The sequence below is a fragment of the Giraffa tippelskirchi genome, chromosome 9 (assembly GCF_054371585.1).
Source record: "Giraffa tippelskirchi isolate mGirTip1 chromosome 9, T2T-mGirTip1v1.2.pri, whole genome shotgun sequence".
In the NCBI taxonomy this organism is placed as follows: Eukaryota; Metazoa; Chordata; class Mammalia; order Artiodactyla; family Giraffidae; genus Giraffa; species Giraffa tippelskirchi.
In genome coordinates this window covers 164,546,498-164,616,830 of record NC_137283.1, presented here as the reverse complement: position 1 = coordinate 164,616,830, position 70,333 = coordinate 164,546,498, and the positions used below count along the sequence as shown (strand labels likewise).

Here is a 70,333-nt window from a genome sequence, read left to right as displayed (position 1 = left end):
AGACATGTCTTTAAATTCTCCACTCTTTTTATCGACAGCTTCTCTTATTATTGTTATTGGCTTTCAATGTCTTTGTGAATTACTTTCTCCTGTATCTCTTGCTTTGAAGAAAAAAATGCCAATGTCATTTTTGATACCGACTTTATTTGCAAGGGTGGGGCAATGCATCCAGTGTTGCATCTAGGCTAAGGCCCAACACACACCCAGGAAAATCCTTGAAATTATGTGACTATTTCATCTCCCACCAAAAGACAGACCCCTTTATTGTCAACCAAGGCAATGTTTTTCTTTTTTTTTCCATTGTGAGCATTTTTACTAGCACATCTAAAGAGTCACATGCAGATCAAAACTGCCAATAATGGAAAGCATGAATATTTATTGACGTCTCATTACGCGCTTGGCATCAGAGCCGAGCAGATAACAGGCTTCATCTGTCCCATTAATTCTGAGGCCGTGCGTTGGGGGAGGGCGGCCCCCGTGGTGGGTGCGCCGTGGGGAGGGTCTCTCTAGCCCACAGCGGGTACGTGGGCTCCTCCTGTTTGTGCAGGCTGCAACCCAAACCGCTGAGGTCTATCCGCACACAGCCCTGCCCGGCTCTGCCCTCTCTCCTCGTACCCGTCCCTCTTCCTGCCCACCGTCCTCTGAGGCCCAGAGCCTCCCGCTGATGGCGCTAAGAGCTTCAGACTCTGTCCTTCAGCAAAGAAGTGGGAGAAAGACCCGGGGCTGGGGACTCAGGGCACCGGGACGGCTCGTCTGGCAGGCGGTTCAGTGACAAACTGCCAGTCACAGCAGAAGGTGGGGAGCTCTCTGGATGCAGGCCTGGGGGCTGGAGGGCCGCGGAAGCATCCCGGAGCACTTTCCTGGGGGGCGCGGACACGGTCCATGCCATCAGGGGACACGGGCTCAGCGAGTGTGATGATAAGCAGATCCCACGGCCCTGAGTTCAAGCAGACACAGGAGTGAAGGAGAGAGACTGAGCCCCCTGGGGTGCCAGGCCTGTTTGTTCTTAGAAACACCTCAGACGTGAAGCCTAGACTTGCTGGGGTTGGGGTTGAATTGTGTCCTCCACGCCCCCTTCCCCAAAGCAGACCTGAGTTCTAAGGCTGTGCCTGTGAAGTGACCTCATTTGGAAATAAGGTCAGATTAAGGTAGACGTGATCGAATTACGTTGAGGTCATTAGGATGGGCTTGATCCGCTAGGGGGAGAGTCCTTATGAGGAGGGGCGATGCCATGTGTGGACTGATCCCAGGAAAGTGCCGGGGGTGCCAGTGGCAGAGGTGTGAGGTGGCCGCTTGAGGGCGACGCCGGGAGGGGACAGAGAGGCTGGGGACAGACCCTCCACCCCCCGACCCTCCCAGAGAGCAAGGCCCTGCCGACACCTGACCTCAGACCTCTGGCCTCCGGGCTGTGAGAGAATTGACTGCTGTGGCTTTCAGCTGCCCAGGTCGAGGCTCCTGGTACAGCGGGCCCAGGTCGATGCTCCTGGTACAGCGGGCCCAGCACAACGATCCGGCAAGCTGGCCTCCTGGGGGAGCCTGCAGAGACGGACCTAGAGCGGCGGGCGGCTGTGACAGGCGTCTGCGCTCCCTGATGTCCACCGTCAGCCATGACCGCAGTTACAGGGACAAGGGGAGTCCAGCACGGCCCCGCATGCGCCACACGGCACGGCCCCTCCACGTCCCCACCGTCCTGTCCGTGGAGGAATCACCATCTTTGGCGAGTCCTGAGTGTGTGAATCACAGGCTGTAGGGTGAGCACGCTTGTTCTCAGCAGAGTCCTCTTGACACTTTGGCCACGTGGGCACTGGGCCACTCCCCAGGGAATGTTCCAGGACGCTGTGGTCCTCGCGCCTTCCCGGAGGCTGCCCAGAGCCCCCCTGGGCCGAGGGAAGCCCGAGGACTTGGGGGCTGACTCTTCGCTCCGTGACTTTTCAGCAGAGCCACATGTGGTGGTCTCACTCCTTCCTGCTCGCTCAGGCCGCCTCGGCCGTGATGCAAACGTGGCCTCTCTAGGGTCCCCCTGCCAGCTTCCTTCAAGCCTGATGCCTTTTCAGGGAGAGGCAGGGGTCTCCGCGCTCTCACCACCCCAGCCCTGAGCTCCGGAGTCACAGTTCTGACAGCATGGCACCCCTGCCCCCCACACCCGCCGTCAACGCCAACCTGCAGGTTCCGATGCCAGCCGTCCTGTCCCCACCTGCAGGGCGGGGCCTGGACACCAGATCTGCCACATGCCATCCCCAGGCAGGTGTGTCCCCCGAGGGTCCGGGTTGACACTGATGTCAGCTGCAACGCGCTGGGGGCCGGGCTGTCCGGGATCAACGTGGGCTGCGTGCCCGCCCGCTGGGCACCGCAGATGGGAATCCGATCCTTTTGCTCCGTTGGGGATGTCAGCTGCTGACGGCCGGTGCAGAATGGTCCTTCTTCTGACACTGGGTTTCTCTTGGCCTTTACCCACCCCTGTTCTGTAACCAAACACCAAAGCACAGAAGGTCAGCCTTTCTGATTGTTTTTCACCTAAAACGCACTGGGAGCCACTCTGGATGCTGGAACTTGAAAAGAAGAAAACTATTTGATTTTAAGTAGCACTCCCACCCTGGGAAACTCCTCCAGATCTGACAGCTTTAGTTTCCTCTCTTCTAAAACAGGAAACATTTTTCTGAGCTTACCACCCCGCCGCCCTGGGCGGAGCGTTTATCTCGCATTTTCTGATTTACGTTCATACAGATTCAGAAAGGTGCGGGGCAATGCAGGGCTGGGGGCCTGACGGGGAGGGGGGGAGGGCTGCAGGGAGGAGGCTGGGAGCTCCGCGGGCCACGGGCCGGGGCTGAGGGGCAGCGTGGTCTCCCCACGTCTAGAGTCCCGTCCACACCCCGGCGTCCTGTCCGTGGAGGGGTTTCTCCCTTCCGGGCAGGGTTTGTGTGGTGGCGGGTGGCTAGGCCCCAGGGCCTCCGCAGCAACACTGGTGATGGCCTGTCCTGCTGTCCGTGGGTCAGGCCAGGGGGGCCTCCCCGATCCCCGCCGTGTGGGCGCCGAGCCTGCCTGAGGGGTGCACCTGCTCTGCCTGCTCCTTCCAGAAAGCTCTCACCCCCAGGGAGGCGGGAGCCCGCACCTGTGGTCACCGCTCCTGAAGTCCCAGCCTCTGCAGGCCTACTGGGCGGGGCCGGATTCGAGCCTGTGACTCGGGGACTTGGGGGAGGCGGTGAGGGGCGTGATGCTGAGGGTGGGAGGAAACTCCCCTAATGGTCCCTGGACATCCTCCCCAGGCGGTGACTTGCTCTCTCCACCCACGGTCCCATGTCTCTGGGGGTCCAGAGCCATCCCTACACACTGGGCACAGCACAGCCTGGCCGGGCCCCCTCACCTCCACTCTCTGCTCCCGGGATCTGGGGGGCCCCGGGCGTGAGTTCTTTGGGCCCCTCCCTTGTCTAGGGCCCCCTGCGCCATCTCCTCCCCCGGGACCAACAGTCTTGCTGACGCGGCTCCTCGTCAGGCTGCAGGAGAAAACAGCCCTTCTGAGCTCCCATGAGGGTCACAGCGTGACCGCCCTGCTCACACCCAGACGGGATGCTCTGGGCTCGAGCTTAGGACCCTCACCCCAAGTTCCCTGGAAAACTTTCAAACCGACCGCTCAGACTTGAGCCCGCAGAACACGGTGATGTCACCTCAGCCAGCACAGGCGAGCGGTCCTGGCTGTGGTCGGTCTCTCTAGCTGGCTGGGGGCCCGGCCGGTGGGCGGAGTGGGGGGCGCTTCCTCCCCCAGCTCACGGACCCCCCGCCCCCCAGGATCTGGGGTCTGTCAAGGAAGAAGGCCATGACTCGACTTCCTTTGTGGGACGCAAACCGTGCCTTCAGAATGGCCCTGGGGTTTCGTTTTGCCCAAAGCAGGAGCTCAGATGCCCAGGGGGCCACCTGCTTCCCGGGGGAGCTCGGGCCCCGTTGCTGGCAGGTCACGAGCTGCGCGCTTCTACTCAGCCCCCCGGTTCCGTCCACAGGAGTGGCTGCCCTGTCCCGCCCGCTCTCCACAGGCTCGACAAGGGCTCAGTCACCCTGTCTTCCTTCCTTCCTGCGCTCCATGGGGGTGTGGCGGGGTGTAAGTGTGTGTCTGACTGGATTTTTCAACATTAGAGGAAATAAGCGGGCCCCGTCTTCTCCCTGTTTCTCTGGGATGCCTTCGGAGGGCCCAGCGTGCATCCCGGCCGACTCGGGCTCAGCCTCCAGACACGCGAGCACACGTCTCTGCGGCTTGAAGCCCTGGCCCTTGGGAATTTGTTACAACAGCCCCAGGAAACTAAGACACTACGTAAAGTGGGAAGAAGAGTATATTTAGAAGCATCGCTCAGGTTGACGCTTACAGCCTGTTTTAGATAAAAATGCACCTGCTGCTCAAACTCGTATTTAGGACTGTCCCTCAGCCTCTCTGCTGGTCAGAGGGCCCCCGATCCCCAAGGTCCCGGAGGAAACTGTTAGGCAGTTAAGGAAGGTGTAACAGGGATCATAAAGAAGGCCGAGCGCCGAAGAACTGATGCTTTTGAATTCTGGTGCCGGAGAAGACTTGAGAGTCCCTTGGACTGCAAGGAGATCCAACCAGTCCATCCTAAAGGAGATCAGTCCTGGGTGTTCATTGGAAGGACTGATGCTGAAGCTCCAATACTTTGGCCACCTGATGCGAAGAGCTGACTCATTGGAAAAGACCCTGATGCTGGGAAAGATTGAGGGCAGGAGGGGATGACAGGGGATGAGATGGTTGGATGGCATCACCGACTCGATGGATAGGAGTTTGAGTAAGATCTGGGAGTTGCTGATGGACAGGGAGGCCTGGCGTGCTTCCGTCCGTGGGGTCGCAAAGAGTCAGACGTGACTTAGCAACTAAACAACAGCAAAGAAGGGAGCATGGCCAGCCACCTGACCTGGCGACCATGAAGGGCGGCAACAGTCTGTCTCCCGAGTTCACACGCGACCCTGGGGGAGCACCTCCACATCACCGCGGGTCCTCAGCCCTGACTGGTGGTTTCAGTTGTGGGTGCTCAAGTCCTAGAGAGCCTGCCTCTCTGCGTGGAGGCAGAGCTTGGCGGTCTCATAAGGAAAAGCTGCCCAGGCCATTCTCACTCCCCGAGCCCAGGGCACACTGAGGGTCTCAGGCCCCTCTGAGATGAGGGCTTCGTGGCGCCAGCTCACCTGGGCCCGCCGCCCAGAGGGGGAGCCCACCCACCTCTGACCACAGCTTGGATTTGCAGGACCTCAGGGAGTGGACAGCAAGGACACAGTGCAAACAGCACGCTAGAAGAAAGGCTCTGGCCTCCTCCTCCACTCTCTCTGTAGGAAGCATTTCAAGAGGCTCATCACCATCACTGACTTAAATAGCAAAGCAGTTGCTTTTTCTCTTCTTTTTTATGCTTTTGTCAGCTTTTGAATAATTATGATTTGTTGCAATTTCTTTTCTATTTTCTTCCAAATAACTCTTCTCCTCTCTGCTTCCTTCAGCACCCATATTTTGCATTTTTTTTTTTTTTTTAAGAAGAGCCCCTTGCTTGTGTCAGGTCCAGGCCCTCCAATCCTGCCCCCTCCCCGTGGAAACCACAGGACCAGGCGGGCCCAGGTGTGCGGGGGGTCTGGGGAAACCAAGTGGCCACCCGAACTCCGTAATAAGCCCGAGAGCAGAAAGGAAAGGTTTTTAGGAGCTACCGTGAGTGTGGAATTTTGGGGAGTGGCAGAGATGTCAAAGAAGAATTTTAAGGAATTCTACTGGGAATTTTGCTTGTACTTCTGCCTGGGTGTGTGTGTTTTGGTGGGAGGAGGAGATGGGTGGGAGGCAGAGAAAGAAACACAAAATTTAAGTTTTTCCAAAAAATAATTTTTTTTATTTTTGGCAGTGCTGGGTCTTTGTTGCTGAGCGGGCTTTCCTCTGGTTGTGGCGAGCGGAGACTGCTTCCTGGATGCATGCACTGACTTCTGCTTGCTGTGGCTTCTCTTGCTGTGGAGCTCAGGGTCCAGGGCCTGCAGGCTTCAGGGCCTGCACAGCTCAGTGACTGTGGCTCCCGGGCTCTGGAGCCCAGGCTCAGTAGTCGTGGTGCTTGGGCTTAGTCGCTCTGCCGCCTGCAGGATCCTCCCCACCCAGGGATCGAACACGCGATTCCTGCATGGGCACCAGCGAGGCCCAGAACTTAAGTATTTTCAAAACTTTCATTTTTCTGGCAGCCAAGCTGTGTTTCTTGGATGTTCAGTTCAGTTCAGTTGCTCAGTCGTGTCCGACTCTTTGTGACCCTATGGACTGCAGCACGCCAGGCCTCCCTGTCCATCACTGACTCCCGGAGTTTATTCAAACTCAGGTCCATCGAGTCAGTGATGCCATCCAACCATCTCATCCTCTGTCGTCCCCTTCTCCTCCTGCCTTCAGTCTTTCCCAGCATCAGGGTCTTTTCCAATGAGTCAGCTCTTTGCATCAGGTGGCCAAACTATTGGAGTTTCAGCTTCAGCATCAACCATTCAACCTTGGATGTGGCTTTGAATCAAAGTTGGGCCCCGTGGAACCTGGGTGTTTCAGCCCAGATGGACACTCGGGACTGTGCCCCATCTGTGGACACCATGGTGCCTGGCTGCCTGACCCGCGGTGGGCTCCTCTTCCCTGCCCCGCTCCCTCCCCCACCCCCGCGGTCCCCAGGCTTCTGTCCCGGCCTTGCGCATCCCTCCTGCCCCCTCGTGCCCTGGACACCGCTGCCCTTCTGCTCATCTCGCGCGGCCCCCGTCTCTGCCCGAGAGGCTTGAGCTCCTGGTGGTCGTGGGTCGGATGCGCTCTGACCACCCCTTCCCGCCCTGGAGAGGACAAGTCCTCCATGTGCTCTGGGCCCTTCATCTGAGCCCATGTGCACTGAGTGTCCTGGATCACAGCACTGCGCCCTGCAGACAGGAGACCCTTTTGCTGGGGGGTGCGGCCGTGTCGCGGGGTCCGCGGCAGCACCTGGTCAGTGTGAGGAGGCTCGAGGAGACCCCTCCCCACGGATGGGCCGAGCCGGGGGCCCCTCACCCTCCGACGCTTCCTTCCCTCTTCCCAGACACTGCTCTTCTGTACACGCCCCTCCACCAACTCACCCATGTGGTTTGTTTTCCCCGTAGGGTTATTAGCTGGTGGTTTTCTGGGCTGAAATGCATTTCTGCTGCAGCTGGATCATGTTTTCAACCTGTCTGGAGCCTTAATTCATTGTTCATGCTGTGTATGGATGAAGCTAAAATTGAATGAACCAATTTCAACTTTTTGCCTCAGTCAGACCCTCCACTTCTGTGAAGAGCAGAAGTGACGAGCCGGGGTCAGTCTGGCGTGACGCTCATGCCCAGCCCACTCACTGGCCACACTGACCTCTGATCGCCCTGCCTCATGCTGTCCCACCTCTGGGGAAATGACAGGATGACCCTGTCTACTCCTCCAACAGTGGTTTTGTTCATCGCAGTAAATTCCTTGATCTGACTCTTATATCAATACTTGGACCCAGCAAATGTAAGGCCAGTAGACCCAGTAAACTGCAAATAGATGATAAGAATCAGAGCTGATATCCTGGACGCTAGCCCTGGGCTCTACCAAGCATGCATCTCCCTGTGTAATCCTATATCAGGCTGAGGGAGGTGCTGTGAGCACATTGGATGGATGGGAAAACTGAGGCACAGGAGGACAGAAGAACTTTCCACCATCGGCACAGCCATCCTGGCGTCAGCACCTCGACTCTCCCAAAACCCCGATCTCACTGCTAGAAATCCCACGTCTGTGCTGGATCAGTTTGCGGTGGGTCCAGAAACTGCTGCAATTAAACAGCGGCCACAACAAACACGCCCAGTTAAAAATGGGCCATTGAAATAGACGTTTTTTCAAAGAAGACGTACACACGTGAAAAGATGCACAAAATCACTAATCATCAAGTAAATGCAAATCAAAATTGCAATGAGACATTTTCTCACACCCATAAGGATGACCACTGTCAAAAAAAAAAAACCCGAAACAAACAAAATAGTCACTGTTAGCAAAGATGTGGAAAAGCTGGAACCTTTGTATACTGTGGATGGAAACGTAAAATGGTACAGTCACTAGGGAAACAGTGTGGAGATGCCTCAAAAAATTAACAATAGGACTACTATCGACCCAGTAATATCACTCCTGGGTATACATCCCCCAAATTCAAAGCAGGACCTCAAAGAAATCTTTGCACACCGCGTCTATCAGAGCGATATTCACAAAAGGTAGAAGCAACCCAAGTGCTCTTAATCGATAATGGATGAAGAAGGTGTGATATACGTGTACCAGATATGGTGTATACTGAATGGAATACTGTCCAGCCATGGACATGAGGGAATTTTGTCACATGATGTAACGTGGAAGAACCTTGAGGGTAACACACTAAGTGAAACAAGCCAGTTACAAAATGACAAATACTGTACAGTTCCCTTCCTGTGAAACATCTAAAACTCTCAGAATCATAGAAACAGAAAGGAGAAAGACACTATAGAGGGCTGGGGGGGGGCTGGGGGGAGGGGGTCTGAGGAGGGAGGGGGAGGGCTGAGGGGGGAGGGGGCTGAGGGGGGCGGGGGAGGGGGCTGGGGGGAGGGGGGGCTGAGGTGGGAGGGGGAGGGCTGAGGGGAGCGGGGCTGAGGGGGGAGGGGAAGGCTGAGGGGGGAGGGCTGAGGGGGAAGGGGAGGGCTGAGGGGGAGGGGAGGGCTAGGGGGAGGGGGAGGGCTGGGGGGAGGGGGAAGGCTGAGGGGAGGGAGGAGAGGAGTTCGTGTTTGACTGATGCAGAGGGCTTCCCAGGTGGTGAAGAATCTGCCTGCAGTGCAGGAGACCCAGGTTCGATCTCTGGGTCGGAAAAATCCTCTGGAGAAGGAAACAGCAACCCACTCCAGTATTCTTGCCTGGAGAATCCTATGGACAGAGGAGTCTCGTGAACTACATTCCATGGGGTCGTAGAGTTGGACACAACCGAGTGATTAGCATTGAAGTGGAGTTTCGGTGTTGCAAGATTAAATGTTGTAGGGAGCCACGAGAACACACTTAGACACTATTGAACTGCACACTCAAAACGGGTAGGATCATAGATTTAATGTTATGTCTTTCTACCATAATAATAATAAAAATAAATGGATGAATTCTTTAAAAGATGTAGCTTTCCAAAGCTGACTCAAGGAAAGACAAAACACCTAAACAGCTCAATATCTACTAAAATAGACTCCACAATGCTAAGCCTTCTCACAGTGAACACTCCAGACCCAGGTGCCTTCCCTGTATTCTATTTATTTCTCCTTTTTTCATTTACTGTAAAAAATAAGACCAATTTCACGGTCACTTTAAGAAAGCTCAGGATGAGTGACATTTCCTAATTTGATCCGTAAGGTCAACATAACACTGATACCCAAACTAGAAAATGACAAGAACAGTATCCTTCAAGAACATATTATGAAAAATATGTACAAGTTGTTAGAAAATAAACTTTAGTAGTATATAAAAAGAGTAATATTACCATACACAGAGACTCATAAATTAATGGAAGGAAGAAGTTTTCCAGAAGCACACCCACATGTGAATGATTCGGATGGTTTCCATAAGTTATTCTAATGGGGATAAAATAGTTTCTTTTCAACAGTTCTTACTGGAACAAACCAATCTCCAGATGATTCCCGGCTCCTTACGTCACACCACACACACAAAATTAACTAGAAATGAATCACAGACCTAAATAGAAAAGCTAGAATTGTGCAATGTCCAAAAATCTTTGCAGCACTCGAGAAGGACACAAAACTCTCTAAACCTAAAAGAAAAGACCTGGTAAATTTGACTTCATCCAAATTCAAAACTTACTCTTCAAAGACACAGTTAAGATGAAAAGGCAGCTCACAGATTGGGAGGGAAAGTTGGCAATCCTTTTATCTGACCAAGGACAGCATATAATCTATTCCAACAACCCAATAACGTTAAGATGGATCACCCCATAATAAATGGACTAACAATTTGAACAGAAACTGCACAGAAGGAGGTACGTGAATGACCCAAAAGCACATGGAGTGATAGCTGCCAGCACCGGCTATCAGGGACCCCCAGAGGGTACTGGCTCACGCCCGCTAGAATGACCGCGACGTCAGCAAAGAAGTGAGATAATCACAGCTCACACCCTGTTACTGACGATGTACAATGACAAGTGTTTGGCAGTTTTTTACGAAGTTAAATGCACAGTGATTCCCTTCCTCCCTGCTTCCTCAAGAGAAATGAAAACACAGGTCCTTACAAAATTCATACACAAATATTAATGGAAACTTTATTTATAATAGTTCTGAACTAGAAACAACCCAAATGTCTAAAAGCAGAATATATCATATATCAACGTATATTCATACAACAAAAAATTATTGCACAGTAGAAAGAAATTTAACCACTGATAGGTACAAGATGAAATGATCGCAGAAACATTTTCCCACACAAAAGAAGTCAGATGAAAAAGAGCATTTACTGTGTGATTCCAATGACATGATGATATGGTTCTAGAACAGGTGGAACTAACTGATGGTGACAGAAGTCAGACCAGCGTCTGCCCAGGGCCAGGGAGGTTTGGGATGTGGACCAGACTCCAAAGAACAGGGGGACACTTTCGGGGTGGTCTTGGAGGTTGCGGACGTCACAAATGGAGGTAATATTTGCCACAGTCTGTCAAATTTTACACTTAAAATGGGTGTCTTTTATTGCATGGAATTATACCAGGCCCCTCTGTCCTTGGGCTTCTCCAGGCAGGAGTACTGTAGTGGGTTGCCATTTCCTCCTCCAGGGACTCTTCCCCACCCAGAGATGGAAGCTGCATCTTTTATGCCTCTTGCATTGGCAGACGGGTTCTCTACCGCTAGGCCACCTGGGAAGCCCGAATAAAGTTAACCCCCCTACCCCCGCAAGGGAATATCCAACAGTGATTTGGTCCTGTTGTGAAAACCGCTGTGGAAACTACAGGACCTATACTTGCCTCCTTTTTGTCGACTGTACAAATGTGCTCTTTCATACAGATGCTTGAGGTCGATTTAAAAACAGTAGCTGTGCTTTTCTGAATTTTTAAAATTATTAAATGAGATAAAACACAGAGGTCTTTCGAGAGAAAGAGGCCTGGCCTTTCAGGTCGGGCTCCCGGGAGTCCCCTACGCTTGACGCCCGCGAGAGCGGAGGGGAGACGGTGCGGCCGTCAGCCCTCACTCCTCGGTCCACACGGCGCAGAGGGAGACACAGGTCAGGTCCGACAGGCTGCTCCCCGACGACAAGGCCACTGGAAAGCGTGTCAGGAAATAAATGAGCCGCGACGTGTTCGTCTATCAGCTGGGGGAGGCAAGCTCCCAGACCCCCAGCATCGGGGCAGGTGGGTTCCCCAGGAGACCCTCGGTGTTATAAAGTTATGTGGGCAAACAGCGCAGTGTTTGGCGCTTGGACGATGTAGACCTGTGGTTCTCTTTATTTGTGGAACGTCCTGCTTTTCATGGCTCAGGATTTACCTACATTTCAAAGGGATGGAAAGCAAGCTGAAAAGCCCTCCTCACTCACTGTTGCTCCCGGGCTGGCTCAGGACCTTGGAAGGTCTTCCGCCACCAGTACTTGACAAGGGATTCAGAACAAAGTGGTGAAAAAACTGTGATCAGCTTGCGGTGGGACGTTCTCGCTGTGAACCAATGACTGCACTTCTCCAGAGGCGGTGCTTCCTGGTGTCCCAGGCAAGGAGGGGTGGGAGGCGACATCCCCCTGCCCTACCCCCCCCCCCGGGGTGGAGGGCACCGCTGGCCTGGCCACGGCACTTAGGGACGGAAGGAGGCGGGTTTGCAGGTATTCACAGGCCCCTGTTCACGACTCCCTGACTTCCCGGGAAATCTGACCCTGGGGGCTGGATCAAGCCCATCTACCATGAAATACAACATTTTTCTTAATTCTCTTCCACCTGTTCCCGTGGCCGAGGACGGCTCCCGCCTGCTTGCTTCCCACTAAACATCCTCTGTGCTAGGGTTCTCTTCAGCATTCAGGGTACCACACTGAAAAGAAAGCGGAGATTGCCCGCCACGCCCACAGCCCTCTGAGCCGCAGGCCCGGCCCCTTGGGGCTCTGCAGCCCTGCCCACAGTGGATGGGGAGAGCAGCTGTCAACCAGAGGCCCAGGGCAGGGACTCCGGGCCCTTCTATCCCCTCCTTAGGGAATCTGACTGGGCAACGTGTGCAGACACGCATGCAGAAGTATGCGTGCGTGCTCGCATGCATGGGCACCCAAGTGCACACATGCCCATGCAAGGCACACGTGCACATACACAGGTGTACAGAAGAGTGCATGCACACAGATGCACACACATGTACACACACACGCTGCAGTGAAGGACTGGGGAGTGGACAGCAGGCTATCTGACGGGCAGCTCCGGGCGTGTCCACCACGTGAGCAGAAACCACGAGGCAGGAGGGCAGCTGGGCCGGCCAGTGCTTGGCCCCATGTGGTGGTCACAGCCATCAGGAGAGGCACAGGAGAGCCCCGAGTCCCCGAGAGGGCAGTGGGTACAGGCTGGGAACGTTCACCCGGACTGACGGGCATCGGTGGCTGTCCCGGCCACGCTGTGCAGAGCGAGCCTCTGGCCTTGGCTGGACCATCCCGTCCTCACTGGCTCCAGCATCACTGCACCCCGCTGACTCCCTCACCCTTGGCCTGACGGGCCGCTCAGGGCAGTGTGCGGGCTCCTTCTCGAGAAGTCTGGGGACCCAGTGAAACGTGCCCATCCATTCTCCTTGAATCCGCAGCTCTGGGCTCTCGTTCCCTAGCACCCTTACCGTGCGTCTGTGGTGAGGTTGGATGAAAGCCCCTCGAGGTCCCAGCCGCCCCAGGGCAGCAGGGGTGTCACATGCGCCTCGCCAGTGGTCAGTCAGTTCAGCCGCTCAGTCGTGTCCAACCCTTTGGGACCGCATGGACCGCAGCACCCCAGGCCTCCCTGTCCGTCACCAACTCCTGGAGCCTACCCAAACTCATGTCCATCGAGTCGGTGATGCCATCCAACCATCTCACAGGTGGTACCTGGGGCCAAAGGCCTGCCCATCTGCAACCGCGCTGGAGGCCGAGGGAAGGGGAAGGGTTTCCTCGTGAGTACGGGCAGGGGCCGGGCCGGGTGAAGCCAGGGTCTGCTCCCGGAGTCTTGGTCACAGGAGCGCTCAGTCCGCTCCGCGTCCCTTCCTCCCTTCATGAGCTCTGTCCCTGGAGTCAGGGCGACGGCGGTCACACTAGGTGTTGGGCAGCGGTCCGGCCCCTCCGCTAACCTCTGGGGCTTTACCTCTCTCCTCTCCTTCTTTCCACGTTTAGGGCCAAGCTGACGGGGCTCTGTAGATGAAACCTTTTCGTCTGGCCCCACGGCCATCACCATGGCCAAAGCCCCGGTTCTCCGTTCACTCATTCAGACTCTGTGCACTGTAGCAGAGCCACGTGACAAAGGGTCTAAGAGCGTGGAGCTGGCGCCAGCTTGCCTGGGTTCAAATCCTGCCTCTGCCACTTAGCAGCCGTGTGACCCTGAACAAGGGCCTCCATCTCCCTGAGCCTCGGTCTCCTCACCTGTGAAACAGGGGTGCTTAAATCTTCTCCCAGGGCTGAATGGTGCATTTGGAAGAGGGTCTGGCGCTGAAGAGCCCCTCCTCTAAGTGTTCACTGCCTCTGGGAACCGGCGCCTCCAGGAACCAGGGCCTCTGATAAGCTCCAGCCTCGGGAGGCTCTGTGTACTGACCCTGGGGCCGTAGATGGTGGGGGTAGGGGGGCTTTACAGTGAAACCAAGGGCCACCTGGCAAGTGTGCAGGAGTGCAGGAACTGTTTGCTGAATAAATAGATCAGAGGATGCAGAGTAACTTTTTATTGACCAACGTTGTTCTGAGAAGATGGAAGCTTGGACACGTGTGGAGATGGGTGGTCATTTCTGGAACCTGGAAGCTCCCTGTGCACCATCTCTCCCATCTTCTGGAAGCTGGCACGGGTGAGGGCACCACACAGCCTGTGAAGAGGGAGCTGAGCGGCTCTGCAGGCTGGCTGGGGCGTGGCTGGGTGAACTCACCCTCCTGGCCTGTCAGCCCTCCTCTTGGCCTGTTGACCCCCGTCCTGGCCTCCTGGCCCCCCCTCCTGGCCTGTCAGCCCCCCTCCTGGCCTGTCGGCTCCCCTCTTGGCCTGTTGACCCCTCTCCTGGCTTCCTGGCCCCCAACCCCTGGCTGTCTGCCAAGCTGAGCGCTCGGGACAGAGACTCCAGGGTCGATGGGCCTTCTGGAGAGCAGGGCCCTTTGGAGGGATCGAGCCTGCTTCTCTGGACAAGGCCTGTGGGGCTTCGGGGACCCCAGTTCTGGGGGTCAGGGGCCCCTGGTGCGGGCCTGAGTCAGTGCTGCCCCCACCGCCAGGGGGCACGGGGACTCAGGGCCCACCCGCCCGAGGGACCGTTGAAGCAGGAAACAGCTGTGGGTGTGAGCTGCTCCTTAGCATGACTATGACACGGAATCCTGACGCATCAGTGAGCACTTCCTGAGTACTCGCTGTCACACAGTCAAAGGCTTAGAGCCTCTGCTGTAGGAAGCACTTTTTGGTCCTTGAGTAGAGGGGCAAGGAGCCCTCCCAAGGTCGGGTGCTGGGGCAGGGCCCAGCTGGTGGGGGCCCCGCAGGGAAGGACACAGGCCTTGGGGCCTGAGTTGTCTGGGGAGCTCCGAACGGCGGGTGGTGGAGAAGAGGTTGGAGCCGGGCTGGCAGCAGGTGAGGTGCGGAGCGGGAACGGAGCCCGGAGGTGTGACAAGCTCTGGGCACAGATGCGAGTCCTCGACCTCCACCCGGCGGGCTGCAGCTTCCGCCTGCAGAGCTGGTCTGCTCGTTGAAGAAAACTAGATCACCTAAGGTTTCTGTAGCTTCCCCTTTTTTCTCCCCCGGTTTTTATTTTAACAGAAAAAGAAAAGAAATACAATGATTATTATTCCGACCCCACCCAGGAATGTGAGGCCAGGCTAGCTAAACATTAGGCGTTGATCTGAGCAGAGGGAGCCGTTAAAATGGAGAATTCTTTTTTTTTTTAAAGGAACTGCTGTGTTTTAGAAGCAAAACATGTGCTTTTTCTACATCTAGTAGAATTGATGATGGTCTGTTGAGGGCCAAGTCCAGGGCATCAGCAGGAGGCTGTCAGCTACAGTGCAGTGGTGGGGGAAGAGGGGATTTGGAGCATCAGGGGCAGGGGTCCGTGGTGGGGCAAGGGTCCGTGGAGGGGCAGGGGTCCGTCATGGAGGGGCAGGGGTCCGTGGTGGGGCAGGGGTCCGTGGAGGGGCAGGGGTCCGTCATGGAGGGGCAGGGGTCCGTCATGGAGGGGCAAGGGTCCGTCATGGAGGGACAGGGGCCTGTGGAGGGGCAGGGGTCTGTGGAGGGGCAGGGGTCCGTCATGGAGGGGCAGGGGTCCGTGGTGGGGCAGGGGTCCGTGGTGGGGCAGGGGTCCGTCATGGAGGGGCAGGGGTCCGTCATGGAGGGGCAGGGGTCCGTCGTGGTGGGGCAGGGGTCCGTCATGGAGGGGCAGGGTTCCGTCATGGAGGGGCAGGGGTCCGTGGAGGGGCAGGGGTCTGTGGAGGGGCAGGGGTCCGTCATGGAGGGGCAGGGGTCCGTGGTGGGGCAGGGGTCCGTGGCGGGGCAAGGGTCTGCGCCCCGTGCTCTTTCTCCAGCCCCATCAGGCGCAGCTGTGCACGTCCATCCACCGCCCCCACTCAGCCCCAGTGAGGACCCACAGGTGGGGACAGATCGGCCTGACTTCAGTGTGTCTTCCCGAGAAAACCTGCCTCATGAGGCACAAGCACCCGAGGCCCCTCAAGCCAGACTGCTCTCTTCAGGCCAGTAAGCCTCAAAATGTGAATCTATATTTAAGACAAGAAGAGAGAGACAGAGGCATTTTTTGAGAGAATTTTAAAAAAAAACAGAAAAGTACTCAGGCAACAAGGAGGACACTGTCCATTACCCTCTGTCCTCGCCGGCAGTCTCCTGTGTCCTCACCGGCAGGCTTCCGGGTCCTCACCGGCCAGTGTGACCATGTTTGGTCACAAAAAACTGTATTCAGCAATGACGTGAAGGCCGTGGAAGCCTGTAGCTACGAAGAAGTTTGAGCCATAAACTCTGTCTGAGAAAGTAAAGGGTGCTTCGTAGTATGAGACATACCTGACCTCTTTGACTCACCAATCCTTCTTCTAGGAATCTATCCTATGGAAGGAGATCACTGGTCTAGAGCACCAGAGCACAGAAACCTGTCTTCAGAGCTCTGTGTCATGTAAAAAAGGTAATGCCCCTGCGTGCTAACTGATGGGGCAGAGCTGAATAATTAATTCAAGTCTACTATGGAATTTTATGCATTTACTAACAATATTGAATTAGTGATGTCTGAATGGATCTGAAGGAATATCCAGTGTTCAGTAAAACAAAACATATCAGAGAGGCACATGTGCATAATCACATTTCCTAAAAAACAGAAACAATAAGAGTCTGTGTCTGAGCAGAGAAGAAAGTCATCTGAACAGTGATCCCCACAGAGAAACAGGCAGAGGGCACACTGGGAGGGGCCGTTAGGAACCGCTTCCGACACACACATCTTTTTTTAGCCTACTGTAACAAATGTATATTACGCTTAATATGATTAAGGGAAAAAAAGTCAAATAATTTAGCAAAAGTCAGCAACAGGGACAAGTCAGGAAAACACTCCAGACACCCCTGGTGGGGTATTTCCATCTACAAAGGAGTATCTGCATGTCCCAGGCCAGGGCTCAGCAGATTTGCTCTGAAATGAGCCAGAGGACAATTATTTTCAGTGACAAGGGCCATGGGCTGCTTGCAGCATCTGTACAGCCCTGCTGTTTATAGCTCAAAAGCACCCGTATGTCAGTGTGGCCATGCTCCAATAAAGCTTTATTTCTGGACACTGAAATTTGGATTTTATATAATTGGTTTGTGTCATGAAATAGTCTTCTTTTGATTTTCTTTTTCAACCTTTTAGAAATATAAAAAGACTCCAGGCCACTCACAGGAGCAAATCAAATGGAATCAGCGTATCTGGTGTTAGAGAGACCCCGCTCTTTTGGACAGTGGATCCCAGAGGCCAGGTTTCAAGGAGAAGCCCAAGCATTGAGCCGGGTGGAGAAAGGCAGGGAGGGGAGAGACGTGGGTCACGGCACCAGGGCCTCTCTGCCTCCCTCCCTCCCTCCCTGTTGTGCAGAAATGGAAACTTAAGAGGCATCGTGGCCTCCGGCCCTAACTGTGCCCGAGTGAAGAGACTTGGACCGCATCGAGCCTGTGGGCTGCGGTGGCTGACCGGTGCCCCCGGCCCAACTCCTAGTTCCAGGGGACGGGCGCAAGCATGGCCGGCTTGTCCCCAAGACCCCAGAGGACAGGCTGTGGCCCTGGAGGAGCAGCCCAAGCGCTCTGGCCACGGTGCTCCAGCGGCTCAAGCCAACAGCTTCCCTCTCCCCTCTGGCTACCGCCCCCCTGCCCCTGGCCCACAGCCCAGAATTTCCTTCTGTGCTCTCAGCCCAGGTCAGTTTTCCTGAGTGAATGACGCTGTCTTCCTACAGGCGCTCACAGTTTCTGGATAACAGTCACCCCACATCCATCCACCGGGATGGCAGTGTGCTTTCAAAGTCGGGCATTGGGGGAACCGGGAGGACGGTCCTTGCCACAGCTGCACGTGTCGGCAGAGCGCAGACAGCAGGTGGGGTGATGGGGCCCCGAGCTGCCACGTGGACCGGGCACCCAGAATATGTGGGGGCTGGGACCCTACCTCCCTGTCGTGTCGTCCAGCACTCCGGCAACTGGAGACACAGGGAAGCCAAGCCTTGTCTCTAAATGGACCCTGACCTGACTTCATTCAGATTCCACACTATCTGAGCAAGAAGAGTCAAAAAGTCTGTTCTTTCCGGTTCAGAAAAGTTTTTTTTTTTCTGTTCAGACCAGGTGTTTTTCACAAGTATCAGTATGATGAAATTTTCTGTAGCCCTTGGTAGGTCTCTATCAAGCCTATTAAAATTAGAACATCATTAAAGGTGAGAAGAGCACTGGGTGTTCACACCACCACGCCATCAGGTCCTTGTAAAGAAGGAATCGTCCTCCGAAGCAGCTGCTTAGCTCTGAGGGGGTCTGTGTCATCTCCACTCTGGGTGCAGCAGCGATGCTGGCATCGCCGTGGCGACCTGCTTTCTCAGGATGCCGGCCACATCCTAAAACAAAACTATGACAGTCTGCCCCAAGATGTAAAGCTGCCTGCAGCCTTGAAGCATTTCTGTGTTGATTCGCATTTTCTCTGTGCTGGGAATCAATTTTTGATGAAATCTGTTCAGAATATAGCTGTCTCTGTTTTGAAAAATAGAACAAAACCTGCAAATCCGAAAGAAAACATCAGTGGGCTGGGAGGCAGGAGGGGGTGGGGCTGGAGGGGCTGGAGGCAGGCTTCCCAGGGAACCAGGGAGCAGCCGGCTCCAGGGCGGGGCTGGGTGGACTGGCCCTGGGGTGGGGAGCTGGGTGGACTGGCCTCGGCGGGAGGGGTGGAGCTGGGTGGACTTGCCCCAGTTGGAGGGGAGCTGAGTGGACAGGCCTGGGGGGGGAGCTGGGTGGACTGGTCCCAGTCAAGGGGGGAGCTGGGTGGACTGGCCTTGGCAGGGGGGGCGGAGCTGGTTGGACTGGCCCCGGCCGGGGGAGGGGCTGGGTGGACTGGCCCCAGGATGGGGGGAGCTGGGTGGACTGGCCCTGGCGGGGGAGGGGGGGTGTGGAGCTGGGTGGACTTGCCCCAGTTGGGGGGGAGCTGGGTGGACTAGCCCCTGTTGGGGGGGGCAGCTGAGTGGACTGGCCCCGGCAGGGGTGGGGTGGAGCTGGGTGGACTGTCCCTGGTGCGGGGGGAGCTGGGTGGACTGGCCCCGGCAGGGGTGGGGGAGCTGGGTGGACTGGCCCCCAGCTGCCCAGCCCCACTGCCCTGTGGCCGCGCTCGGTCCTAACTCAGGACTCACCAGGAAACCGGGGCTGTTTCCTGTCCAGCAGCCAACACAGAACTCAGAGGTGCAGGGGGCAGAGTTCAACAGTCCGGCTCCAGGTCTGCCTCTGCCGCTCCGGGCCCAGACGTGGGCAGCGGCCCGTCTGCCTGCCCGGTGTGAGGCTGATAGTGCAGGGCAGGAAGCCCTTATCTGGGGCCCGGCTCACAATAAAACCATAATGCCTGGCAGTTGTTAGTTTTATTTGATTTCACGTGAGTGCAGCTAAACTTGAACTTGGCTGAGAACGGTGGGGCGTGTTTCCTTCTAAAGGGCCGTCTCTTCTTCCTCAGTGGTCCGCAGGGCCCTCCCATCTCTCTGCCCCTGAGACCTGGACACTGGAGGAGGGCACAGTCAGGCCTCCTGAGGGTGCCCGGGGGCAGGACAGGGGACCCCTTGGCTGGGCCCCTCACAGACAGGAGACCACCGCAGTGGCTGCCTGACCAGCTGCAGGGAACCCCAGGACCACAGCAAATGTAGGAAAACCCCTGAGACACAAGCCTTGGATCTTCAGTGCTGTCCTGGGAGGGCTCCCGGAGGGACGAAGGGACAGACCGGACGCCAGACAGTTCTCCCTGAACAGTTCACTGTGTCCTACGTGCCCCCCAGTCCTCTGGGTCCACAGGGTGACTCGGGGTGCAGGGGAGGGTGAGTGGGGGGCTCAAGGAGGGGGTGGGCAGGCCTAGAGAGCTAGTCCCCAAACCACCGCCTGCCTCCGGCCCCAGAGCAGTGCTGGCTCCCGACACGGCAAGGGGGAGGATCGCTGCATCGGGCTTCTGTTTGCTTTTTGAGTTGGCCATGGTGTTTTTCTCTTTCTCAACCTTCTGAGCAAAAGCAGAAACTGGTGAGCGTTGTTGCTGGCGGCCTTGGCTCCCCTCCCGATGGCGAGGTGGCTCCCTGCCTGCTGCTCAGGGCTGGACGCTCCTGTCCCTCCATCAGGGCGGGGTGGGGGTCACCAAAGGCCCCAGTGGCCACAGGCACCCAGCCCTTTCTCTGGGCTCAGCTGGTTGAAGCCGGTTGTGTACCCGACCCGACGGGTGTTCCCCCACAAAAGCCACCACCAGCTCTGCACTCTCCCATTCTAAGACTGAATTCCAAGCCTTAACCTTAAACCTGGGCCTACACCAGACGGAGGATGAGATAATTGGAAGGCTTCACTGATCCAATGAACTTGAATTTGAGCAAATGTCAGGAGATGGTGAAGGACAGGGAAGACTGGCATGCTGCAGTCCATGGGGTCCCAAAGAGTCAGGCACGACTGAGCGACTGAAAAGCCTCAGCATGAAGCAACTGATGAACAGAGGGAGGATCTCTGCTCTTGGCTGTGGGTGGTTCTCGGAGGCCAGGCCTTCTCCTACCCTCTCCATCCCTGGAGTCAGCCCTGGGGCGTGGATGCCTCCCCCGAAGAGTGTGCAGGCAGGTGGCAGGTGAATCGCCCATGCTCTCCTGGGCTGTGTGTCCCAGCACATCAGCTCTGACTTCCTCCCAGTCTGATGACTTGTGGGCGGGGATTCCCACGCGGATGGAAGAGGTGGACCTCCGCTGGGCCTGACAGCCGCGGGGTGGGGTTGCTTGGCCGTCGGCTCATCTCAGGTGGGACGCCCAGTCTTGGTTGCCATCCCTAGGTCCGCCTGGCTCCCAGCCCGGCCACCACAAGAAGAGGAGCGGCAAGTCAGAAAGGACCGCAGGCAGCAGCAGGGCGATGACGGAAGAGCGGACAGGCTTAAAGAGATGGGCAGGAGGGGTGCCGCCTGCTCACGGGGGATGCAGCCACCCGGCCTTCAGGTGCCGCTCCTGAGTCACTGCTGGAGAACGTGGAGGAAAGGGGAATGGTTTTATGATTCTCCACTAGAGGAGGAAGTGTATTTTTTAAAAGTATGTTTGATGACCCAGAAAGTGAAGGTGTTATCTGCTCAGTCGTGTCTGACTCTTTGCGACCCCATGGACTGTAGCCCACCAGGTCCCTCTGTCCGTGGGATTCTCCAGGCAAGAATACTGGAGTGGGTTGTCATTCCCTCCTCCAGGGCATCTTCCCCACCCAGGGATCAGACCTATATCTCTTGCATGGCAGGCAGATCCTTTACCACTGAGCTACCCGGGAAGCCTGCTGACCTAGGAGCAGGATGTGTTTCCAATCGTTTCAGCCAGGCTAGAGTAGACCGTCCTGCAGTAACAAGCCCTCCCCATGCCCTAGTCGACTGTACTAGGAGCGCTCCCTGGCCCCGCTTTGTGTCCAGTGAAGGTCAGAGGGCCCGTGGAGGCTCCCTCTCTGCATCTGGCTCAGGGAAGCTTTTAAGTCCTGCTGGAGTTTAAGGTGAGCTCCGGACCGAGGTAATAACCTTTCTCCTGCCCCAACCCCTCTTTAAACAGCAAATGTCTGGTCCTGTACAGTCAGCGCTGCAGAAGGAAGGCACGCAGAGAGCTGCCCTGTGGCTGCTGCTGTTTCATCTGGAGATGCCGCCGTCGCTTTTGCTCACCTTCATTGACCCAAGCAGAGACTCGTCCGACCCCACCAAGGGCAGGGACTGCCCCTCATGGGACGGGAAGGACATGAGAAACCATGTCAGCAGAGAGCCCCGGAGGACGCCCCGCCAAACCTGCCTGGAGACAAACACCCTGGGAGAGGTTTGAGGAGCAAAAACTGAGTATAGCTTTGGTGACAATCTCACGTGATTGCAAGTGGTTTCCATAATCGTCTACATTATCCTCACCTTTGCATATTTTTGAAATGAACATTATTTTACAATTTAAATTGTTTTTTCAAAAGAACCCCAAAGTGTTCTAGACAGGAAATCTGAGCAGTTGTCAGTAGGTTTATGAGAAGTCATATCTAGCATCTGTGGTTATTACAAACAACATCTGGGTGAGCCCACCCCTCGGAAAACCATGATCCTCCAAGACCCCCGGGGCTGGCCAGGTGCTGGTGTGACTCAGAGGGCAGGCCTTTCCTCCCAGGACTGCCCAGAGCCCGCTTCACGCCTCCAGTCACTCTGTTTATTAAATAACAATGTAATAAGGAAGAAAGAATCTGAAAGTCATTTATTTTAAATCCTGGCTGTAGGGAGCAAAGGCTGAAGCAGTTTGACGTGAGTGTTAAGACTCACGAGTAGTTGAAACTAGGCCAGTCTGGAGTCCACGTTTTCTGCTGGGCAAATGAGGAAAAGGTGTGAATTTTGTTTGTTATTTTTTATCTTATTGGGGGCAGAGGAAATCATTTCATCATCCTGTTTTTTGTTTTTTCTCGGAGATTTATCCGTGCCTCTCTCGCTCCCCCTGAGGGGGAGGTAATTCATACACACTGATGGAGCGGACCGTGAGATGTATTATCAAAGGCTTCTGCTTGTGTTTCAGTGCAGCTTCACCGAAAATGCTGACAGAAAAACAGGCAGCCTCCACATTAAGGAGAGAGAATGTTAAGATGACGAGCAAGGGCTGCAGATACTGACCTTGGTCTTCCCCCAGAAACGTCAAACACGTCTCTCTCTCCCCAGGCACCCCACCCCGCACCCCTATCCCTGAGACTACCTCTCACAAAGGCAGACTTTCTTTCTGAAGCCGTCTAAGGGTCCGCTTTGGTGAATCTAAACTTGTCTATTTTTCCAGTAGACATTCTCGAGCATCAGATGAGTTTAGTTTGGTTGCACAGCTCTGTGTCTTTTTCCCTCAGGAGGGTCACAGCTGAAGATTCGATCTTGGAAGTTCTCAGGAGGCCTGAAAGTGAAAGTTGCTCAGTTGCATCCAACTGTTTGTGACCCCATGGGCTATACAGTCCAGGGAATTCTCCAGGCCAGGATACTGGAGTGGGTAGCCTATCCCTTCTCCAGGGGATCTTCCTGACCCAAGAATGGAACCAGGGTCTCCTGCATTGCAGGCGGATTCTTTACCATCTGAGCCACCAGGGAAGCCAGGGCCGCCGAGGGAGGATGTTTAACAGCAGATGCTCATCATGGAGTCACAGTCAACCTGGGCCCAGGAGCGTCTCGGCAGACAGACCCCTGATGGTGTGAGCGAGTCCTCGCCCCGTGGCCCACGGCAGCAGAAAGGGGCTTCTCAGGGAGGCAGTGACCTCTTGGGTTCACCCCTGTGCACCCAGGAGCAGGTCTGCGGAACACGTCTGCTAACCTGCTTCCCAAACCACGATGCCTTTATCACGAGGTGTTTATTTCCCCCGTGGCTCAGCGGTGAAGAATTCACCTGCCAAGCAGGAGAAATGGGTTCGATCCCTGGGTTGGGAAGATGCCCTGGAGAAGGAAATGGCAACCCACTCCAGTGTATTCGCCTGGGAAATCCCGTGGACAGAGGAGCCCAGTCCACGGGGTCGCAAAGAGTTGCACATGACTAACTTACTAAGCACATGTACTGTCATTGATTTCAAGCCCGAGAGAAACGGAACAGGAAATACTATAAAGACAACTGTAAATGCACCAATTCAATCAGCTAAATTTACCTATTTTGATAGTTTTTATCACTTAGCTATATTTGCTTCACATAGTTTAAAAGTTAAATAAATCATCACGTATCATATTTAGTCCAAGCACGCTATGTGATATCCCCCCAAGACCATTCCTCTTCCTGCTTCCCTAAGGGCAACGGCTGTTCTGAATTTGATGTTTATCACGCATGGGTGTGTTTTATGCTTTTATTACATGTGTCTGTTTGCATAAGCAATCTGCCATTATTTTGCGTGTTTTTAAAACTTGACATAAACGCCATCATATGTATATATAGTTTTTGTACAAATTCCGTTTTATAGAAATTTGCTTTTTTAACTCAGTATTATTTAACTCAATTTTTTTTAGCTTTACACCATTTGGGTTCATAGTAACATCTGGGCTTCCCAGGTGGTGCTAGCGGTAAAAAACTCGCCTGCCAATGCAGGAGACATAAGAGATGCAGGTTCAACCCCTGGGTCGAGAAGATCTCCTGGAGAAGGGAATGGCAACCCGCTCCAGTATTCTTGCCTGGAGAATTCCATGGACAGAGGAGACTGGCGGGCTACAGTCCATAGGCTATCTAACAGTCGGACACGCCTGAAGCGACTTAGTATACACACATCGTCATGCCACACATAAGCAGTGTCCATCTGAGAATATACCACCATATAGTCATTCATGTTTCCATCCAGAAGAAATTCATGTGTTTCCAGTCTCCCTCTCACAAAGGGCGTCCAAAGGTGTGTCATGCCTTGTCTAGTTTCTTTTTGGTTTTGGTATCAGGGTAATGATGGCCTCACAGGATGTACTGGCAAGAGTTCCTTCTTCAACACCCCTGAAGGCTTGTGCGTGACCGGCGTTATTCCTTCCTTAACCTTGGTGTGCGTGCGCGCTTGACTGCTCAGTCGTGTCCAGCTCTTTGAGACCCCACGGACTGTCACCCGCCAGGCTCCTCTGCCCACAGGACTTCTCCAGGCAAGAACACTGGAGTGGGTTACCGTTCCCTTCTCCAGGGGATCTCCCCAACCCAGGGATTGAACCAGGGTCTCCTGCATTGCAAACAGATTCTCTACTGCCTGAGCCACGAGGGAAGCCCCTAAATGTTGGTGGAACTGACCGATGAAGATGTTGTAATTTCCTTTGTGGGAAGGTTTCTGCCTACAGGTTGGCTTCTAGTTCTTTAAACTTTTGTTTTAATTGGAGTATAGTTGATTAGCAATGTTGTGTTACTCTAGGCGTACAGCAGTGACTCAGTTGTACATATATATGCATCTACTCTTTTTCAAATTCTTTTCCCAGTTAGGTTTTTACATAATATTGAGCAGAATTCACTGTGCTATGCTATATTTGTCGAGAAAGAGAGAGGTACTTAAGATGCTTGTATTTCTTGAATGAGGTTTGGTAGTTTGTGTCTTTCAAGGAACTTACTGTCCATTTCGTCTAAGTTCCAGCATTTATTGCTGCGCCTGTTGATATATTCTGGGGGGAAGGTGTTGACATGCTCCCACATCCTTGCGTTACCTGAGCCTGTGTAGGGACTTCACAGCTCAACTGCAATATTGCCATGCTGTGTCTTCTCTCCTTTTCCCTCTCAGCGAGCTGCTTCAAAGTGTATCAGTTCAACTGATCACCTCAGAGACCCAGCTTTCCGTTTCAGTGGTTCCTGTCTTCCTGTTTTCTGTTTCATTGAGTTCTGCCCTGAGGGGGTCTAGGACCGCCAGCCGGTCAGGGCGCCCAGACGTGCTGAGTATCTTTAGCGAGACCTTCCGCCCTCCGAACCCTTCTTCGCTGAGAGCAGGGGGCCGCGAGAGGCGCCCCCACTGCCCCAGGAGGGCGGGGACCTCGTCCCACTCACCCGGTCCTCCAGTTGCTTCTTCGCCGGTTACTGCTCCTGACCCCTCTGTCTTGTGGGTTCTTCACAAGTGTGTTGTTTCTTTGTCAAGAAAGTGGGAAAGCTCCTTGCTCTAGTCATGCCGTAGGGTCTTCATTCTCTTGTGAAAGTTCCCGTACACATGCAGACATTCAATAAAATGTTCTTGCTTTCCTCCTGTTGATCTATATCTTTGTCAGTTCAGCTTCAGACTGTTGGGCCTTCCTTGGTGCGGGTAGAAAATTAGTTGGAATTAGGGACAAGCACTTGGCTGCACTATTGGGTTGACTTTGGAACCATGGATTTTTTACTACAGGTAAAGTGAAGATTAAAATTGAACCTAGTTCTTCTCTGGTCTGTCTAGAGACTTCTTCTTCATCCTAGGAAAAAATGTTGGGGAATGAGGTCAACCAGATGCAGTTCACAGACCCTCCATGAAGAGAATTAGTACTGCTCTGGTCAGGAGGAATTAATTATACAAAAACCTGTTGGTTCGAAAAGGGAATACTCTGTGCCCTTGAAAGTCCTCCTTACCCCAGAAATTTCCTTTCCAAACCACACAGAGTGTTCTGACAGTGCCTGCCTTTTATCTGGAAGTGGCAGGCCTGACCTTTCTCCAGGGAATTCATAAGACATCTACTTATCCATGAGACCGGAAACTCTGCTGACATTTAAAAATTGTCTCTCTCCCCTGGAGCCTGACCATGAGGTTTGATTTTAGACCAGCTGGTATGTGTAAAACAGATGCTTCTTCTTGATTCCTGAAACATCTTTCTATTTGTTCATCTCTTTGAATCAGTGGGGATTTTCGGGAGACAAGGCATCTGCAGGAAGGGTGGCAGGAGGCACAAGGACGTATCCCAGGTGAAAGTGAAGGTGCCTGGCACATTATCTGGGATCAGCTGAGATGATTGACAGCTGTCTCTGCAGCACCAGGTACCCAGGTATGGATCTCCTCCCGCAGCATGCTTCCAGGTGAAACAGCAGGAGAAAAAGGACTTTCATTTGAAAATTCAGGATGCCACTTGACTTCACACTGATGCCAATGGCAAGTGAATGTATTCAGCAATAACATTCTAGAAACCCAATCCAAGTGGTTAAAGGCTGCTTCTGGTTCCCAGCTCCCATTCTAAGTGGAGTCGACCTCACAGAGCTTGGGCTGTTTCCCTACTGATGGACCAAAGGAGTCATGGATCAAAGTTCAGGAGCTAGCACTGTGGAGAAGTTATTTTGTACCGCAAGTTAAAGTAAGAAGCACCACAGTGCACCCACCTGAGAGATCAGTGACATCCAATGACCGTCAGAGAGTTATTCGATACGAAATGTTTGCTGAACATCAACAGGATGGTAAAAGATAGATCACTCAAAAAAAAAAAAAAAACAGTTTTAGGCTCCGAGCAAAATTGAGAGGAAACTGCAGTGCTTTCCCATTTTCCCCTGCCTGTACACAGGCACAGCTTCCCCCCTTCTCCACATCCCCAACAGAAGGTACGTTTACTACATTCAATGAGCCTGCGTTGACCGTCGTAATCACCCAACACCCACAGCTTACATCAGGGTCCACTCTTGACGTTGTGCATTTTGTGTGTTTGGACAAATATGCAATGATAGTTATCCATCCTTATATTATCACACAGAGTGTTTTCACAGCCCTATAATCCTCTGTGCCCCATTCACTCCTCCCACCTAACCCCTGGCAAACAATGATCTACAAACGATGATGCTACTACAAACAGCCACGTGCAAGTTTTTGTGTAGACCTAAGTTTTCAACTCTTTTGGGTAAATACTAGGAAGAATGATTGCTGGATCACGTGATAAGAGTATGTTTAGTTTCATAAGAAACAACCAAATTGTCTCCCAAGTAGCTGCCCCATTCTGCACTCTCACCATAGTGAGTGAGATTTCCTACTGTTTCACAGCCTCCCCAGCATGTGATGTTGTCATGGTTCCAGGTTTTGGCCATCCTGACAGGTCATGTAGTGATCCCTCACTGTTGCTTTAATTTGCATTTCTTTGATGACGTGTGATGGAGAACATCTCTTTGTTTGCCTGTTTGCCATCTGTGTATCTTCTTTGCAAGGTATTTGTTAAGATATTGGGCCCATTTTCTAATCCAGTTGTTTCCTTATTTGGAGTTTTAAGAGCTCTTTGGAGATTCTATTAGTCCTTTATCAAATGTCTACAAGGATTTTCTCCTGGTGTTTGGCTTGTCTTTTCACTCTCTTGTCACTATCTTTTGCAGAGCAAAATTGTTTTTAAATTTTTTTAAATTTTAATGAAGGGGATACTAATGTAAATGATATTGCATTTTAAATTTCAAATTCCATTTACTCTTTGCTGGTATATAGGAAAGTAATTGACTTTTTAAGCTTATTTCCTACAATCTTGCTGTAATTGCTCATTAATTCGAAGACAGTTTTTTGTTTGTTTGTTTGTTTCACTTTGTTTTGGTTTTGACGGGGCTGCAGCTTGTGGGATGATCTTAGTACACCGATCAGGTATCAAACTCAGATTCTTGGCAGTGAAAGTTCTGAGTCCGAACCGCTGAACCACCAGGGCAATTCTCAATCTCAAGAGGTTTGTTTTGTTGTTTTTTTTTTCCCTGCATGTGTGTTTATCCCATCTGCAAACAAAGACAGTTTTATTTCTTCCTTTCTAATCTACATACCTTTTGTATAATTTCTTATCTAATTGCACTAGCAAAGTCTTCCAGTGCAGTGTTGGAAAAGACACTACAGTTGGTTTCCCACTCAGCAGCTCACGGGCACTTAAGCCGTTTCCAGGTTTTGCTGCTGTGAGTACAGTGTCTTACTCAGAACACACGGCTCGTGTGTGGACACACGCTCTCACTTCCTATGGGCGAGCACCGCGTGTGGAGCCCTGCACAGCAGGACAAGGAGGTATGAGACCTGCCAGGCTGCTTTCCAAGCTGGGTTTCCGATAAGCAGCATGGTGGTGGCTTTGCTCTTCTGAGTCTCATCCGATCGTCTCTGCTGTTTAACCAACAATGTGAGACCATTTAAACTTACGCTCTTCTTGGTGCTTTTATTTGCCCTGTTTGTCCTTTGTTCCTTTTTCCTCTTTTTTTTTGGCTTTTTATTGGAATATTTTTTCATACTTTATCTTATTTCACCTGTCAGTGGACTGCTACCCTTTGGGGAGGTTTCAGCAGTCGTGCAGTGCGGTGGCTGTCACTGCCGCCCCTCACTCAGATGTGGTAAAGCTTTTCTGGGACCTGGGACCCCACAGAGCTTTCTGCAGCCTCTGCTCCATGTGGGAGACAGGCAAGGCGCGCTGGGTTTCTGCCATCAAGGGCATCCCGTTCCGTCTGTGAGCACCTGGTGGCTGGCACGGGCCTGGGAAGAGCACAGAGAAAGCCCTCTCTGTGCCCACGCCACGTCCCCCACACATTTCGCTTCCGGAATCCACAAAACCCTTGGCCACATTGCTTTATCTGCGGTTCAGGCCGTGGCGCCTTCATCCAGAATCTCCTGAAGTCGTGTTTGCTGCATTTCGTTTAGTGCAAAAATCAAGGAGCAGATGGTACCATGTTAACAGAAGGAAAAGAAAGCAGGATGACTCAGTCTATTCTTTTTTCCCCACTTCCTTTATAGAAAAATGGTGTTCATACAGAAAAGACACAGCAGACCTGTGGGAAGTGAAGCCCCAAACAGTCACAAAGAGCACAACACCTGCTCCCCGAAAGAGAGTGTAAGCTGCCTGACTCAGATGAGCAAGCAGATCATGGAAATGAGACTGTGAAGTTCCTGGGGGATCTCTGTGGAAGCCGAGGAACGAGAGAGAGGTGCCAGGACAGAGGTCCGGCGTCCAGGGCCGAGATGAGGGTCATCCTGGAGACTACAGATGAGGGAGCTCACTGCCTGTTGGTCTAGACGTTCAACGGTGTTCAGAGACTGCCTGGGAAAGGAAGGAGCACGGCTTCCCTGTGGCTCGGTGTTAAAGAATCCGCCTGCCAACGCAGGAGACCTGGGTTCCATCCGTGATCCGGGAAGATCCCGCATGCCTCGGAGCAACTGAGGCCGTGAGCCGCAGCTACCGAGCCTGTGCCCGGAGCCCGGGGCCACCACTCCTGAAGCCCCAGAGCCTGAGCTCCGCACCAGGAGAGACAGCGCGATGAGAGGCCATGCCCCTGACTGGAGAGCAGCACTTCCCTGCTCTCCGCAACTCGAGAAAAGCCTGGGCCCAGCCCGGCCTAAGTAAATAAATAAATAATTTTTTTAAAAAAAAGAAGAAGAAAGGAAGGACCAAGCGCTGGTTCACTGAAAAGAGGCTTCACCCTGAGTGTCGTGTCTTACGAGATGGGGAAGCCGTCTGTGCCAACTTGAGTCAGGCATTGACCTCCGCTAGTGCCCAGAGGAGAGAAAAAGGGTCAGCAATAACCCCTTAGGTGAACTCAACTCCTAGCCGGCCTGAGGGAGTTTCAGCACCAGCTGAGATCTGTGTTCTGCCCTGGGGCTCCTTCCTTGTATCTGTTCTGCTCAAAACTAACGATCATCTGAGTAACGCTGCAGACCACTGTGTATGTTAAAAGCCCTGTGCCTAAAATAATAATAATGAGGTTAAATATCTACACAGATAAGCGAGGATAGCAGTGTGGGGTGCTACACAGTTTTTTCTTTTTCACAAGTTTCTGCTGGGGCTGGTGAGGAAAGCCATCTCGGGGGGGGGGGTCTGCCCATCGCTGTTGGCACACAGACCCTCGCTTTCCCCCAAGCCCCCTGGATCTGGGGAAGTGCAATGGGGTGAGGATGGTGTCAGAAGCAGAGAAAAATGGGAAATTCAACTATGATATAAAATCTGGACTTGATGAAATACAGAGCCGTCCCACTTGTGAACCACTTATGAAACCAAGATGAGAGACACGACGTCCTGAGTTGAATCTTCGTGCTTAGCATGAGTAGAGAGCTGCATAGGCCTCTTCACGGCTTCTTATGCACCTCCCGGAGTGGGGGATGGACACAGGGGCCCCTTGAGCCCGTCCAGGAGCTCCTGCAAACAAGGCCGATGTTTCCTTCTCCTCTGGTGCCTTCTGACCCGTGGTTACCCGCTTCGGGTGAGTATACGCACAAGCGGGCTGGTCGTTCGAAACGTCAAAGCCCCGTCAACCCACTAAACATCGTGTTCAGCCAGCACTTTAATTCCTCACTTTTCTTAAACATTGACAAACCTTTGCTGAAAATGCTCGTGCTGTTGTTCAGTCACTCAGTCGTGTCCCACTCTTCACAACCCCATGGACCGCAGCGCCCAGGCCTCCCTGTCCAATGCCAACTCCCGGAGCCTGCTCAAACTCCTGTCCACTGAGTCGGTGATGCCATCCAACCATCTCCTCCTCTGTCGTCCCCTTCTCCTCCTACCTTCAATCTTTCCCAGCATCAGGGGCTTTTCCCATGAGTCAGGTCTTCACATCAGGTGCCCAAATGATTGGAGCTTCAGCTTGAATATTCATTGAATATTCAGGGTTGGTTTCCTTTAGGATTGATCGGTTTAATCTCCTTGTAGTCCAAGGGAGTTTCAAGAGTCTTCTCCAACACCACAGTTCGAAGACATCAATTCTTTAGCACTCAGCCTTCTTCATGGTCCAACTTTCATGTCCGTGACCACTGGAAAAACCATAGCTTTGACTATATGGACCTTTGTTGGCAAAGTGATGTCTCTGCTTTTTAATATGCTGTCTATGTTGGTCATAGCTTTTCTTCCAAGGAGCAAGTGTATTTTAATTTCAAGGTTTCAGTCACTGTCTGCAGTGATTTTGGAGCCCAAGAAAAGAAAATCTGTCAGTTTTCATTGTTTCCCCATCTATTTGCCATGAAGCGATGGGACTGGATGCCATGATCTTGGTTTTGTGAATGTTGAGTTGTAAGCCAGCCTTTTTGTTGAAAATACTCATGCTAGTCTGCTAAGCTTTTATTGACACAGATACAGTTGAAAAGAAGCCTCACTTTGCTTCTCAAACAAAGTGTTTGCATGAGTAGAACCTGGGACCTGTCTAACCAGTCTGTAGGTCAACAGGTAAACATCAATCAAGAGAAGCCACCAAGCGTTTCCAAGCCACCATGGGCCGAGCTGCACTGACGCCAGGCAGCCACCTAAACAAACGGCAGATTTAGGGTTTCTGTGCCACTCACTCCAAGAACCAGGTAGAAGGCGGGGGCCCTGCTCTTGTGAAGACTAGGGATCAAATTCATCACATGGTCTAAAAGATGTGCTACAACATGTCTCAGTACAACAGAGAACATGATGAAGGCAAGTGGAGCCTGAGGGTGGCCAGTTCTGCCCGCAGACCGGCTATCAAGCCCCCGCCTCTTCGGTCCCAGGACAGCTGGACGGGGTCCACTGTCTACTCCTGCCCCTTCTCGTCAGTGCTTCTCACCAACTCCTTCTCCCAGCCACGGAGGAATTTGGTATCAAGTACTTGATGGGTTAGCGTTGTCGGGCCTTACTGTCGGCACGCCAGGAAGGAAGCACACTTTCCTCGTGTCTTCCAGAACATCTGCTCTCTTCTTTGCAATTTCTCCGCCTTAACCCCAAGGCCCCAGTGATCTCAGCAGATGAATGAGCTGCCCGATCTCCTCCTGACACACATCAAGTGGGCCTCTGCTGCCTCCTGGGCAGATTCACTTTTTACAGGATTATTCTGACAACGTCGCTTGTCTGACCTCAAGAATCTCAGAGCAAACGCCGCGACTTGCCTCAGGGACTCGGGATGGGCATCATCTCCAGATCGGAATGTTTTCTTTTTATAGCATGCTAACAGCTCTTCCCAGAAAATGCCAGCGTCACACCATGCCACGTTGTATTTAATTACACCATGTCAGCCTCTCTAAGAAAAATGTTGGGAAGATTACACTTTAAAATAATAAGTGTGGGCAAACGACAGATTTTGGATGTTTAACAGTTAAAAATACTCCTGCAACATAAGTCAATAAATATCTGTGAGGGCCTGTGATACGTCACGTGATTGTAACCTTGGAAAAATTCTAATTTACAGCATCCCTGTCTTCCACAAGGCACCTCACAGGGCTCGGTATTTAAAACCTACTCATCCAGGGAGGAGCCGCACCAGATGTTCATGGCGCCACGTGAAGACCCCCAGCTCCCGCTGTGTGTGCACGCAGCGCTCTGCACGGCCATGCTCCCCGGAGCTCCCACCCGAGAGTGAGTCTCTGCAGACGTCCAATTCCGCACGGAGCTGCACTGTGTCTTGTGTGTTTAGTGACGGTCTGAGAACCCAGGGTGGGAGGACTCACAAGGCAGGCTCTGGGCGCTGTCGACGCAGGCTGGAATCCTCCTGTGATCTGGAAGGAATCTGTGCCTTGCACGGTGTGATTTAAGGTGAGATCTCCTGAGAGGCGTGCGGGGAGGAGGAGGTATGCGTCTGGTCCAGTCGCAGCGCACACCTTCCCTTTGTTCCGTCCAACAAGTGTCTGTGGAGCCTCTACCACCTGCTGGGCGAGGCTGGGAGGGGCTGTCTAGGGAAACGAGACCCTGCTCATCTCAGGAGCTCCTCTTCTGCTTGTGAGGCTGAGACATGACCAAGAGCCAGTTACGAGACCTTGAGACAGTCCACGTGGAACGTTACAGGCAATGCACTTACAGTGAGGTGGAGAATTGTCTTTATTAGATATTAGCTCAGTTGGTAAAGAATCTGCCTGCAATGTGGGAGACCTGGGTTCGATCCCTGGGTTGGGAAGCTCCCCTGGAGAAAGGAAAGGCTCCCCACTCCAGTATTCTGGCCTGGAGAATTCTATGGACTCTATAGTCCACAGGGTCACAAAGAGTCGGACATGACTGAGCGGCTTTCACTTTCACTTTCATCCAGTCTGTGAGGATTTCTCTCTGGACGATGTGCATATAGAGAGCTCCTAGCTCCCCGAGGAGGGAGGAGACCGCCAGCGGATGGCGCAGGTCCTCTCAGGGGTCTGCGGAGGGCGTGTGCAGTCTCTGCAGGCTGGGAAGTCTCAGGGTGGGGGCGGGGTGGAGGAAGGGGAGCCTGTCTGGGCGGTATGTGGGGTCTCAGGGAGGACGAGAGAGTGAATCCAGGGAGCAGGTGACCCGGAGACTTCACTCAGGATGCAAGGGGACCAGCCAGGGCAGCAGAGGGGCCTTCTCAGAAGGGCTGGCCGTGAACTGGGATTCCTGTCACATTCTCTGGGAGCTGCTAATAAAGGTAAGAACCCCGACTTAATTAGGATGAGGGGTCATTTTGGGGGAATGCCTTGCTGATCTGGAAAAGTCTGGGAGGCCGTGAGAATACAGAGTCTGCAGAGGCAGAAGTGGGGGTGTCGCTGGGGGAAGGGTGGGAGCAGAGGCTTGGAGCTGGACAGGAAACTCCAAGGGAGCTGGTGGGTGGGGGTGCGGCTGGCAGAGCCAGTTGGCGGGGGGAGTCAGGTTGGTCTACGAGGTCGGGTCAGACTCTAGGAACGCTTGAGTACTGCACAGGCGCTGAGGAGCCACCTGGAAGGGTGGCGTGGTGAGGGGATCTGATGGGAATGAGGGGCCTGGAGTGAAGGCCATGGTTACAGAGCTATATCCTCGGCCCAGGAGGGGTTGCAGGAACCTGCATGAATGAGGCAGCCGGTAGAGCCAACCAGGGAGTGAGCAGAGAACACTGCTCACTGGGATTGGGAAACCCCAGGGGCCATGTGGCGGGGTCAGAAAAGAAGCGCTGAGCTCCCTCATGGCACATTCAGGACCGGCAGGAGCGTGCTGAGTCCTAGGTCATCCCCACAGTCGTGCTGTGGACGTGGAAGCATGCGTGCCACGTGGCTGAGGGAGCCTGCAGACCCGAGGAGCTGGGAGGCTGCCGGCCACTGCGGGCCAGGCGTGCTCTGACGCTGGGCTTTTCACTGCTCACCGCGCATCCCCCAAGCCAAATCCGTGGACCGGGCTCCGGGGCGGTGGAGCAGACGCGGAGGGAGGGAAAGGAACCTTGACCACCTTCTGATCGCGACGGCTTTAAAGTTCAAGCGAAATTCCTCCGGGCACCGTTGCAGGCTGAGCAGCCTTTCAGAAGTGGAGGTGGAGTGGGCGTTGTGTTTGGGGTGAAGGAGGTGGCCTCTGGGGGGACAATGGAGACAGGCCTGCCTTCTGCCTCTGACATTTGCTCCCAAGCTGGGGCCAGGCCCCTTGGGCCCCTAACCGGGGGCAGGGTGACCTTGTGCCGGCTCCAGGGCCGCAGAGTCCTCCTCCTGGTCCTCTGACGTGCTCCTCAAAGCCAGTTCCCTGGGACCCTCGGGGTTGCCGTGGGAATGGGGAGGGCCAGCTTCCTGCTTGCCTCCTCCCCTGCTTCAACCTTCCTTTCCAACCACCACTTGCAAAGCACTTGTGAGTTTTATTGATGTATCAGGGGAAAGGTTTTATTTGAACATAGGAAACTGCGAGCATCCCTCTCTAAATTTCAGGTGGACTTTGCAGATGTTTCCGGGGACACTTGTCGGTGTGACATTCGGTGATTCTGGCACCGCGGCCCCTGAGGGCTGGTGGGAGGCGAGGCCCAGAAACACACGTGCTGCTGTGCATCCATCTCTCCAGACTCAGGAAGCCCGCAGCCTGGGCCCACGGGAGCCCACCTAGGAAGCAGGATCCCGTGTGCCCGTGCAAGCTTTCCTGTCTCTTTGGTCCAGTGACGGGTGGCATCTGCTGCCCCCAGACAGGACTAGGTGCTGAGTCACCGCCACCCCAGCCCCGCTGCGGTCCTGGCCACACGGTGCGGAGGCGGGCAGCACTCACCTCCAGCCTGCGTGCCCCGGGGAGAGAGGCAGGGTGCACAGCTGAGTCTCTGGTCACCTGCCAGTGCCCAGTCCGCGGGCGTCCGACAGCCCTGGAGGTGCCGCCCGACTTGGCACCTCCATCTTGCAAACAGGTAGCAGCAGCTAGAGAAACATTCCTTCTGATGTGCGAGTTACAGGCACATTTGAATAGGTCACGATCACTCCTGATCATCCCCCCCAGGTCAGCACGTCCTGATTCACTGTCTCACGTGCTGGGAATTGTGAGGCGGGGTGGTGATGACAACAGGATGAGAGAGTGTCAGGCCTGGGGAGGCAGCAGGGCGTTGCAGGCCCACACTGGCCTGTCAGAGACTCCAGAGGCCTCAGGGGTGGGGGGCAGCGGGGGGGAGCCCTGCCGGGGAGGAAGGCGGCACAGCCTTTCATGCGTCCTGGGAGGTCGAGAGCTGGAAATGATAACTTTGCAGAGACAGTTTATTACAAAGTACTTTTACATCTTCCATCTCATCTAACCTGGGATGTAGATATTATCATTCCTGTTTTCTAGATGAGCAAATCGAGAATCAGAGTGAGGGGCTTACCCAAAATCCTCCAGCGAGGCCAGTGCTGCAGGGAGATTAACACTGGGAGACGGCCTGAGTTAGGGCTCCCCAGGGAAACAGCAGAGCCAATGGGCTGTGTGCGTGTGTGTGTGTGCGCGCGTGTGTGCACGTGCACACGTGTGTGTGCGTGTGTGTGAGTGTGTGTGAGTGTGTGTGTGCGTGTGCGTGTGTGTGTGTGCGTGTGTGCATGACGTGGGGGTGGCTGTGGGACTGGCAGGTCGGAAACGTGTAGAGCGGGCTGCTGGGCTGTAGGCCCAGGAAGAGCAGGCGTCCTGGGTCCAGTCTGAAGGCGTCTGGAGGAGAAGCCCACCTTCTTCCCAGACTCCAGTCTTTTTCTCTTAAGCCCTTTGACTGTTTGGGCGAGGCCCACCATGTCTGGATGATCAGCAGCTCTCCTCTGCAGGTTTGACCATTAATCACACTTTGCAGATACACTCACATGACGTGCAGACTGTCGACCAGACCCTGGCACACGGTCTACCCGAGTGGACATGTAACCTTAACCATTCAAGGGTCTCCTAGGGAGTGCAAGCAGGCCAGGGAGAATCAGGTGCAGAAGGCTCCGAGCCGCCCCTCTGCGGGAAGCCGTTCAGAGCTTGGGGCTTGAGCCGAGGACATCAAGGCCGTCCGCTCACAGCAGTGTTGCGGGGCCCTTCCTTCTGGAAAAGCTGTGAGCGAGTGAAGCTGTGACAGGGGCGCACCGGCCGCCCTCTTTTGACGTCCTAGCCCGGCCTCCTTCTGGAGCTCGGGCCGCCGGCTGGCCTGGGCCCATCACTGTGCGAGCGCAGGGGAAGCAGGGAAGGATGGGGGAGGCTGTCCTGACGACACGGGGTGGAAGTTTGCTCGTTTCCAAGAAAGAAGGGTGTCCTTTGGTTTACTCGTGGGCTTGTCTATTCATTCATTCATATTTTCAACAAATATGATGTCTGCCACCACCCAGGCACTGGAATCCAAACATTAGCAGGAAATGAGGGCTCTTGAAAGGATGTTTTAAAATCAACTAGAGGCTAATTGGCCAGGCGTTCCCAGGTGGGGGCAGGAAGTCTGAAGGTTACAGGGGCAGGTGCAGCGACAGACTCTTCCAGATGAGCAAAAGGGGTCAGGAAGGAGCCGCAGAGCCGTGGAGCAGGGAGATGTCATGTGACTCAGGCCTGGGGTCTGGAGGCACACCTGGCTGGGAAGGGAGCCACTCTGAACCGCAATGGCCCACAAGGGTCCCTGAATCCAGCCCGGCGGCCCGAGTGGGTGGGACTGGGTCTCACAGGCTCCAGCACCAGGTTACACGGGGATTGACTCCTGTGGGGGCTTCAGGTGACTCGATGCTAAAGGATCTGCCTGCAACACAGGAGATGCGGGTTTGAACCCTGGGTTAGGAAGGTCTCCTGGAGAAGGAAATGACAACCCACTCCAGTATTCTTGCCTGGGAAATCCCACAGACAGAGGAGCCTGGTGGGCTACAGTCCATGGGGTCACAAGAGCTGGACATGGCTAGAGACTAAGCAATAACAACAACTCTGGTGGGCTGAGCTCTGAAACTCTGCTTCTAGGGGTCGTGGTGGACCCCCAGGACTGTCACTGCCGAGTGCTATTTACTGGGCGGCTTCAAACAGCAGACATGGATTCCTTCCCGGTTTTGGAGGCCGGATGTCCCGTGTCAAGGTGTGGGCAGGCCGAGCTCCCTCTGGTCTGCCTCCTGCCCCTGGCGGGGCGTCCCTCATCCCTCCTTGGTGCTCCCCGCCTGTAGACACGCCGCTCCTGTCTCTGCCCCGTCTCACAGGGCCCCTCCCTACGTGTGTGTCTCCTCCTCTTTTGAGAACACCAATCACACTGGCCATAGGCCCTTCTTCCTCCTGTGCGGCTCACTGTGATTAACCAGTTACAGCTGGAGGGACCCTAATTCCAAATGAGTCCGCAGCTGAGGTCCCGGGCGGGACTTGGTTCTGGGGACACTTTGGCTGGCACCGGTGTCAGCAGCGTCACCAAGGCTTATGAAGAGGCCGGAAGATGCGTTTCTGCTCCTTGTGCTGAAAATGACTATGGGGGAGGGGCGGAAAATCAGGGACTTGGTCCCAGAGCAGGGAGCCCCCTCCCGCCCCGTCTGCTGCCCGCTGGGCTGAGGGGCTGGGGGAGACTGACCGGGGACACAGGCTGCAGTCCGCTCCGTGGCTCACGGGGACTCACCACCAGGAGCAAACAGGGGCTGTGGTTTCATAAAAACACCTGGAGATGTAAGCTTTTCCATTCTAAGTTTTCCAACCCATCCAGAAGCTTGACTACAATTTTCGCTTTTTTAAAAAAGATTTTTTTGATGTCGTTGTTGTTCAGTCGCTCAGTTGTGTCCGACTCTTTGCAACCCCATGGACTGCAGCACACCAGCCTTCCCTGTCCATCTGATTTTTAACGTCTTTGTTGAATTTGTTATAATATCGCTTCTGTCTTGTTTTGGATGTTTGGCCACAAGATATGTGGAACCTTAGCCCCCTGACCATGGAGTCAACCCACACCCCCTGCACCCAAAGACAAGGTCTTCACCACGGGACCACCAGGGAAGCCCCCTATAATTTTTACATTTTACACAGAAGATTGGCACAGTTCGGGGGTAGGGAGGGGGTGTGGTGAAGAAGAGGCAGTCCCGGGCCGCTGTGGGCTGGTGGATACAGGGTATTAAGAGCCCCGAGGACCAGAGTGCGGGCGGAGGGGGGGCCCCCATGGGGTCTCAGGGCCCAGGGCAGACAAGCTGAGGCTGGGCCAGCGTCCACTCCCCCTCCTGGCTCCCCGGAGTCGTCCCGGGGCTGGGCCAGTGTCCGCCATCCCTCCTGGCTCCCCGGAGTCATCCTGGGGCTGGGCCAGCACCCGCCGTCCCTCCTTGCTCCCCAGCGTCGTCCCGGGGCTGCTCTTCTGAGGCCAGGCGTAGCATCTGGAAGCCAGTCTGAACGTGGACGGTCCTGTGAGCCTCCAGGCTGGGGATGCCCCCTCTGCTCCCTCACCCCCTTGCTCCCTCCTGGCACCCTTCCAGCGAGCAGGGATTACTGGGAGACTGGGGGTTGTTTTGCAGCTGGCCAGAGGGCTGTCTGTGACCCTGTCTCATGCTTAGCGTCTGGGTTAGCTGGGGGCGCAGATTCCTTTGGGAATGAGCCACCCAGCCTCGGCTTTTCCTGTCCCGGTAACTAACCACTGTGCCCTGAGCTCCGTCACCAGCTGGACGGGTCTGTGGGAAACGGCATTGCCTTCTCCTTATAACTGGGAGCCCCATCCTTCTGACCTACAGGTTAGAAGGTTAATTGAGATTTCTGTGTTTACATTCTAATCTCCATGTATAAGGCGTGCTAAATCTTTATCTCTTTCAGCCAGGCAGTGCTTAATTACTTTTCCAAAGGTAAAGCCTGGTGTGTTCAGGATGAATTACCGGGCAAGAATGTCTCTGATAAACCCACGATGGCAGAAAACAAGGATGATTTATATGGGGGGAATTACAAAGACAGCCCAGGCCAGTGCGCCTTGAATTTCAGCCTTGTCAGAACTGATTGTTTTCGTCTTTCTCAAATATTCTATGAATCATTTCACGAGGATTTTAGCTTCATCTTTGTGCGTGCCACTTATGAAATCAGAAGGATTTTTAAAAGTAAACTGCTTAGATGCAAATGCAGTTTTTCCAAAAATTAAATAATTGAAAGGGGAAAAAAGCACTGCAGACATACACTGTCTATGTATTTGGAGGAGATGTTCTTTCTACTATTACTTTTTGCCAACCTGAGCAGTGGGCTCTGCTGGGGCGACTGGGGCGCAGGGAAGCAGAACGGTTAGGGATACAGTCTTTGAAATCAGTCCAGCCCCGGCTCAAGGCCCGGAACTAACATTGACCAAATGATGACTGTTGTCCAGTCATGAATGTCCTAAGTCTTCATTACCTTATTTTTAAAAGGCCAGGTCAACGTAGAGGGTCTTTGTTAAGCCCAGGTAACACAGTGCATGTAGAGCATGGAGCACCGAGCCTGACAACAGAGGGTGCTCGTGCCATAGTGGGGTCCTGGTGATGGCGATCGTGGTGATGGTGGTGATGGTGTTGGTCATGATGGTGGTGATGGTGATGGTGGTGGTGATGGTGGTGATGGTGGTGATGGTGGTGATGGTGGTGATGGTGATGGTGGTGGTGATGGTGGTGATGGTGGTGATGGTGATGGTGGTGATGGTGATGGTCATGATGGTGGTGATGGTGGTGATGGTGGTAGTGATGGTGGTGATGGTGGTGATGGTGATGGTCATGAAGGTGGTGATGGTGATGGTTGTGATGGTGATGGTGGTGATGGTGGTGATGGTGGTGATGGTGGTGATAGTGATGGTCATGATGGTGGTGATGGTGATGGTCGTGATGGTGATGGTGGTGATGGTCGTGATGGTGGTGATGGTGATGGTCGTGATGGTGATGGTGGTGATGGTCATGATGGTGGTGATGGTGATGGTTGTGATGGTGATGGTGGTGATGGTTGTGATGGTGGTGATGGTGATGGTGGTGGTGATGGTGGTGGTGGTGATGGTGGTGGTGATGGTGGTGATGGTGATGGTGATGGTGGTGATGGTGGTGATGGTGGTGATGGTGGTGATGGCGGTGATGGCGATGGTGGTGATGGTGGTGATGGTGATGGTGGTGATGGTGGTGATGGTGGTGATGGTGATGGTCATGAAGGTGGTGATGGTGATGGTTGTGATGGTGATGGTGGTGATGGTTGTGATGGTGGTGGTGATGGTGATGGTGGTGATGGTGATGGTGATGGTGGTGATGGTGATGGTGGTGGTGATGGTGGTGATGGTGGTGGTGATGGTGGTGATGGTGGTGATGGTGGTGATGGTGATGGTGGTGATGGTGATGGTGGTTGTGATGGTGGTGATGGTGATGGTGGTGGTGATGGTGGTGATGGTGGTGATGGTGATGGTCATGAAGGTGGTGATGGTGATGGTTGTGATGGTGATGGTTGTGATGGTGATGGTGGTGATGGTTGTGATGGTGGTGGTGATGGTCGTGATGGTGGTGATGATGGTGGTAATGGTGATGGTTGTGATGGTGATGGTGGTGATGGTGGTGGTGATGGTAATGGTGGTGATGGTGATGGTGATGGTGGTGATGGTGGTGGTGATGGTGGTGATGGTGGTGATGGTGATGGTGGTGATGGTGATGGTGGTGATGGTTGTGATGGTGGTGGTGATGGTCGTGATGGTGGTGATGATGGTGGTAATGGTGATGGTTGTGATGGTAATGGTGATGGTAATGGTGGTGATGGTGATGGTGGTGATGGTGGTGGTGATGGTGGTGGTGATGGTGGTGATGGTAATGGTTGTGATGGTGGTAATGGTGATGGTTGTGATGGTGGTGATGGTAGTGGTGGTGGTGATGGTGGCAATGATGATGATGGGGACGATAGTCATGATGGTGGTGATGGTGATAATGTTGGTAATGTCGGTGGGGTGATGATTTTGACAGATTTAGCATCTGTACAAGACCTTGAGTTAAGCCATCTGCTGCCATTTTACTTCTGTTTTATCAGTATAAATTTTTATCTTTCCAATTAGTGTCTTAAGGATAGACCACCTTTTACAGTATATTTTTATACTTCCTACCATATATAGCATCCATGTTACATAGTCTTTGTCATGTGTTGAAGACTGCAGCACTCACACTGTTGTCCTATTTCACTAGGCCCCTGGATTTTCCTCATTTTCCCAAATCCTACCATGCCAGAGTCTCCAAAGATAACCCTGAGCATGGGCTCATTTAATACATACTGAGGGGCCCCCTGAAGGAGGCGGAAGAGGAGGGCTCCTTTGGAGGAGTCTGCTTGTCCGGTGCTTGACTCACCACTTTCTGAAGCTGACCCTCTCTCGTCTAATTGGTGAAGGAGCTTTGACCCCTTCAGTGCTGTAATGCCCCATCTGAGTGGGTTCTTCTCACGGTCGGTGGGTTGATAGAGACCCTCTGAAGTTGGCTGCATCGGTGCAGTGATGTTTGAACTGTCCACTGTGTTGGGGCCAAGCGTGCCTTGAGCCCGCAGAGCAGCCGGGGCCCCGGCAGTGGGGGCCCCTCCTCAATCCCTCCGTGTCCTTGTTCTCCCCCCACCCGACTCCTGCTGTCTGCTCACCACGTCCCGTGTCCTTTGCCAGAAGCCTGAGCCTCTGCTGGGGTCACAGTGCTTGATCGACCACATCCTGGGGGAAAACACGTTCTCTTTCCTTTTTAAAGAAAATGATTCATCAGTAATATTAAAGGGACTATGAAGAGAAGACAATCGCCATTGAACAGTCTGTTTTCACTCTCAGCCTGCACCCCATCTCCTGCAGTAGGGAAGAGTGGCTGTGGCACCCAGCTGTCCCCCACCTGGGGGTCTCTCGGCGGCTGCATTGGGGAGAAGCCTGGGTGGGGAGGAGCAGCCTTCTCAGCCCTGCAGACCACCCGCCCACCCCCGCACTCAGGGCGGGAGAGCCCCGAGCGGAGCGGAGGCCCCCAGCCCCGGCCTGGGGCGGCACCACGGACAGCGTGATGCGTCCTTCCTGCTGTGTCTGTGTGTCCACGGTCGCCGTGGCCTCCCCGCTCTGCCACCGTCTACAGACAGAAATGCTGGGGGCACAGGGAGAACTTGCCTAGCCTTGGGGAGAATGTGTCATGGTACGTGTCATTTTGTTTTGCTTAGGCATTATTCCTGCTCGTCGTCCCAGGGAAGAGTTAACAAGGCTTACACACACAGACTGCGTGTGTGTGTCCTTAGTCGCTTCCGTTGTGTCTGACTCTTGCAGCCTGTGGACCATAGCCCGCCAGGCTCCTCTGTCCATGGGACTCTCCAGGCAAGAACACGGGAGTGGGTTGCCATGCCCTCCTCCAGGGGATCTTCCCGGCCCAGGGATCGAACCCACATTTCCCGCGTCTCCTGCACTGTAGGCGGATTCTTTACCACTGAGCCACGGGGGGAGCCCCATACAGACAGATTACCATAGGGCAAAAGTGAATGATTGAGGGAAAAGGATGCATAAAAACAGAGAAATAAGCCAAGGCCGGAGGCTGGATCGCTGGCCTGCGCTAGTGTTTCCATCACAGTAAATCTGCCTCGTCTGTGGGTCTTGTGGGAATTCCCACTGCGGACGAAATCGCTCTGAAGCAACGACCTCCGGTCAGTGCGGGCCTCCTTTCTCGGTGGGCAGGTGAGTCATCGCCGTTTGTGTCTTTGCTGGAGAGAAGTTTCCTCGAGGGCAGAAGTCGTGCCTTACTCTCACCCAGACAGTCTGACAACACAGCCGGCGTGTAGGCCCTGATCAGTAGTGTCTATGAGAGCAGACGGAATAAACATCACCCTCTCAACAGCTGACAGTGGTTCTGGCTTCTGCTCTCCTCACTGGACTTCCAAACTGGGTGAACGTGTGTGGCTACATGAAGGCGGGCGTGACTCAGACCCAGGCTCCGATTCCCAGGTTTTACCCCATCACCCCACGTCTAGGCCACCTTCCTCTTGCGTTCAGAGATGTTGCCCCGAAATGTCTCATTCTTCTTCTGCCACCATGGCCGTGGGTCACAGTCCACTGCTCCCGTTTTCCTGGCGGACTGCTGGGCACAGTGGTAGCACCACGTCTCACCCACTTGAAGACACACATTTCCCCCAATTCTACTGTCTCCACATCTACTGTCTCCGATGTGTCTTATGGTCGATGGAGAGGCATTATTTAACTGCCCCTTATTTTTCCTTTCTTAGTGATGCCCCGAACAGTGGTGAGTCATTGAGCTGACAGCTGCCTGAGAACTGGAAACATTGTTACTCACGATCGCTGAGTGTCTATCATGCATGGGCCATGGGTCTGCCTGTTCTAACTGCTGGACTCCTCCCAGCAAGCCTGCATCCCACATTTGGTTACTTTGTTGGCCCTGTAGACAGTCCCAGGCAGGGAGGGGAGAAGGGACTTCCTGTCTTCACAGGTCACCAAGCTGGGACATGTCAGGGCCAAGATTTGAACCTGACCCATCAAACACCAGACCATAAGTAGTGGTTTTAATAGAAGCCACTTCACCCGGGTTTTCCCAGGACTTGGTTGCATCTGTGGCCTTACCCATCACACTGCAATGTTGCCCAGGCTCGATGGTGCAGTGAGAAAAAAATGCAGGTGCAGCTCGGATGCAGAGAGATATTCTGCATCCGATATAAATGTGTAGCTGGATTGTGTGCCTGTGCGCAGAAAACGTCGTGAGATCCAAGTCAGGTGTTGAAATGGTACGGCGTGCCTGGGGCTCTTCCTAAGGTGAGACAGAAGCCCCGTGGGGCTGGCAGGGAGCCGCCCTGGAAGCCGGGCTTGTCCAGCCTGCAGGAGGAAGGTTCAGATTCCCGGGTGCGGGAAGCGTGAGGTCTCAGGGGCCTCGGGGAGCCTCGCCCCGTGTGATGTAGCTGCCGCAGATGTCACGGTGCCCTTGGTGACTGTGTTTGCAGGCTCCGGGGGGACAAGCTGGGAGACCCAGGGCAGCGTGGTGGTAAGTGCCTGGACTCAGGCAGCCTGGATCCAACCCCCAAATCTGCCGTCTGTTCTCACATGCTGCTGAGGGGATGTTGGGCCTCTCTCTCTGCACCTGGGTCTCTGGGTCTGTATAGTGGGAGTGACCATGATGTCTTCCTCAAGGTCGCGGTGAGAATTCAATGGGGAAATACACCCACCGTCCTTGACTGGTCCTGGTCCAACAACGTCTTCATGGCCATGATCATCATCACCCAGCTTGAACTTCGGTCACCCAGCTTGAACTTCGGTTCCTGCTGCCTCTTAAACCCGGACCAACATTGTGCCGAGTCCGTCCCTGAAATCCTCAAATTCCTTGCTGGCTATCGGGTCATCTCTGTCTCCCCCTCGACCTCCTCCCCCAGCCCTACAACCACCCATCAGTGAGGGGGGTGTGGGTGGGCATGTTCCTGATTGCAGTGGACTCTGTGGGTTAAGATAAATCCATGACTCAGTTTGGTTTGGTGTTTCAGGTCCCAGGTCCCACTCTGAGAGCTTCAGCTCCAGATGATGGTTTAGTTTAACTGGGAAGAGATGCTGCTTTTTGTTTTTACCCTCGGCAGGTGGGACATGAATGCAGCAAAAAGCAAAAGCTGACTCTGTGTGTGAATAACAGGCAGTGATGGCTGTTTACACACCGTCTTTTATCCACGAGTCACAACTGCGGGTAACAAGCCTGTGTGGAAGGCAGGCCCAAGGTGGTCCCAAGGGCTCCGTTTTCTGGAAATCCAAGCCCTCCTGCCACTGTGTCGGAGCTGGTCTGCATGGTCAAGCATAGTGGGGGGACGGGCGTGCCTGGACACGGAGGAGCCCCCACCTTGGCCTCCTGGATCAGGTGTTCAGGGAAAGCAGACACCAGGCACGAAGACTGGCAGACGGTACTGAGAACAGCCCCTGGAGAGGAGCTGAGGCAGACAAACAGCCCTGCTCGCCAGCTATGAGAGGGGAGGAAATGTGTGCCAGCCTTGCTCCCCGACCCCGACACACGGCTCCGGAAAATCTCCGGACTTCCCGAGTGATAAGAACAGTGGGGACGGCTTCCGTTCTCATACTTGCTCTTTGACCCCATCCCCTACGCAGACCTTCTAAGCCTCTTGGAATTTCCTGGGTGATGGGTGTGTCTTCTGGTCTAGGGAGGTGACTCCGGGTGGGCATGTGGATAGGGGCTTGTCACCAGAAAGATCCAGCCCAGATGAGAAGCTGGAAATTTTCAGCTCCCCCAACTCCTTCCCTAGAGAAGAGCTGAAAACGGAGCTCGTGATCCATCATGCCTGCGTGATGAAGCCTCCAAAACTCCCAGAAGCAGAGGGGTCAGAGAGCCCCCAGGCTGGTGAGCACACGGAGATGTGGGGAGCAGCCCCCGGGGACGGTGTGGGGCTCTGGGCCCTCCCACCACCCTGCACATCTCTTCCATCCAGATGTTTCTCTGTCCTTATCACGTCTTTCTATAATAAACTAGGAGAGTAAGCAAATCTTTCTCTGGGTTCTGTGAGCTGCTTTAGAAATCAGTCAGACCCAAGATGGGGGACGTTGGATCCTCCAATCTAGAGCAGGTCGGTCAGAATCACAGGCAACTGGCATCTGAAGGGGGGGGTGGGGGCGTGTGGTAGGGCGGGCAGTCTGCGGGACTGGGACCTTCCCCTCCGGGTCTGCTGCTCTCCGGGCGGTGTCAGAATTGAGTTAAACTCAGGACACCCAGCTGGTGCCAGAGACTGGCTCCTTGTTGTCCGTGTGGAGAAAACCCTGCACATGCACACAACACACACACACACACACACGCACACACACACATGCACACACACACGCGCGCACACACACGCATACACGAGGACTGGTCACAGAACCCATCCTGAGAGAGGGGCCCCCAGCCCCAAATAACCCATCAGATGACCACAGCCCCACAATCCTGAGATGAGAGCCCCCAGTACAGGGCCAAGCTGCTGCTGCTGGACTTCTGACTCATAGAAACTAGAGAGACGGTGTTCGTTTCTGTTCAGTTCAGTCGCTCAGTCGTGTCCCACTCTTTGCGACCCCATGGACTGCAGCACACCAGGCCTCCCTGTCCATCACCAGTTCCTGGAGCTTGCTCAAACCCATGTCCATCGAGTCGGTGATGCCATCCAACCATCTCATCCTATGTCCTCCCCTTCTCCTCCTGCCCCCAATCCTTCCCAGCATCAGGGGCTTTTCCAATGAGTCAGCTCTTTGCATCAGGTGGCCACAGTATTGGAGTTTCAGCTTCAACACCCGTCCTTCCAATGAATATTCAGGACTGATTTCCTTTAGGATGGACTGGTTGGATCTCCTTGCTGTACCAGGGGGCTCTCAAGAGTCTTCTCATTAGTCCCTAGAGAAATGCAAATCAAAACTTTAGTGAGAGGGTCTTTCATGAACCATCAGAACGGCTTAAAAACAAAAACAAAAACAAGTGTGGCCGAAGATAAAGGGAAACAGGAAGTCCCCCTCACTGAGGGCAGGAGTGTAAACAATGCAACCACTTTGGAAAACAGTTTGGCAGTTTAACAGTTAAACATAAATTTACTACATGACTGAGTGTCTCCACGCTCAGGTAAGGACCCAAGAGAAAGGAAAACATCAGCATTATCTATCAAGAGTGATGGATTATCAAGAGTGATGGATAAACAAGATGTGATGTGGCCATACAGTGAACTATTGCTCAGCAATAAAAAGGATTCAGTATCCGATACATGTTATCACATGAACAAACCTCAAACATGAGGCCAAGTGAAAGAAGCCAGGCACAGGACCCCCTGTGCTGCAGGCTCCGTGTGGATGAATTGTCCTGAAAAAGCGGGGGAGGTGGACAGGGGCTGACTGTAAAGGTACGTGAGGGATCTCGGGTGATAGGTTCTAAAACTAATTTATGGCAACAGCTGCATAACTTAGCAAAGTGACTCAAAAATTACTGAATCGTACACTTGAAATAAGTGGATTTTATGATATGTAGAACATGCCTTAATAAAGTCATTGTAAAAATCTGTTTCAGGGACATGCCTGGTGGTCCACTGGTTAAGAATCTGCCTGCGGGGGACACAGGTTCTATCCCTGGTCCGGGAACTAAGATCCCATGTGCTGCAGGACAACTAAGCCCGCATCCGGCAAGTCCCACTCTGGAGCCTGCGGGGCACAGCAGGAGACATCACGGGCGGTGAGAAGCCCTCACACGGCGGCTAGAGAAAGCTCACGAGCCGCGACGAAGGGCCAGTGCAGCCAGTGAACAAATAAATAAAATGTAAAAATCTGTTTTAAAAAGGCTGTGGTCCCAGGGACTATTTTTCCCACTAAAAAAAGTGCAACCTGGGATCTGATCATTTCCTCCTCATTTGTGAGTACATCATGTGACATATTAGTTATCATTAAAAATAAAAACTGGAAAAAAAAAAAAAGCAGCAGCCTTCCATGCCAGGTAAGTGCCCGGTGACGTCAGGACCTCTGTTGCCTTTGGCTGCGGGTCGGGCAGGGCCTCTGGCTGTGGAGGGGAGCTTTGGCCCGGCTGCTCTGGAGAACACGGTGGTGGAGGCCCTGCGGACCCGCCTTCCCCGCGGACCCCTCTGCTGTGAACTCTGGAGCCTGGAGGGGCCGGGGTGGGAAGAGGGCCTTCCAGAGGGAGGGCTGTCCCGGGCACCCTGCCCCGTCCCCCGGGTCGTGCCCCAGCGGCTCTGCCTCATCACAGGGCCCTGAGCAGCAGCGTGGTTTTAAAGAAGCAGCAGGCTGGCCTGTGCAGTTAGAGTGGCGCCTTGCCCACTTCCCGGGGGAGTGAGGAGGGATGTGGGCCAGGGGGTCAGGCTCTCCCCTGCCACGTTTGGTAAAACTCAGGTCGCAAGTCTCCGGGCCATGGTTTGTCTTTGTCCGTCGTCAGAGCAGAAAAGCGCTGGGTTTCTGTGCCAGGCTGGGTGTGGAGGCCCTGTCCTGTGCCCCGGGACCCCCGCCCTGCACCTAGGCTCTGCTGCAAGGAGAGTCTGAGGGGCAGACCCCTGGGCTTTGTCTTGGGGGCCGGGCTGTCTCTGCAGGTCCGTGCCTGCCAAGGGGCTCCTCCCGATCCCCTTCTCCTGCCAGGCCCCACCCGACTGCGGGCTGGGGGACTAGCGGTGACCAGGAGCTCAGGGCACTTCACGGCCCACATCACAGCCAGGTCAGCAAGGCCCGAGGCCCAGGACAGGGGCCTGGAGGACCCCGACGGCTGCCCACGCCGACTTCTCCCAGGCTGGTGAAACCTCTGCTGGTTCAGGCCGAGGTCGGGAGCCTTGTCTCTGGGGCAGAGGTGTCCTCCATTATAAATCCTGGGCAAAGTGCCGCTGATGTGGGGTGGGGAGCTCACTGAAATGTCAGACTCCTGCAGCTCTGTGGGCCCAGGGTGCTTTCCGCCGGCTTCCCGCGGCTGGAGCCCTCTCCCACAGCCCTCTGAGGGCAGAGCCCGGACCCGCCGAGGCCCAAAGCCCACCCCAGGCCTGGACACTCTTCCTGCCGCGGGGGCAGCGGGGCCCCGAGAGTGCTGTCCATCTAACGCGGACGCCGTGCAGAGGGCTCCCTGTCACCATGGGATGGCTCGGGCTGCTTGGCAGAGTCAAAACCAATCATAAACCAGGAAAACCCAAAGTCGTGAGAAACCACGAGCCAGCCGCTCGCCCACCTGGCCATTCTGGGGTGGGTGGCATCCTGCTTTCAATGGCCCGCCCGCCCTGGTGGCCCGTCTGAGCCTTCGGCACCAGAGCTCATGGTTCATGTTCTCCCGGGCCTGGCTCCGGCAGCCGCGCCTGGCTGACCCGAGTTTCTGAAGCACCTTCTGGGCTCTGGGCCCCTGACGGCCACGCTGTGCTCACCTGGCGCTCCTCACCCGTCAACTGCCCTGGGCGCAGCAGCTGCCACCCAGATCCACCCGGATCCACCCGGCTCCAGCCTGCATGTCCCGGGCAGCCCAGACCCAAGAAGCAGCCTTTCTCAGGAAGAGCATCCAGGGCCTGTGCAGAGGGATGGAGGTGCCCACCCCCAGGTTCGCAGGCAGGTGGGCAGCCCTGGGCTCTGGGGCTTCCTGCGGGACCCCAGCCCCCTGACCCCTGTTCTTGAAACCAAGCCCCCAGGGTCCCCCAAGGGACCCCTGGCCAGCATTATACCCACTTTGCCACTAAACCATTTGGCCTAAGTTGAAATTCTTGACCTCAAAGTGAAGTGTAGGACACGTTCTCCTTTTCCTTTACTGAGTCCCAAACCCACAGCCTGCGGAACCTTCTTAGGGGCCAGTTTGCAAACTGCGTGGTCAGCACTGCTGGAGACATAGCTTCTAGCAACAATGTGATCTTTTCTCAGTGACGGATCTAATGACCAGCACATTGTCCTTCAGAAATAACCGATTTGGGAAAATCTGTGGGTTGCAAAAAGAAAGGGGAAACCCCACCGGAATAAGGTCAGGGAGCAAAGCTGGCCAAAGCGTCGCCCATGTGGAAGTTGCCACACAATTGAGCTGACGCTTGATTAAATGGACTCAGCAGGTCAGGGCTGGGTTGACGGCCCTCATTTGTTGAGCTGCGTAGGGACAAAAAATTAAGAAGCACCAGCGCACCAAGTCTTCCCAGTAAGACCTCCTGCACTCTGCAGGTGAGAGAGGGGACAGATGGAATGAGCGGGTGTCCAGGACGTGGACCCGTCACCTGTGCCATTTCTGCGGGTTTCAGAAAGCCTGCGTCCTGGATGACGAGACCGCTCAGCCCAGGTCTTCAAGCTCCGGCTTTAACAGCGTGGGCTGAATCCCGGCAAGAGAGCCTGAGTCCCGCCCTGCACATTGTGAAGTGTAAATCCACCTTCAGATCCATCGGCTCCTGACGCTTCCCAGATGGCGTAGAGATCTGATAATCTCCAGAAACAGCACCCCGAGGACACCGCAGGGCGCTGAGTGATGAGGGCCTGGATACCCGTCGGGTCTCCCAGACTCGCCCAGAGCATCTGTACACACACTTACCAGCTGCTGGAAACATTCTCTTGGGTTTGCAGGGATTTCAGGCAGGACTAAACCCCGTGAGAGCTAGGTGGGACCGGGGTGGAGGGGAACAGGGTTTACAGGCTAGCTCCTGGGAGCTCCACCCTGGGGTACCCTGCCCCTTACCTGTGGGACACTTGCAGAGAGTTGAAAGGATGCAAAGATTACAGGAAAAGACTTGTGAGAAATCCCCCAACAGTTATCACGCCTGCCTGGACCAGTGAACACGGGTATCAGCAGGTGCCGCCGGCCCCACCCCCACCCCCACCCCCATCCACAGTGTGCCTCTGTAGGTGTATGTGCAGGGGCCCAGCTGTGCCAGACACGGGGCACCGCTGTCTCCCACGGGGGGCCCAGCCATGCCAGACGCGGGGCACCTCTCTCTCCCGCTCCCTTGGCCCGCCCCAGCCCAGCCTCACCTGGCCAGCAGGTACACAGTTGCACAGGTAAGAACGTGGGTACCTGCCTTCTGCTCTGCTGACCCCATCACCCTGGTGTGTAAAGATGTGTCAAGCTCTAGAAACACTGGTAAGTGCAAACAACTGTTTTTGGCTCAAGGCTGGGAAAACTGGTCACGCACGATGAACTCTCCTAAGTGTGACATCATAGGGTCACTTCAGACACTTGCCAGGGTGTGGGTCCCATGCCCCACTTTAGGGTGCACGGCAGGCACCGCTCCTCCCCACCCCTCGCTCTCTGCAGCGACAGCTCATTGGGTGCAGGCCCGAGAGGTGAGGCCTCCTGCAAACAGGCGCCCAGAGTCAGGCCGCACAGCTGAGCCCTGTGGGGCGGAGCACCATGGGCTCCCCGGAGTCTGGGCCACGGCGGGAGAGTGCATTCAGAGGGAAGCAGCCAGGGTGTCCGGCCCCACTGGCAGGTGTGACGTGAGGACCTGCACGCACACCTGCAGGCTTCTGGATGATTCTGTGCCCGCTGGGTCTGCAGCCATCCCGTCACCAGAGAGCACCCCTCCTGGAAGTGGGAGGAGGGAGACTCATCCACCTTGCCCTTTGCGCCTTTGCCTGTCCAGCTACAGAAACAAAGACCCGTCAACCCAAAGAAGGGAAACACACCCTGGCTCGGAGGGCGATGTCTGCACGGGTGGGAGTGGGTGTGGCCGGCAGGCCAGGTCATCGGTGTGGACCTTGAGCCTCTGAGCTGAATCACAGAGAATGGGCTCAAGGGGCCCCATGTGGAATCGTGGCCGCTTTCCAAAATGAAAAGGTGTGTGTGTGTGTGTGTGTGTGTGTGTGTGTGTGTGTCTGCACACTCTCGCCTGCCTAGAAGCAGAGCAGCTGGCAAAGCACACGGCTTGGGGACCAGGGAGTGAGTGGAGTGCTTTGTCCATTGTCAAGCTTTGCTCACAGGATAGCACTGATTTAAGTGGCCTGGGTCATCTTGACCTTCCTGTTGCCATTTCAGAGAAGTTCTAAGGAATTGGGTTTGTTTTTGAAAGTGTCTGTGTGTGGGGTTTTTTTTTTATTAAGAACACATAAAATGAGTCATCTTTTTTTCAAAAAACTAAGCACTAGACCAGCCTGCGATCACTTCTGGCCCCTGATTCCTGAACGTGGCTCCAGCTTGGAGCCGAGTGTCCGTGAACTTGGCCTCAAAGGGCAGGCGTGGGTGCTCAGTTGCTCAGTGTCTGACCCTTTGTGACCCCATGGACTGTAGCCCACCAGGCTCCTCTGCCCATGGGATTCTCCAGGCAAGAATACTGGAGTAGGTTGCATGCCCCAACCCAGGAATTGAACCTGTGTCTCTTACATCTCCTGCATTGGCAGGCAGGTTCTCTTACCTGGGAAGCCCAAAGGGCAGGAAAGGCCCAGAAGTGCCTTCTGCAAATGGCCACCACTCCGGGAGGGATACAGTCATGCTGGTTAACCAGCAGTTGAACGAAAATCTTCCCTCCTACTCCTTTATTAGGGAAAAGAAAGTTTTAGAAAATAGTAAGTCTTACTGATAGCCCAGAGCAGGCAGGCTCTCAAGGAACCCCTGGTCAGGTTTTCAGACGTCTGGAGACATCTGGGGGTATTTTCACAATAACGGGGGTGATGCAGCCCCAGGGACCCTGGATCTCCTGCAGAGAGGGGCGTGCTGCAGAGTGAGGGATGGGCCTGCCAAACGCCCGTGGAGCTCCTGATGAAAAACACCGGCTTTTCATTAAAAAAGGAGTGAGGCAGAGCAACAACAGCAACAACAAAAGCAAAAAAGAAAGACGCTCAGTCATGTCCGACTCTTTGTGACCCCCATGGACTATACAGTCCATGGAATTCTCCAGGCCAGAATACTGGAGTGGGTGGCCTTTCCCTTCTCCAGGGAACTTCCCAATCCAGGGATCAAACCCAGGTCTCTCGCATTGCAGGCAGATTCTTTACCAGCTGAGCCACAGGGGAAGTCTACCTAGATGTCCATCAGCAGACGAATGGATAAGGAAGCTGTGGTACATATACACAATGGAATATTACGCAGCCATTAAAAAAATACATTTGAATCGGTTCTACTGAGATGGATGAAACTGGAGCCCATTATACAGAGTGAAGTAAGCCAGAAAGAAAAACACCAATACAGTATACTAATGCATATATATGGAATTTGAAAGATGGTAACGATAACCCTATATGCGAGACAGAATAAGAGACACAGATGCATAGAACAATTTTATGGACTCTGAGGGAGAAGGTGAGGGTGGGACGTTCTGGGAGAATAGCATTGAAACATGTATATTATCATATGTGAAACAGAACACCATTCCATGTTCGATGCATGTGACAAGGGCTCAGGGCCGGGGCAATGGGATGATCCAGAAGGATGGGATGGGGAGGGAGGTGGGTGGGGGGTCCAGGAAGGGGAACACATGTAAACCCATGGCTGATTCATGTCAATGTATGGCAAAAACTATTACAATATTGTAAAGTAATTAGCCCTCAACTAAAATAAATAAATGTATTAAAAAAAATAATAATAAAAATAAAGAAAAGTCAAAAAAAAAAAAAAAAGAAAGAAAGCGAAGCCTTTTTTTCTCAGCACAAGAAAGCTCTCACAGTGGGCAAGGCCGCCATCCTCGCTGGTGGGTCCTGGGGTTTTGACCTCCCCTTCTCCCCCACTCCTGTTGAAGGCCTCGTGACAGCTCCACGGTGCGGTCACTTTCACCCAGGACACGAAATCTCGGGCACATCTCCCAGAGACGGCCTCAGTGACACAGCTGGACATGAGCTGTCCTAGAAAAGCTGAGGCGACTCCACTTCTACGCCCCCCACTCAAGGCTGCAGCTGAGCTGGGAACGGGGATGGTGGTGCAGGCCCCAAAACCAGGCTTCTCCCGTGAGAAGGTGGACGGGTCCCGAGGAACTTGCCCAGCAGGAGCCCAGAGGGATGGGAGGAAGCGCAGAGAGAAGAGGCCGAGACGAGCGATCTGTAGAGAAGACGAGGGAACCGGGCATAAAAAGGAAGGAAACGATGCCATTTGCAGCAACGTGGGTGGACCCCGGAGCATCACATGAAGTGAAGGAAATCAGACGGGGGGAGAACTATCACGCGACGCCACTTACACATGGAATCTACAAAAGGACGAAGACGAACTTATTTACAAAACAGAAATAGATCCGCAGATGCAGAAAACAAACTTAGGACTGCCAAAAGGAAAGGGAAGGAGGGATAACTTAGAAGCTTGGGATTAACACATGTACCTACTGGATATAAGATAATCAACAAGGGCCTACTGTGTGACGCAGGAAACTATGCTCAGTGCCTTGCAATAGTCTGCAAGAGGAGAGAATCTAAAAACAGATACATGCGTGCATGTACAACCGAGGGACTTTGCTGTGCGGCTGAAACTAACAGAGCATTATAAAGCAACTGCACTTAAACTTAAGAAACAGATGGTGGTCTGCTGACCAGTGACAGCACAAGGCAGGTGCTGCAGGAAGGCGGCCTTGCAGAGGAGAGGCAGTGCCCGAGCGGAGGTCCCTGTCCACCCCGGTCCAGGCAGGGCTGGGTCTGGGACGGCCAAAGGTTTGCTCATGGTCTGCAGGCCATGAGCTGCGAGCAGAATCACGGCCCCGAGGAGATCAACACTCCAACCCTGAACCTGTGGCTCTGTGACCTCACCTGACAAGCTAGGGTTTGCAGATGTAATTAGGTCAAGGCCCCTGAGGTGGAAACTTCGTCCTGGGTTATCTAGAAACGCCCAACGCAATCAAAAGGGTCCTTATAAGCAGTGGAGAGGGTTAGAGTGAAAGGAAAAGGTGCAATGATGGACAGAGAAGGTGAAAGGACATCAGGGTCTGTGAGCCAAGAGATGCAGGGGACTTGCAGACGCTGGAAAAGCAAGGCCTGGCGATAACAAGTGCGACTCCATGCGGGAGGCTCGTTCCCGACAGGAGTGGTCAGTGTCGCAGACGCTGCCCCGGAGACGAACAGTAGCGGACATGACATCAGGCTCTCAGTTCCCGTAACATTCCCACCCCAGTCATCGCTGCTGTTGAGACGTCTCCCAGATTCGCTTTCACTTTCTCATTTGGAAACAGTAACCAGAGGAATCTAGTGAATAATCCAATCACATCCTCGAATCAGTGCTTAATGACAAGCTCTGGCCCGGATGCCCCTCGCTCCAGGGTTTGCAAGGACATCTCATCCTCTGTCTCCACGGAGCGCAGCCTGCGAGCCCAACCCTGCACAGAGGTGCAGGGCTGTAAAAGGAGGAAGCGTGTCCCTGCTCTCAGGGTCTGACTGACCAGCTGAGAAGCAGAGCAGGGTGGGGTGAGGACTCAGCCAAGCGTCGAGAGCGGCCTCGGGGTGCAGAGCTGGGGGAGAGGCAGACGCAGGAGGAGGAGGATGGTGTGAGCCGTGCAGGCAGAGGGAGCCCGACTGGGGCGCAAGGGACGCAGCAGAGGTCATGCTGGCGGGAGGGGCCAGAGGACCCAGCCCAGGGGCAGCTTGTGGGGAGTCCACGCGGGCAGCCTTGGGCTCGCAGGAAAGGATGCTCTGCTCCTCTGGCTTCCAGAAACAATTGAGGCTGGTGTCCGCAGACTTGAGAGCACCCAGGAGCCTAGGACGATGCCTTTGAAAGGCTCACGTGCTCATGGAACACCAGAGATCTGGTAGAATCCAGCTGGCCTGGAGATCCTGGCTCCAACAGCATCTCGACACCGAGGCAGCTGCTCTGTGACCCCAGACAGTAGCCAGCCCATCCCGGCAGCCTGCTCCGTGTGTTGACGAGACACTGAAGCAAGAGGAACTTCAGCCATGAGACTAAGCCACCAGACCCACCCGAGATCCCTTGAGACCCACGCTTCCTGCCTCTCCCGTTGGAAGTCCCAGTTGGTGGAAGCCCCTGAAGGTCACACTGGGCCCCTTCTCAGCTCAACTCCCAAGCCTCCAAATCGCTTGAGACACCCCCCAGCCCCGCCCTCCCCCCTCACCCCGAATAAGCCTCACTGCTCTTAGGAATCAACTTCTGAGGACTTCAAAATTAGGGAGATGTCATTTCCAGAGTTAATACACCGTAGCAGCAGTCAGGACTTTTCAGCCTCGGCTCCTTGCCTAGAGCCCAATAAAATTCTCACGTTTCCTTTCTTTAATTAAGAAACTTCTAGAACTCTACAGATGAGTGCCCCGGAGGCGAACTCCAAAAGGAAGCACCTCTTTTGCAAAAGCAGCCAAGAGCCAGCTCGGAAGCCTGCTGGGGAGGAGGAGACACACAGGAGGGGCCCGGAGGAGATGAGGGGCCATCTGTGTCCCCCCGGTCCACCCCCGAGCGTCCTCCTGCCTCCCGTCCAGCCCACGGTGCCTTTCTGGCCAGGCCGGGCAGGCAGCTGCTGCAGGGTGGTCTCTTCATGAGTCCTTGCCCAGCTGTGGACAGCTCCCTCTCCTGGGTTCCACACATTAATCTGGGGTCCTGGACTCAGGCCCACCTGGGCTTCGAGCTGTGTGACCACGAGCAAAGCGCTGAACTTCTCTGAGCCTCTGTTTCCTCACTTGGAAAACGGACCTAATTCTATTCCATGCTTCGTAGGATTACTGAGGGGCTTCCCTGGTAGCTCAGCTGGTAAAGAATCTGCCTGCAATGCAGGAGACCTGGGTTTGATCCCTGGGTTGGAAAGATCCCCTGGAGGAGGGCATGGCGACCCGCTCCAGTATTCTTGCCTGGAGAATCCCATGGACAGAGGAGCCTGGCGGGCTGCAGTCCATGGGGTCACAAAGGGTTGGACACGACTGACTGAACGACTTACCGCAAGCACAGGCTTACTGAGAGGATGAAACTCCAGTGGAACTTGGAGGAAGCTGAGTCCTCGATCTGAGGCTAACTTTCAAGGCTCTGAGGCTCTCTGAGTCTACAGGGCAGCTCAGCTCAGCTCATTCCATACGGAGCTTGTGACTTCCAGAGGCTTCCTTGTGGGACCAAGAAAAGACAAACCAGACCTGGGTCCTATGTAAGGTTTCCGATATCTCCACACTGCCATGATAGGTTTTGAGAAGAATTCTACCTTGGAACCCAAAACAAAGAAATTATTTCAAGTGGATCTGCCCCGTAAGAGAATTTATTGAGAGAAAAGGTTAATGTTCTGCAGCCATCCAAAATTACCCACCTAAAGGTTAGCAAAAAGTGAAAACCGGCCGTTGAATCAGTGCGTGGTTGAAATTTTTTCTTGCCAGCTCATTAGTTTAGGTTGAATATGTGTTTGGTAGATTCACACCTTGGTGCCCGATTTGTAAAGAATGTGTACGGTTCATAAATGGCTCTTTTTTTTTTTTACAAGACTTAGAGCCCTGGGATTTTAAACGGTGGCAAAGACTTCACAGCCTTTACCCCTTGGCCCGTTTGTGCTATTATTCGTTCTGTCACACGTTTTGATGGTAAAGGCATAGAGAGGAGAGCCAACCGCAATTACGATCTGATCCCGGTGGGAAAACACGCTCGTCTGTGTGCTCCGCTGCATAACGAGGGCTTCATTAACAGGTTTGGGAACCCCGAGGCCTGCCCGGTGGAAACCAGGCCAGAGAGCCCCTCTCGCCAAACCGCTGTTTTCCCTGCTGTCCGGCGGGCAGGGGTGCTGCAGAAAGAGCCGCACTTTCTTTTCCCTAGTCCACACCCCCGGCCTCCCCCCACGTCCTTGTCTGCCCCTAGATGTATGAGCAGGGCCACCCAGCCGCCCCGGCTGAGTTGGTAAGATCCACTCCTTTAGCACCCAGGGGAGAGGGAGGCTCTGGCAGAAAACAGGCTTTGTTCTTTTAACAAAAAGCAGCAGAAAAGAATCAGTCATGAGGCTGCCCGGACAACACCCCGCCTCCCAGCGCCTTCCTCCTGGAACCCTCTCACCAGCAGCTCAGACCCACAGCGCAGACCCACAGCCCAGACCCACAGCAGAGCCGGCCTCCTGGAACCCGCTCACCCACAGCCCAGACCCACAGCGCAGCAGGCCTCTGACCCTCCTCTGCCGTCAGGGGGACGGGGAGCTCGCGTGGGCTGCTCCGTGCTGTCCGGCCGCTGGCACGCACTGACCGCAGACTCTCAAGGACTTTTCACGTAGACGGTGGTCTTGCTTCTAGATTCCCAAAGTCCTGTCAGTGCTCCGCTGTTTGCCTTTGCGGGTCCAGGATGCTGCGGTGAGGCTGTGTTGTCAGCGTCTAAAGTTAGTATGTTTCCGTTTACTGTGCAGCTTGCATCCCTTCATTAAGAAGGAACTGCATAAGATTCCTTGCCCTAAAGCTGGCTTCAGCTGCCAAACAGTATGTTGGGACAAAGAGCACAGATACACAGATGCTTCTAAAGCCAGCTTTTGAAAGCAACCTTCTCTCTTGCCATGGAAAGTACTCAAGATGGTTCCCGAAAACAGGCTTCAAGAGTTCAGCCATGGCCCGAGAGGGGAGCCTTCCTTATCTGAGGCCCAACAATGAGCAGACTCTGCTTGACCCTCCCGTCCAGTAGAGGCAAGCCGGGTCTCCCAGCCCCTCAGACTTGTTAGGCTTGTTCACTCATTGAACGAACAGTGCTTCACGGACTGAGCTATTAAACAATGCATCCTTCTCCGTGGCTGGCTGACTATCCGTCCCCTCATCCTGCTGGCCATCCAACCAACACTTCACCCATCCATCCCTTCCTCCTTCTCTCCATCTTTCTCCCCCTCCCCACCCCCTCCGTTCTTCCATCACCCCTCCCTCCATCCTTCTATCTGTCCATCCATCCATCTCTCCATCCTCTCCATTATTCCAATAAAAACTCAAGCCAGCCTACCAGTATTGCTAGAAATGTTCAGACACTTGGCGGGAGGCAGAGAAAGAAGAAAACAAAATGGGGAAGGAAAAAGAAAAATGGAAGAAGAAATAAAGAAAGATAAGTGAATTTACCCTAGTTGTTTTATTAAAATTTTATCATGATGTATAGCAGTAAAAATCAATGAGCAAAGATCAGATGGTCCAAAAGACAGCTCTTCATGTTTGTGAAATGAATCTAAGCTTGTTTTGTTTGTTGTTTAATCGCTAAGTCAGGCCCGACACTTTGCGACCCCATGGACTGTAGCCCACTAGGCTCCTCTGTCCGTGGGATTTCCCAGGCAGGAACACCAGAGTGGGTTTCCATTTCCTTCTCCAGGGGATCTTCCCAACCCAGGGATCGAACCCACGTCTCCTGCACCGGCAGGTGGATTCTTTACCACCGAGTCAGCAGGGAATAATCCAAGCCACAGCTTCCCTGAGATAACACAGCAGTGACCATGGTGAGTTAGGGGCGACAAGCACCAGTGGGGACCTGTAAAACCGCTGGCAGAGGCGAGCCCGTCTGTGTGCCCGCTCACAAGGCCCCAGCTGGTGTGCTGGGTGGGCTCTGCGGCAACCCCCAGCCTCTCTAACCGCCTGATCCCGTCTGGGGAATCATCGCTGGAGAGGGCAGGGCCGTGTCCTCCCAGCTCCGGGAGTGGACACACAGCCCAGGCCTGCTGTGCGTCTTCCCCCCTCGGCCACGCGCTCGGGTGGCAAACGGCCACGTGACCGAGCGATGCACTCCGCTTTCGCCCTGGGACTCTGTCTGCAGCCATCAGGAAGGAGATGAGGGAGGAGGCTGGAGTCTGGGAGGGCATCCTGAGGAGGTAAGTTTCTCAAGAAGAAGGAGAAACAGATTACTGGGTCCTGAGGACCCCATTTGAGCTCCTGGACCCAAATACATCCAGACTCTCATTTATGGAGCTGAGGTCTCCCACTCCCTTTGCTAACGTCAGTTAAGCCGGCTCTCAGTAGCCGGCAGTCCTGGTTGGTTCAAACAGTGAAGTGGGGCTCCCTTGCCTTTGGCTGAGGGTGTCTCTCAGCAGTGGGGGGTGCAGAGGAGGGTGGCTTCCTTGTCCCCCACTGCTCTGGTGCAAGCCTCTGAGGTCAAATCCAGAGGTGCCTACGTCTCTAGAGAAGGCCCCTGGGACAGGAGCCCGACCACACCTCACCAGCAGGGATCTCCGCCCCCAGAGGCACCTGCTGAGTCCTTTAGTTGTCAATACTTTTGTGGAATAGTCTCATTTGGTGCCTAAGTGCCACCTGCTATTTTGTAGCCAAGCATAGTTCCATCTTTCAGTGGTAAAAATGTCAGAGGTTAAAAAATTCACAAACCCACAAATAAGCATGTCTCATATTGTAGCTCTGAAAGTCTTAACTGTTTGACAGTCTAAAAACCTCCACCTCCACAGAAATAATGTTTCCAGCGTGCTCTTAAGCCAATGATCGATGGTAGGATTCACTGCCCTCCAAACGGGAGAGACAGTTTTGTTTTATTTTTGGAAGCAAGATATCAAGGATTATATATACCTTATCTTAGTCACAGTGATTTAAGCAGCAATGACACATTAATTTAATAAATAATGGAAATCCTATTTTTTCAGTTCAGTTCAGTTCAGTTCAGTCGCTCAGTCGTGTCCGACTCTCTGCGACCCCATGAATTGCAGCACGCCAGGCCTCTCTGTCCATCACCAACTCTCGGAGTCTACCCAAACCCATGTTCATCGAGTCGGTGATGCCATCCAACCATCTCATCCTCTGTCGTCCCCTTCTCCTCCCGCCCCCAATCCTACCCAGCATTAGGGTCTTTTCCAATGAGTCAACCCTTCGCATGAGGTGGCCAAAGTATTGGAGTTTCAGCTTCAACATCAGACCTTCCAATGAACACCCAGGATTGATCTCTTTTAGGATGGATTGATTGGATCTCCTTGCAGTCCAAGGGACTCTCAAGAGTCTTCTCCAACACCACAGCTCAAAAGCATCAATTCTGCGGCGCTCAGCTTTCTTCACCGTCCAACTCTCACATCCATACATGACCACTGGAAAAACCATAGCCTTGACTAGACGGACTTTTGTTGGCAAAGTAATGTCTCTGCTTTTAAATATGCTATCTAGGTTGGCCATAACCTTCCTTCCAAGGAGTAAGCGTCTCTTAATTTCATGGCTGCAGTCACCATCAGCAGTGATTCTGGAGCCCCCCAAAATAAAGTCTGACACTGTTTCCACTGTTTCCCCATCTATTTCCCATGGAGTGATGGGACCAGATGCCATGATCTTAGTTTTTACTTCCCTTTTATTCAATAGGCTGTCTAAAGTCTCTTAAAAATGTCCTCTTGGAATCTTCTCAAACTTTTTGAAATATAGTACCAACGTTTTCAGAGCATTTTTCAATGTGCCAGGCATTATACTAGGTACTTGGATTCCAATGAAAATATTGCCACTGTCTCTGCCTGCAAGGGGATAACGGCTTAACAGAAAAGGGGGTGGGAGGGGGCTGGACATAACAGATGTAGCTTCAAGATGAAGTGATGGACACCAGGGCACAGAGGGGAAGGCAGTTGTGTCAGGGCAGACCATGGAGCCGGGCCATCCGGGACGTCCTGCTAAACCAGAGCCCGTCCAGGGGGACTCTCGACACAAAGCGTTCGACAGCACGCGGGTGAAGAAGCTTGGTTCTGAAGACTCTGATGTCCTGGCCCCCGTTTCCCGAATCATCTCAGCATTTCGGGGTGTGGGGTATCACGCCTGGTGTCCCGGCCCCAGTTTCCCGAATCTCAGCATCTCAGGATGTGGGGTATCACGCCTGGGGGCACCAGCCTGCACGATCATCTGGCCGGTTTGGTGTCTGCAGCCCATTGAGTCGACTGGGGCCAGCCAGTGTCCCTGTGGAATGCCTCTGAGTCCAGAAAAGCTGGTTTTTATTTCTCTCAGCTGTTAGCCGAAGCTCTTCGCCTACCAGGAGGAGCCAACAATGGAGAAGCGTCCAGTCACCCCTAGGCAGGTGACATCTCCATCACGTCTCTGCTCTGAGCTCCCAGGGAAAAGCAACTTCCTCATTTTCTGTGCCAACAGCAGGAGGCTCTGGGAGATGCATCTGAGGGCTTTCTGGGGTGGTGAGGTTGGGGTAGGGGGGACCAGAGGACATATATTAAACACCTTTGAGCCTTTGAACACAGCTGCATCTTCAAAGGCACCTGCCGAGGATCAGGGGCCCAGAACAACCAAATCTTCCCGCCGAGGATAGAAACCGTCTTCGTGCTAAAATTTACAAAGGCAATTTCTGTGCACCCCAAAGCATTTCTTTTGGTGGTCCTCTCAAATCTGGCTACAGGATGCTCTGTTTTATGTAATAGATAGATTCCCCAAGTTAAAAATAAATCTGGCTCTGATCCGTTAAAAGAGTGAATTCTTTCCTAAAGTGTCCGATTCTCTTACATTCAATTTTCAGACGTGACAGCTTCAAAATCACAGCAGCGGAGCTTTGTAAAGCTGTCGACTGACATTTACGAATGGAATATTTCCGAGCTGATCACGTTCTTGCTTTGAGCTCCGAATCCTTTCTCCCATGCTCAGTAATTAATCATCAGCGGGCATTCTGACTACTTGTCACCTCCATTTCCTCTTTAGTGGAGTGGGGGAAATCAGTGCCAAGCGTGTGAGATCTGTCCTCATGTTATTTCACATTGGAACTGAGTCATACACAGCTTTCCAAAGAAAGTTCTGGAAATAGCTTCAGTTTCATTAATTTTTATTTAATTTTTATTTCGGAGTGTAGCTGATTTCCAACACTGTGTCACTTGCAGGCGCACAGCAAGGTGATTCGGCGGCACACACGCGCATACCCCCTCCTTTTCAGACTCTTTCCCCGCAGGGGCCATGACAGAATGTTGAGTGGAGTGCCCTGGACTGCACAGTAGGTCCTTGTTGATTACCTACATCATATACAGTCGTGTGCCTCTGTCAATCCCAAACTCCTACTTTACCCCTCCCTCGCTTTTAAATAGTAATATTTACTTTATTTTTAAATCCAAAGTAGCATTAAAGGGAAGTTTGTAATCTGCGCGATTATCACAAGGAAGTGTGGAAAGGGCTCCAGCGCCATGATCTGCTTTCTTTCCTTTACAGCCAGGAAGGAGGGGCATCCAGAGGGAACGTAAGTTGGAAAGGCTTCTGGGTTTGCCTTTGGGTCACTTCTTACTCACCATTGTTCTGCTCCTGGTATCTATGCAATTGATGTTCAATAGCTTCAGGAACGAATGAATGAATGAGCTGCTCCGGAGAGGAGCAGACCAGAAATGTCAGCAAACAAGGCAGGGCCCAGAGCGTGAGGGCACGGCTTTAACAAGGCAGTAACAGTCTAGCTTTCGGCTCCAAGACCAGAGGTAGTCAACCCTACGGTAGAGAAGACACGATGCTTCTCACACCAACGGGGAGAAGCCAGGGGCGTGTATGACGCAGTGCCTGACAGCTTGATGGAGAAGGACGTGTTTTGGGTCATGGACATCCACCACGTCACAGCTAATGGTATGTCCGACTCTGCGACCCCATGAACGGTAGTCCTCCAGGCTCCTCTGTTCAAGGGATTCTCCAGGCAAGAGTCCTGGAGTGGGTGGCCATGCCCTCCTCCAGGGGGTCTTCCTGACTCAGGGATCGAACCCAGGTCTCTTTTGTCTCCTGCGTTGGCAGGCGGGTTCTTTAGCACTGGTGCCACCTGGGAAGCCCCCACACTAATGGTAGTAGTCATCAAATGCTTATTTTTACACCAAGTGTTAAAAAGGCAAAACAAATTGCTTTTGAATTTCTGGTGGATAAGACATTTTCCCTAAATGAAATCTTACATTTGGACTGTGATTGTTGAATATCATTGAGAAAGAAATATTAGCTGGCTCAAACCGTACAGGTCTTATGAGCGAAAGAGAATAATGAATCCCTATACATGAAGCAAGGGCTTATTACCAGCGGGCTGGCTGCTATGCAGATCTAGGAGCGTGCGCGGGAGGTTTAGAAAGGACGCTGGGTGGAGACGAGCCCGTGGAGAGGACGGGACACGCTGGGGGGAGTCCACGATTTACCCACTTCCTGGTCCCAGGCAGGACGGGCACAGCGACCTGGGCTTTTGGAAGTTTCCCTTTAATGAGGATCAATCAGAGCCAAGGGGGAAAGAAGAGATTCGTTGATTTTGTTGCCAAATGATGTTTATATGAAATGTTAAACATTTGAAAATAAAAGCTCACCAACTTATTAACAGATTATCAGCAGATTATCAGACCTGGGATAATCTCTACTCTCTGGAGAGATAGTGGGGAGCTCAGTGCTGGTAAGGGAGGCCCAGAAGAGTTGCTCTGGGGTGCTTTGTCCAAAGACCCTAGGAAATGAATACACTTCGTTTTAGAACTCAGATGGGTGGCAAGAATGAGAAACACTTCTTCATGAAACAACAGTGATATGCTTGACTTTTCTTGTGCTTCTTGAAGGATTTGTGACGGTGGGTGGAGCTGAAAAGTGTGAACAGATGTTTATTCAATGGAGACACTGATGGTCACTGCCTTTCTAACGCGTGCATCCATCCATTCACTGTCCACCCACTGATTCGTTCAGTAGACATAGAGCGCCTATTAGGAAGGCCGGGCAGGTGCCTTCATTTCGGACTTTGTCGCTCTCAGCTGAGCTGACTTTAACTCAGATTGACCCTGACATACATAGGGTGCAGCCCACCTCCCCAGCATCACAGTGGCAGAGAGCATTGGCAGCCAGGTAAAAGGAAAGGATGCCCCCAAAGGAGTCCGCTTCTTATTGTTCTGCTGGAGCCGCAGTCTAATCCCAGGGGGCAGTGTTTGCAGAAAGGGTTCCTAGCGTCCTTGAGGAAGGATCACTCCCTGGTCCAGTGGGAGCTGTGCTCTTCCTTACTTTGACTTTTTTGTTCATTCATTCATTCATCCATTCATTCATTCCAGAAACATTTACTAAGTGTACAACACTGTGATTTTATTTGCTTGAAATGTCAAAGCTAATAACAATACGTCAGTTTAAAAATAGCCGATAGCAGCTCCCTGAGCAGAAGAAAAAGGCCCCGGCGTGCCGAGCTTGTTAGCGTTTGGTGGGAGGACCTGGTTTGGCTGGCTTAGTACAGCAGCCCTAGGCAACCGGAGGTCATTCTGGAACAGTCAGCTGCCCTGTGCGTGGCTCGGAGGGCAGAGGGACGGACAGGTTCCCTGGGGAGGGTGGGGAGGGGTCACTGCCTGCACCACGCCAACGTCTACGTCTGCCCGTGAGCCGGGGGGTCGCTGAGAGCCAGCACCCACCACCCAGGTGACATCCAAGGAGAAAAGCCGCAGTCCCGGAAGGGGCTGGGAGCTTCGAGGCAGGGCTGGGGTGGAAGAAGTTTGAGGAAGGAACGGGAGCTTGAAGGATCTGTTCTTTGTGACAAGGACACAGAACATCCGAGCTCTCTCTCGGGTACGGAGATTCCTCCTCTGGTCAGGGTTTCCAGAGGAAATATAAGACACCCAGCCAAGTGTGGATTTCAGATGGACAAGATGTAAGTATGCACCAAACAGTGCCAAGGACATGTTTATACCAAACATGTATTTGTTGCTTATCTGAAATTCACATTTAACTGAACGTCCTGTATTTTTCATTTACTAAATCTGGCAACCCTACCCTTGGTTTCACATTTATTCTACAAGTGAGGAATGCAGGCACTAGTAGAATAGAAATTAGGCGAGGGGGTTTTTCTTGGAGATGATTCACCGTATTGTGTAGGGTTGTGTTTAATTTCTGTGAGCTTTGATTTTTCAATAAATGGAAAATGGAGGCCCAAAAACATGTGCCTCTAAGAAGCTCCTAAGTCCATCATGAGGATGAATAGAAACAAGGAAGGTGGCAATTCTCTGAGCTCTCAGGGAAACTGCATCTTGTGATCAAAGGTGTCTGTCATAGGAATGCCTGCAGATGCCGCATCCCTGGAGAGCGTGCTGGCGTTCTCAGCTGCCACCGCAGCCACGCGGCCCTGGGAGAGTGGTTACGCCCTAACCTCCCACTCCAGGGGCCAGAGCTCAGGCTGTTTCTGTCTGACTTCCCCCTTGGGGCCAGAACTGCCTTTGCCCTCAGCTTTCTCCTTCTCCGCACAACTGTGGATTTAATACATTCATATATTTAAGGAAATTCTTGAACAAGCTGAGGAAAGACGCCACGTCAGAAGATTTAATGTCACTCTAACGTTGCTCATTCGCGTGCACTGAGAAATGTTCAGTTCCTTGTATCCAACAACTATTATACGTCCGTGTTTTTATTTTTTGACTCGGAGAGAATTTAATAAAAATGGCTAGTTTGATGGACAAGTGTTCAGGTTCCTTGTTACGACTGATTCCCTCGAGGGAAGGGGTCCATGGGGCTTGGTTGTTTGAAGTCCACTGTTTTAGCTTCTTTCTTCTCAGTTCTGTCTATTCACAGCGCCTTAATTTAATCAAAGGTGGTGAGCAACAGTGGTTTCTGGTTCTCAAAGCTCAGGAAATGTATTTCATTTCCTTTGGAGGTAGAGCAGTCTTAGCAAAACAAGCGGTGGCTTTATGATCACTAGCCAAACTCTGCAGTGAAATCTTAAACAAACAACAAGCTAATACGCCATGGGTCACATGGCCCACTTTTTAAAGACGGAATTGTGGTTACAATTTTTTGAAAAGCAACTGGAATTTTTATGGTCCTTTATTCAAAATAGTAGTTACATCACCATTTCCCCTATCTGCTATTTCTTGAAGACATTTATAAGACAATAATGAAACAGATGATCCAACTTCTCACACGGGAGATCAGATCACATGTAGACTTTGAGTGGCAAAATTGTAAGAACCTTAGTGATGATCACTGATAGAGGCTACATAATTAAATCCTAGTTTCTTCTGGGATTTGTATTTAATAAGTCAACTAAAAAGTAGTACTCATCGTTCCTAGAACACTTTTTAAAATTATGTGTCCTTTTTTATAAAATGAATTTAAATAGACTCACTTGGCCCTCCTCCAAATTTTTTTAGTAGTGTATGTCCTTTGGTTACTTTACTTGTATTTCTTCAGTTCCTTTCATAGAAACAACTTTCTTGTTTAAACATTTCCATTGTTAGTAGCAACCTTTATTTCACATGTTCCAACAGTTGTTGCTATGTTTTTGCCATTCTGAAAAACAGACCCAGAATTCCAGGAAATCAGCAGAAAAGAGAAGCCCTTCCTTGCTTGCAGGTCGACCTCACTGCAGGAGGGTCTGGTTCTATACTTACAAGCTCCCCAAATTTCCCTCTTTTGTTTGTAAATCAAATGATATTTTGCATGTAAAGAGGTATCTTGTGGTAAAAACCTGTAAGGGATTCTTTGGAAGGGCAAACACTTTTTTTTTAAAGGTGGATTTAATGTTGATGCTATTGTTGTTTAGTTACTAAGTCATGTCCGACTCTTTGTGACCCCTTGGACTGCAACACGCCAGGCTCCCCTGTCCTTCACTATCTCCCAGAGCTTGCTCAAACTCATGTCCTTTGAGTCGGTGATGCCATCCAACCATCTCATCCTCTGGCATCCCCTTCTCCTGCCCTCAATCTTTCCCAGCATCAGGGTCTTTTCCAATAAGTCAGTTCTTCACATCAGGTGACCAAAGTTTTGGAGCTTCAGCTTCAACACCAGTCCTTCCAATGAACATCCAGGACTGATTTCCTTTAGGATGGACTGGTTGGATCTCCTTGCAGTCCAAGGGACTCTCAAGAGTCTTCTCCAACACCACAGTTCAAAAGCATCAGTTCTTGGGTGCTCAGCTTTCTTTATGATCCAATAAGATCACCTCTTCATTCACCTGTGTGTGCCCTTCTGTGATGTTCCTCGTGCTCTCTTGAAAAGGAGGCATTCCCGTGCTGGACTCGTCCTCCTACATTTCCATCATCAAATGCTTCCACCAGGTAACAGATTTTTCACAGGTGATCTTCCAAGAGTATAGTGTCCAAACCCAAAACTCCAGACTTGTGTTTGAGGATTGGTCTGAAAATAAACCAAATATTTAAAATCCAGAGGAGCTGAGATGTGAATCTCCACAATTGTTGTTCCCTTTGGGTAAAGCATCAAGACTAAGGTAAAGTCGTTGCAGTTTCAATGCAATGGGAATTTTATACCTGAGACTGAGTCCCCTGAGTGTCCCACCAAACTTTTGCCCATATTCCGTGATTTCTGGAACAGACTAGGGGGTTCTTATTGTCAAACAGTAGGCAAACGTGGTTTTTGGACAAACATTTCCACAGTCCATCTTTTTTCTTCTCTGGTTCAGCAGGAACTTTCCCGCCATGTCTCCGTGATTTCCGTCTGGGTTCCTTGTCCTGCTCCAGCCGTCATCTCTGGAGAAGGGAGGGTGTGATTGCTGACTGGTCCACGAAGCTGCAGGACTGACAGTCCATCCCTACACAAGCACGGGGACCACGTGGACTTTAAGATGTTGGGAAAGCGCCCGGCCTTCTTACCTGATCTGCCAAGGTCAGACTGACTCTCCTTGTGTTCTCGAAGGTAAGTAACCGAGGCATGACAGGTAAGCAACCTGCTCCATAAATCAAGGCTCGTTGCTGATGAATACTTGATGCAGAATCCAAACCATCAGAAAGAGAGGGGGCGTTGTTAACCGTGGTACAAATATGACGGACGTCAGTGAGGAGGCCCCAGAGTCATCTCGCTGTGAAGCTGGCAGGGAGGGCTTGGCTGCGTCCACTTGTGGGTCTTCACAGAGCCAGCTGGACAGATGCCTTGGGCATATATACTACAATGAGTTACATTTTTGAGATTGTGATGAAGTTTCCGAATCATAGAATTCTATGAGATTAAACAATTTTTAGTTTCTTGTTAGAGTATTTAACAAATCCTTGCAGCTTAATTGTGACCTGTGCAGCATTTAGGATGACTTTTTACTAAACCCCATTCTTGTTGACACAAAATTTAACCAGGATTCAAACTTGAGATTTTTTTTTTCACTACAGAATTACAGAAACAGTCAAGTCTTAAGAATCTCGGGAGTTGTCTTTGATCCACAACTCTACCCCACCAAAATAATTTATTTCTGAATTAAATAAAGCTGAGTGACATTTTTGCACTTCAATCATGGTCCACTAACTGCGTCTCAAAAACACGGATGCCCGCTGAGCCCTCTGATGCCTTTAGTGTGGCTGCATGCTTTCACGTTTATGACTTGGGATGATCCTAGATAGATCAGTTATAATGATATCCAGAAAGTAGGTGTGTTTATTTTGGAAACAAAATCAGTGACTCCAGATAGAACATTTACTAATTTTGACTGTCTCAAACAGGAACAAAAATTATGGGTCACCTTTAGGGTATTTTTATTGCAGCGAAACTGACCCATGAAATTGTTTGTTCAAATTCCTTTATGTGTACTGTGGAAGGGGCTTCCCAGGTGGTGCTAGTGGTAAAGAACTCACTTGCAATGCAGGAGACGTAAAAAGACACTGGTTCAATCCCTGGGTCAGGAAGATCCCCTGGAGGAGGGCATGGCAAATCACTCCAGTATTATTGCCTGGAGAATCCCATGGACACAGGAGCCTGGTGGGCTACAGTCCACGGGGTCACCAAGAGTTGGATGTGACTGAAGTGGCCCAGCACAGCACATAGTGTAGAAGACAGAATCAAAAGAGACTGACTGTTTATGAATGAGAGTCTCATCTCAGATTCAGAATCTCTGACAATGATGATCTGAACACATTCTGTGGGCTGGAGTTGGGACAAAGATTCAGTAGGAGGCAGCTGGACCCCTGGGGGGCGTGGACACTGAGAAAGCTCAGAAGTTACTGCTAAGTCTCCTCTTTGCTATGGCTACAGAAAATAAGATCCTATTTTGAGAATTATAGTAATTTGGGGGAAATGTTTAAAGTAAAAGGAAATAAACTGCCTTTCTAAAAAAAGAATCTTACAGTGAATCAGGAACCAATTTACAAACCATTATAAGAGCGAACACCTAAGAGGACTTCCTCCAGCAGCTCTCCTCCATCCTAGTATACAGATGTCCCGTGGGCCGGAGCCCGGAGAGAAAGTTTGGGAAGGAAGCTGAGCTGGGCTTCGAGGGGAGAGACGAGGGAGGGGTAGAGACAGGAGAGACGCAGCCTGAGCAGAGCTTGAGAACGAGGGTGGCCCACGGACCTGAAAAGTCAGGTTTCTGCAGGAAGTTCGCAATGTGACGCTGGAAACGGCACTTCTATAACTCATCTACCATTTTAGTGAAAACCCAAGCAAACTCCCACCAGGGTATCTTGTGGGTCTTTACAAGCTGTTTCTAAGAAAAAGGAATTATGAAATAGTAAAGATCCAGGAGTAGCCAACACATGCAGGGGGAGGGACCCGACTACCAGATACCAGTGTTTATTATGAGGTTGCTGAGGGGACACGGCCTAGAGACTGAACAACACTGAGGAGGAGACAGCTGCTGAGGATTCCAGGAGGTGGAACCGGAATCCACGCCTGCAGGAGCTCAGGGTCCCCGAGGCTCAGACAAAGAAGAGAGTCCCAAACAGAGATTATTCATGTGGGAAAACTAATGACCTTGGATCCCTAGTTTACAGCGCCTATAAAGCAATACCAGGTGGTTTTAGGACACGTCTAGAGCAAATCCTTTAAAGCTTTAGTGGAACATACAGGTGTATTTCTTTCTTCCTATCCTGGGGGTAAGGAAGAAATTCTTGTGTAAGACTCAAACAGTGTTACACACAACAACAACAAAATATATTTGATTATAAGAAAATTAGACATTCTGTTCCTCTTAAAGCAACATCAAGAAAGAACACACAGATTACAAAGGAAGGAAATATTCTCTATGCACTTAAACTGAGCATCAGTGTCAAGAATATAAGAACTAACATCAAT

General features: G+C 52.9%; 1 protein-coding gene across 2 annotated transcripts; it reads left to right on the top strand.

Moving 5' to 3' along the window:
• The first annotated feature begins 14,587 nt into the window (after positions 1–14,587).
• Positions 14,588–23,761, top strand: LOC145520398 (uncharacterized). 2 transcript variants are annotated; one of them, XM_081526698.1, is made up of 5 exons: positions 16,206–16,290; positions 17,002–17,107; positions 17,221–17,537; positions 20,647–20,806; positions 21,392–22,045. In XM_081526698.1, the coding sequence occupies exons 3-5, from the start codon at positions 17,362–17,364 to the stop codon at positions 21,650–21,652; spliced, it is 597 nt and encodes a 198-aa protein (XP_081382824.1). In that variant the 5' UTR covers positions 16,206–16,290; positions 17,002–17,107; positions 17,221–17,361; the 3' UTR covers positions 21,653–22,045. The 2 variants fall into 2 exon arrangements, 1 of the variants encoding a protein (XP_081382824.1); XR_014064449.1 differs by lacking the exons at positions 16,206–16,290; positions 17,002–17,107; positions 17,221–17,537; positions 20,647–20,806 and adding an exon at positions 14,588–14,741 and having other exon boundaries at positions 21,392–23,761.
• Positions 23,762–70,333: the final 46,572 nt, after the last annotated feature.

Bases quoted from the DNA above. Each gene is read 5' to 3' on its own strand.
- LOC145520398 (XM_081526698.1), top strand. From the start codon at position 17,362: ATGGCCGGCTTGTCCCCAAGACCCCAGAGGACAGGCTGTGGCCCTGGA. The intron at 17,538-20,646 runs GTCAGTTTTCCT...TGCCATCCCTAG, and splicing joins CTTCTGTGCTCTCAGCCCAG to GTCCGCCTGGCTCCCAGCCC. The intron at 20,807-21,391 runs GTGCCGCTCCTG...CTCTTTAAACAG, and splicing joins TGCAGCCACCCGGCCTTCAG to CAAATGTCTGGTCCTGTACA.